We start from the raw sequence: 72,089 nt of genomic DNA, 5'->3' as shown, positions 1-72,089 counted from the left end.
ACATGGACAGCCAATTTTCGACCAGGGGACCAAGAGGAGACAGTAGAGAAAGGAGAGTCTCCACCAGAAACGGTGCTGGGAAGCCTGCACAGCCACATGGAACACAACAAAAGTACACCATGATGTTACACCTGGCGCACACACCACCTCGAAATGGATTAAAGCCTTGAATGGCAGACTTGAAACCCTGAACCTTGTAGGAGAAGAACTAGGCAGAGTGCTCTTTGCCATCTGTCTGAGCCACCAATTTGGAAGAAGCATGCCTGACTGGGCAAGGGCAACAAAGGAAACGAGAAACAAACGGGACCACATCAAAGGCAGATGCTTCTGCCCGGTCAAGCAAACCATCGCCTCAATGCAAACACAGCACAACAACTGGGAGAGGATGTTTGCAAACCACACATCGTACAAGGGGTGAAAAGCCCAAAGATGCAATCAACTCACACGGCTCCAAAAGAAAAACAAGCCAATGAAAACCTGGGCAAAATATGGAAACCGAGATTTCTCCCAAGAAGATCTAAAGAGGGCCAACAGGTGCATGAAAACGTGTTTACCATCATTAAGTGTCAGGCCAATACAAATCCAAACTGCAAGGACAAAGCAGCTCACTGTGGTAAGAATAGCTATAAGGAAGCAGACAGGAAACAGCAAGTCTCAGAGACGAGGTGCAGAGAAGGGAAGCCTACTTCACTGCTGGTGGGAGTGGAACCCGGTGCAGCCACTACGCCAAGCTGTGTGGAACTGCCTCAGAAAGTTAAGAATCCATGTCCCATACGATCCAGCTATTCCTTTGTGGCGTGTTTATCCAAAGAACTCGGAAACAGTACCTCATAAAGTCATGCCCACCACTGAGTTGCCCACACCCTTACTCCCGCTATCCAAAACTTGGAAGCTGCCCTGGTGCCCAGGAAGGGACTAATGGAGAAGGAAGATGGGCTATAGCCACACAATGGCAGACCACTCAGCCGGAACAAAGGATGGAATCCAGCCATTTGTGACCACCAGAATGGCTGTGAGGGTTTTAGCGGAAGTGAAACAAGCCCCAGGGAGAAAGTCAAATACTGTAGGCTCTCACTTACAAGCAGAAGAAAGAACAAGCATTAACCAACAGGTGGCATGGGACATTTGATTGCAGGTTCCCAGAGGCAAAGCAGGGGGGTGGGGGAGGGTGAAAGAGATGATGAGGCACAAGTGTGTGGTGAGGGCGTGTGATTCGGCTTACGCTGGTGAAGGTGATGTAACCTACACAGAATTCTAAATCGATGAGGATGTAAATCTGAAAGATATAGGATGTTCTCATGCAGGGTTATGGCAATAAATTCACCTAAAATCAAAAATCCAAACATGGGTCCAGAATGACGTCGTAAAGCTTTGGGGGCTGAAAGAGATTAGAGAAGGTGAACTTCCAAGGATGGAAAATCACCTCCAAATGCTTACTGATGCTACAGAAGTGTAGACCATTCCACATAGATGAAGAGGGATACTACCAAGAGAACAGGATCTGTGCTAAACCCATGAACCAAGGGAAAATGTTACCGTCCATGATGTTGCTACTAATCACCTTCACGAATAATCCAAACAGGCCCACGTCTTCCCAAGTTCAGGCAAAAGTTTGTTCCAAAAGTACAATTCAGGTCCGGCCCTGTGGGGGAGCAGGTAAGTGCCCACGTTCCGCTTGGTTGGCCCAGACCTCACTGTTTCACATCACGGGTGCAGATCACATGAGCAGTGTTAGGAAATATAGCTTTCATGGAACGGTGCGGACAGAGATCATAAATAAGTAGCAATTGTGAGGATACGTTATCAATACGCACCAGAAAAAGAACCGTGAGAATATTACAATCCATGAACGCCTCTGGTACAATTCCCCAAAAGAGGAAGGAAGGAAAACATGTGACCTGCCAAGGTGGATTTGGCAGAGTGCTAGGAGATGACACGATCATTGCGCATCAGAGGATTGCCTGGGCAACTTCAACTTGGCAGGGAGTCCAGGACTTTCTCTGGGGAAGGTCCACCCACTTGGCCATCTACACAAGATATAAGAGATACAACCCAGGATAATCTTACAGGAAAGAAACCAGTGTCTTGAGAAAATGTAGCAGGCCTTTCAAAGTTCGAGGAAAAAGTTAGAAACCGACTAGAAATCCAGAAAAAGGAAAACTATCCTACCTGGAAACGGTGAGGAGTCAGACTGGTCTGAGAGGGCTCTGAAACTCTGTGTGCATGGAGGTTGTCAGGACAACTTAGAATTTTGAGGTTGTTTATGACATCACGGTGAACATGTCCCCCAACATGGCCTCATGGTTACAGTCTGAGGATTGGCCTAGGCTGGGCTGTTAAAGGGAGAGATACCCAGAAACAGCTTTGACAAACAGAAAGCGGGCACAGAAACTGGAAGAGATAAAACAGACTGTGATTCAAGGGATAAGAAAGGAATCATTGGCAAGAAGCGAGAATAGAGGTACAATCACTGAGAGGAGAACTTTGTCATCTATTGAAGTCTATGGGGATGCCACGCTGATTCAAGCTTGAAACTTGATTGGAAACAAGAGGCCGGACTTGGACCTTATCAGACCTACAGTGTCCTTCTGCCTTAAGCATAATCCAAAGTCAAGAATGATGTGTTGAGAACATTGAAGAGAAGAATCGATGCCTCCTTTCCTAGGCCCCTAGCATTCTTTGAAGATCAGTCTCACTTTCCATAGCTCTGGTGTCATGGGGGCCCACTGTGTACATGCTGATGTGTCCCAAGAGATGTCTTGGAATACGTGAAGTAATGGAGCCCTGTCAGGCTTGGGGTATGTCTCTTTGTGTGGAAGGGCTCTACAAGTGTGCTGAAAAGCACCCTTTTCCAGATGGCTTCGTTCCTTTGTGAAGGCTGTCCTCCAATGCTAGAGTACTCACTTTGGCTCCAGTGAAATTCTCTCCCCCTACCTCTTGCCATAGATGGATTATTGATTTGTGTTTTGACACCATATGTAAGGAAGTTGGCCTAAATTTAGAACAAGGACACATTGGTGGTTGGAAAAAGGCATAAATTCTATCACCTCCTAAGCACGTTGACGCACAATCGTTAGGGACTCAGCCCAGTTGCTTAAGGGAAAGATGTAGGCATTTCGTCTGAGCCGGGTTGGCAAGGTGGAATTGCGGCAGAAGCAGAAGTCCTAAAGCGGAGAGTGAAGGGCTGGGAAAAAATGCCATTTGAGCTACCTTTGTATGAGAGATTCCCCGTATGCTGCAACAGCACTTGGAAAGCGAGTTCTTTCTCAGCTTCCTATAGAGATGGAAGGAAGATGGTCTGTGGCTTGTCCCATCTTGAGAGGTGGAGCAAGTGCATTGTGCATTCCACATCTAGAGCAATGGAGGGCACGGTTGAGAGCAGAGGTGTCTTTCTGACATAGGTGCTTTCCGACACTCTCTCCATCAGTGCAAAATGGTTCTTGGCAAAAGGCGTACATTCTATCGCCTCCTAAGCATGTGGACGCTCAATCATTTGGGACTCAGCCCAGTTGCTTAAGGGCAAGATGTAGACATTTTGTCTGAGCCGGGTTGCAAGGTGAAATTGCAGCCGAAGCAGAAGTCCTAAAGCAGCGAGCTAAGGGCTGGGAAGAAATGGCGTTTGAGCTGCCTTTGTATGAGAGTTTCCCCATATGCTGTAACAGCACTGTGGAAAGAGAGTTCTCTCTCAGCTTCCTAAAGAGCTGGAAGCAAGACATTTTATTGCCTGTTTCCCTTGAAGGATGGAGGCACTGCTTTGTGCCTTCCACCTCTAGAGCAATGGAGGGCACGGCTGAGAGTAAAGGGGCCTAACTGGATAGGTGCTTTCTGACACTCTCCAAACCATTGCACGACTTCGGTTGGTTAAAAGTCTATTGTCTCTCTCCTCATAAGCATGTGGAACCACAATCATTTGGGCCTCGTCCACTTTGCTGAAGAGGAAGATGTAGGCATTTCATCTGAGCCGGGATGGCAAGGTGGAAATGTTGAGGATACAGATGTTCCAGACCGGCGAGTGAAGTGATGAAAAGAATCGGCGTTCAGCTGCCTTTGAATGAGGTGTTCCCAGGATGCTGTAAGTGCACTGTGGAAAGCGAGTTCTTTCTCAGCTTCCTAAAGTGCTGGAAGCAAGACAACATATGGTTTGTTTCCCATTAATGGTTGGATCCAGAGCCAGTGCCTTGTGCCTTCCACCTCTAGAGCAAGGAGGGCACGGCTGAGAGCATAGGGGGCTTTCTGCCATAGGTGCTGTATGACACCCTTCAGGGTGGTGCCAGTGCCTTGTGCCTCCTACCTCTAGAGGAATGGAGGGCACGGCCAAGCATAAAGGGCACTTTGTGCCATAGGTGCATTCTGACACTCTCTGCAGCAGTGCACAATGGCGGTTTGTAAAAAGCCTGTATTCTGCTCCTCCTAAGCATGTGGAAGGACAATCATTTGGGCCTGGTCCCCATTGCTGAAGAGGAAGATGTAGGAATTTCGTCTGAGCCGGGTTGGCAAGGTGGAATTGCAGCAGAAGCAGAAGTCCTAAAGCGGTGAGTTAAGAGCTGGGTTCAAATGGCGTTGGAGATACCATTGTATGAGTGTTTCCCCATAATCTGTAACAGCACTGTGCAAAGCGAGTTCTTTCTCAGCTTCCTAAAGAGGTGGAGGCAAGACAGTTTATGTCTTGTATCCAATTGAAGGATGGAGGCAGTGCTTTGTGCCTTCCACCTCCTGAGCAATGGAGGGAACGGCTGAGAGCAAAGGGCCGTTTCTGACATGGGTGTTTTCTGAAACTCTCGCTACCAGTGCGTAATGGTGATGTGTAAAAAGCCTATTGTCTGTCTCCTCCTAAGCATGTGGAACCACAATCATCTGGGTCTCGTCGCCTTTGCTGAAGGGGAAGATGTAGGCATTTCATCAGAGCCGGGTTGGCAAGGTGGAAATCTGGCAGAAGCAGAAGTTCCAAATCGGCGAGTTAAGTGCTGAAAAGAAACGGCATATCAGCTGCCTTTGTATGAGATGTGCCCCGGACGCCGTAACGGCACTCTGGAAAGCGAGTTCTTTCTCAAGTTCCTACAGAGCAGGAAACAAGAAAATATGCGGCTTGTGTCCCACTGAGGGGTGGATCCAGAGCCAGTGCCTTGTGCCTTCCACCTCTAGAGCAATGGAGGGCAAGGCTGAGAGCTAATGGGCCTTTCTGACATAGGTGTTTTCTGAGACTCTCTCCACCAGTGCGCAATGGCTATGTGTAAAAAGCCTATTGTCTGTCTCCTCCTAAGCACGTGAACGCACAATCATTTGGGACTCAGCCCAGTTACTTAAGGGGAAGATGTAGGCATATCGTCTGAGCCGGGTTGGCAAGGTTGAATTGCGGCAGAAGCAGAAGTCCTAAAGTGGCGAGTTAGGGCTGGGAAGAAATGGCTTTTGAGCTGCCTTTGTATGAAGGTTTCCCCGTATGTTGTAACAGCACTGTGGAAAGCGAGTTCTTTCTAAGATTCGTAAAGAGGTGGAAGAAAGACAATATGTGATTTGTCTTCCATTGAAGGATGGAGGCAGTGCTTTTTGCCTTCCACCTGCAGAGCAATGGAGGGCACGGCTGAGAGCAAAGGGGTCTTTCTGCCATAGGTGGTTTCGGATACCCTTCTGGGGTGGTGGCAGTACCTTGTGCCTGCTACTACTAGAGGCATGGAGAGCAAGGCCTAGAGTAAAGGGCCTTTCTGAGATTGGTGCTTTCTGACACTACCCCAACCATTGCTCAAGGGCGGCTGGTTAAAAGCCTATTGTCTGTCTCCTCCTCAGCACATGGAACCACAATCATCTGGGCCTCATCCCCATTGCTCAAGGGGAAGATGTAGGCATTTCGTCTGAACCAGGTTGGCAAGGTGGAAATGCGGCAGATGCAGATGTTGCAGCTTGGCGAGTTAAGCGCTGAAAATAAACAAGGGTCATCTGCCTTTTTATGAGATGTTCCTAGGACGCTGTAAGAGCACTGTGGAGTGCGAGTGCTTTCCCAGCTTCCTAAAGAGCTGGAAGCAGGACAGTTTAGGGCTTGTCTCCAATTGAAGGATGGAGGCAGTGCTTTGTGCCTTCCACCTCTACAGCAATGGAGGGCAAGGCTGAGAGCAAAAGGCCCTTTGTGCCATAGGTGCATTTTGACACTCTCTACACCAGTGCACAATGGCGGGTTGTAAAAAGCCTATTGTATGCTCCTCCTAAGCATGTGGAAGCACAATCATCTGGGCCTCGTTCCCTTTGCTGAAGGGGAAGATGTAGGCATTTCTTCTGAGCCGGGTTGGCAAGGTGGAATTCTGGCAGAAGCAGATGTTCCAGATCGGCGAGTTAAGCGCTGAAAAGAAACGGCATGTCAGCTGCCTTTCTTTCAAATCTTGCCAGGACACCGAAAGAGCACTGTTGAAAGCGAGTTCTTTCTCAGCTTCCTAAAGAGATGGAAGGAAGATGGTCTGTGGCTTGTCGCCCCTTGAGGGGTGGAGCAAGTGCATTGTGCATTCCACGTCTAGAGCAATGGAGGGCACAGCTGACAGCAAAGGGGTCTTTCTGACATAGGTGCTTTCTGACCCTCTCTCCACCAGTGCACAATTGTGCTTGGAGAAAGGCTTACAGTCTATCACCTCCTAAGCACGTGGACGCTCAATCATTTGGGACTCAGCAAACTTGCTTAAAGGGAGGATGTAGGCATTTCGTCTGAGCCGGGATGGCAAGGTGGAATTGCGGCAGAAGCAGAAGTCCTAAAGCGGCGAGTTCAGGCTTGGAAAAAATGCTGTTTGAGCTGCCATTGTATGAGAGGTTCCCGGTATGCTGTGACAGCACTGTGGAAAGCGAGTTGTTTAACAGCTTCCTAAAGAGCTGGAGGCAAGACAGTTTATGGCTTGTTTCCCATTGAAGGATGGAGGCAGTGCTTTGTGCCTTACATCTCGAGAGCAATAGAGGGCACGGCTGAGAGTAAAGGGGACTTTCTGCCATTGGTGCTTTCTGACACTCTCCCAACCATTGCACAACGGCGGTTGGTTCAAACCCTATTTTCTCTCTCCTCCTAAGCATGTGGAACCACATTCATTCAGACCTCGGCCCCATTGCTGAAGAGGAAGATATAGGCATTTCGTCTGAGCCGGATTGGCAAGGTGGAAATGTGGACGATGCAGATGTTCCAGACCGGCGAGTGAAGTGCTGAAAAGAAACGGCGTTCAGCTACCCTTGTATGACATGTGCCCAGGATGCTGTAAGAGCAGTGTGGAAAGCGAGTTCTTTCTCAGCTTCCTAAAGAGCTGGAAGCAAGACAATATGTGGTTTGTCTCCCATTGAGGGGTGGATCCAGAGCCAGTGCCTTGTGCCTTCCACCTCTTGAGCAATGGACAGCACGGATGAGAGCAAATGTGCCTTTCTGACATAGGTGTTTTCTGACACTCTCTCTACCAGTGCGCAATGGTGATGTGTAAAAAGCCTATTGTCTGTCTCCTCCTCAGCATGTGGAACCACATTCATCCGGGCCTTTTCCCCATTGCTCAAGGGGAAGATGTAGGAATTTCGTCTGAGCCAGGTTGGCAAGGTGGAAATGTGGCAGATGCAGATGTTGCAGATTTGCGAGTTAAGGGCTGAAAAGAAACGGCGTCTGCTGCCTTTGTATGAGATGTTCCCAGGATGCTGTAAGAGCACTGAGGAATGTGAGTGCTTTCCCAGCTTCCTAAAGAGCTGGAAGCAGGACAGTTTAGGGTTTGTCAACAATTGAAGGATGAAGGCAGTGCTTTGTGCCTTCCCCCTGAGAGCAATGGAGGGCACGGCTGAGAACAAAGGGCCCTTTCTGACATAAGTGCATTCTGACACTCTCTGTGCCAGTGAACAATGGCGGTTTGTAAAAAGCATATTGTCTCCTTCTCCTAAGCATGTGGAAGCACAATCATCTGGGCCTCGTCCCCATTGCTGAAGGGGAAGATGTAGGCATTTTGTCTGAGCCGGGTTGGCAAGGTGGAAATCTGGCAGAAGCAGAAGTTCCAAATCAGAGAGTTAAGCGCTGAAAAGAAACGGCATATCAGCTGCCTTTGTATGAGATGTTGCCAGGACTCAGAAAGAGCACTCGTGAAAGCGAGTTCTTTCTCAGCTTCCTAAAGAGATGGAAGAAAGATGGTGTGCGGTTTGTCGCCCCAAGATGGGTGGAGTAAGTCCATTGTGCATTCCACGTCTAGAGCAATGGAGGGCACGGCTGAGAGCAAAGGGGTCATTCTGACATAGGTGCTTTCTGACACTCTCTTCACCAGTGCACAATGGTGGGTGGAAAAAGGCGTACAGTCTATCTCCTCCTAAGCACGTGGACACTCAATCATTTGGGATTCAGCCCAGTTGATTAAGGGGAAGAGGTAGGCATTTAGTCCAAGCAGGGTGGGCAAACTGGAATTGCGGCTGAAGCAGAAGCCTAAAGCGGCAAGTTAAGGGCTGGGAAGAAATGGCATTTGAGCTGCCTTTGTATGAGAGTTTCCCAGTATGCTGTAACAGCAGTGTGGAAAGTGAGTTCTTTCTCAGCTTCCTAAAGAGCTGGAAGCAAGACAGTTTACGGCTGGTCTCCAATTGAAGGACGGAGGCAGTGCTTTGTGCCTTCCACTTCGAGAGCAATTTAGGGCACGGCTGAGAGTAAACGGGCCTTTCTGCCATTGGTGCTTTCTGACACTCTCCCAACCATTGAACAATCGCGATTGGTTAAAAGCCTATTGTCTCTCTCCTCCTAAGCATTTGGAAACACAATCATTCGGGCCTCGTCCCCATTGCTGAAGAGGAACATGTAGGCATTTCGTCTGAACCGGGTTGGCAAGGTGGAAATGTAGCAGAAGCAGAAGTTCCAAATCGGGGAGTTAAGCACTGAAAAGAAATGGCATATCAGCTGCCTTTGTATGAGGGTGTGCTTTCTGACCTAGGCCCGGATGATTGTGGTTCCACATGCTGAGGAGGAGACACAAAATAGGCTTTTACCCAACCGCTCTTGAGCAATGGTTGCGGGAGTGTCAGAAAGCACGAATGTTAGAAAGGCCCTTTACTCTCGGCGGTGCCCTCCATTTCTCTAGAGGTAGGAGGCACAAGGCACTGGCACCACCCCTGAAGGGTATCACAAAGCACCTCTGGCAGAAATCCTCCTTTGCTCTCAGCCGTGCCCTCCATTGCTCTGCAGGTGGAAGGCACATAGCACTACCTCCATCCTTCAATGGGAGACAAGCCATAAACTGTCTTGCCTACAGCTCTTTAGGAAGCTGTTAAACAACTCGCTTACCACAGTCCTGTTATAGCATACCAGCAAGCTGTCATACAAAGGCAGCACAAACGGCAGTTTTTCCCAGCCCTTAACTCGCAGTTTTAGAACTTCTACTTCTCACGCAATTCCACCTTGCCAACCCGGCTCAGAAGAAATGCCTACATCTTCCCCTTCAGCAACTGGGCAGAGTCCCAAATGATTGTGCATCCACGTGCTTAGGAGGCGATAGACTGTATGCCTTTTTCCAAGCACCATTGTGCACTGGTGGAGAGAGTGTCGGAAAGCACCTATGTCAGAAAGACCCCTTTGCTCTCAGTCGTGCCCTCCATTGCTCTAGAGGTGGAATGCACAATGCACTTGCTCCACACCTCAAGGGGCGACAAGCCACAGACCATCTTCCTTCCATCTCTTTAGGAAGCTGAGAAAGAACTCGCTTTCAACAGTGCTCTTTCTGTGTCCTGGCAACATCTCAGACAAAGGCAGCTGATATGCCGTTTCTTTTCAGCGCTTAACTCTCCGATTTGGAACTTCTGCTTCTGCCAGATTTCCACATTGCCAACCTGGCATATAAGAAATGCCTACATCTTCCCCTTCAGCAACGGGGAGGAGGCCCACATGATGGTGCTTGCAGATGCTTAGGAGGAGCACCCAATATTCTTTTTACAAGCCGCCATTGTGCACTGGTGCAGAGTGTGTCAGAATGCACCCATGGTGCCATTTCAGATGGCATTCTGCCATTTCAGAGCCTGCTTGGAGCAGTCTCGTAAGTCACCCTTCACAGTTAGCCCAGGTTTGACCCTCGCTGCCATTTTTTAGCTTGTGAATTTCTCTGACTTTCAAACTTTCAAGCAGAGTTTGTCTAAAGACTGACATCTTTCATTCTGTTTTATTCAGGTGTGATTTCTGTTCGCCTTCCATTTTCTGGGAACTTTTTTCTTTGCCATAGTATACTCCTCATGGTCTTTCTCAGCTATCTCCCTTAAATATGCTTATAAGTCTGTACTCCTTCAGTCTAAGTCAGTAATTTTGTATGTCTTTAATCACTGTATGTTCTCTAGGCCGAGGTGTGGGTGCTTTCGTAATTCTTGGTTGTTGTCTTGGAGGTTGCACCGGGCACTGTAGGAATCTTTGCTATCCTAGCCTAGGTGAAACTAAGCACTGAGAACCCGTGGTCATCTGGGTTGGCTTGACATCCTCAGATCACAAACTCCAACTTTGCAGGGCTCCTGGCAACCCCCTTCACGGCCATAATGTTTCCGAGACGAATTAGACAAATCTGATGAATTCCTCTATCCAAGAAAGATATTTTTCTGTCTCTTTTCTGGATTTGGAAAGTTTCGAACTTGACCCCTGATCTTGAAGGTTCCTCTAGATTCCATCTAGACACGGGCTGACTTTATTTCTATAGCTTGTGCCATTTGTTTGCCTTACATCCTCAACACTGGCATGTTTATTTTTCTTGAAACAGAATTGTAATGTTCTAATTTTCAGCAATCTTCCTTACATATGGTGTAAAAACACATAATCAATAATCCATCTACGGCAAGAGGTACAGGGGAGAGAATTTCATTGGAGCCAAACTGATCACACTAGCCTAGGAGGGCAGCCTTCACAAAGGAAAGAAGCCCTCTGGAAAAAGGTGATTTTCAGCACATTTGTAGAGCCCTTTCAAACAAAGAGACATACCCAAGCCTGACAGGGCTCCATTCCTTCAAGGCTTCCAAGACATCTCTTGGGACACATTAGCATGTACCCAGTGGGCCTCCGTGATGCCAGAGCTAAGGAAAGTGAGACTGATCTTCAAAGTATGCTTAGGGACTAGGAAAGGAGGCATCGATTCTTCTCATCAATGTCCTCAAGACGTCATTCCTGACTTTGGATTATGCTTAAGGCAGAAGGACACTGTAGGTCTGATGAGGCCCAAGCCTGTCCTCTTGTTTCCAATCAAGTTTCAAGCTTGAATCAGCATGGCCTCCCCATAGACTTGAATAGATGACAATGTTCTCCTCTCAGCGCTAGTCCCTCTCTTCTCGCTTCTTGCCAAGGATTACTTTCTTATCCCTTGAATCAGAGATTGTTTCATCTCTTCCAGTTTCTGTGCCCGCTTTCTGTTTCTCAAAGCTGTTTCTGGGTATCTCTCCCTTTAATAGACTAGCCTAGGCCAATCCTCAGACTGTAACCATGCAGCCATCTTGGGGGACTGTTCACCGTGATGTCATAAACAACCTCCAAATTCTAAGTTGTCCTGGCAACCTCCATGCACACAGAGTTACAGAGCCATCTCAGACCATTCTGACTCCTCACCCTTTCCAGGTAGGATAGTTTTCCTTTTTCTCGATTTCTTGTCGGTTTCTAACTTTCTCTTCGAACTTTGCAAGGCCTGCTACATTCTCTCTAGACACTGGTTTGTTTCCTGTAAGATTATCTGGGGTTTCATCTCTTATATCTTGGGTAGATGGTCAAGTGGGTGGACCTTCCCCAGAGAAAGTCCTGGACTCCCTCCCAAGTTGAAGTAGCCCAGGCAATCTTCTAATGTGCAATGATCGTGTCATCTCCTAGCACTCTGACAATTCTTCCTTGGCAGGTCACATGTTTTCCTTCCTTCTTCCTTTGGGGAAGTGTCCCAGATGCGTTCATAGATGGGAATAGTCTCATGGTTCTTTTTCTGGTGCGTATTGATAACGTATCCTCACAATTGCTACTTATTTATGATCTCTGTCCACACCATACCATGAAATCTATATTTACCAACACTGCTGATGCGATCTGCACACGTGATGTGAAACAGTGATGCCCGAGCCACCAAAGCGGAATGTGGGCACTTACCGGCTCCACAACAGGGCCAGCCCTGAATTGTACTTTTGGACCAACCTTTTGCCTGAACTTGGGAAGATGTGGTCCTGTTTCCATTATTCATGAAGGGGATTAGTAGTAACATCATGGACGGTAATATTTTCCGCTGGTTCATTGGTTTAGAACGCATCATGTTCTCTTGGTAGTATTCCCCTTCATCTATTTGGAATAGTCTACTTTTCTGTAACATCAGTAAGCATTTTGAGGTGATTTTCCATCCTCGGAAGTTCACCTTCTCTAATCTCTTTCAGCCCCCAAAGCTTTATGACGTCATTCTGGACCCATGTTTGGACTTTTGATTTTAGGTGGATTTATTGCCGTAACCCTGCATTAGAACATCCTATATCTTTCAGATTTACATCCTCATCGATTTAGACTTCTGTGTATGTTACATCATCTTCACCAGCGTAAGCAGAATCACAGGCCCTCCACACAAACTTATGCCTAATCATCTCTTTCTCCATCCCCCACCGCCCCGCTTTGACTCTGGGAACCCCCAATCAAATGTCCAGTGCCACCTGTTGGTTAGAGCTTATTTTTTCTTCTCCTTGTAAGTGAGATCCAACGGTATTTGACTTTCTCCCTGGGGCTTGTTTCACTTCCGCTAAAACCCTCACAGCCATTCTGGTGTTCCCAAATGGCTTGACTGCATTCTTTACTCCGGCTGAGTGGTATGCCATTTTGTGGCTATAGCCCATCTTCCTTCTCTATTCATCCCTTGCTTGGCACCAGGGCGGCCTCCAAGTCTTGGATAGCAGGGGTAAGGCTGTGGTGAACTCAGTGGTGCACATGTCTTTATACTGTAGTGTTTCCGAGTTCTTTGGATAAACATGCCGCAGAGGAAGAGCTGGATCATATGGGAAATGGATTCTTAAATTTCTGAGGCAGTCCCACACCACTTGGCATAGTGGCTGCACCAGTGTACACTCCCACCAACAGTGCAGAAGGCTTCCCTTCTCTCCACCTCCTCTCTCACACCTGTTTCCTGTCTGGTTCCTTATAGCCATTCTGACCACAGTGAGCTACTATGTCATTGCAGTGTGGATTTGCATTGACCTCAGACTTCATGATGGTGAACAAGTTTTCATGCACCTGTTGGCCCTCTTTAGATCTTCTTGGGAGAAATCTCTAATTCCATCTTTTGCCCAGGTTTTCATTGGCTTGTTGTTTTTTTGTTTTCTTGTGGAGACGTGTGAGTTGATTGCATCTTTGGGTTTTCACACCTTGTCCGATGTGTGCTTTGCAAACATACTCTCCCAGTTGTTGTGCGGTCTTTGCATTGAGTGAATGGATTCCTTGACTGGGCAGAATCGTCTGCATGTGATGTGGTCCAGTTTGTTTCTCGTTTCCTTTGTTGCCCTTGACAAGTGAGACATGCTTCTTCCAAATAGGCAGCTCAGACAGATGGCAAAGAGCAGTCTGCCTACGCCTTCTCCTACAAGTTTCACGGTTTCAAGTCTGCCATTCAGGGCTTTAATCCATTTCAGGTGGTGTGTGTGCCAGGTGTAACATCATGGACTACTCTCGTTGTGTTCCATGTGGCTGTGCAGGCTTCCCAGCACCCTTTCTTGTAGAGACTCTCGTTTCTCCACAGTGTGCTCTTGGCTCCCTGGGTGAAATTGTGCTGTCCATGTACGTTTCAGTTGGGCTCTGGGCTGTCGATTCTGTTGCATGGGTCTGTGTGCCTGTTTTTGGGCCCCGACTGTGCCGCTTCGGGACCTAGCACTTCGCCCGCTATGTTGAAATCAGAAAGTGTGATACGTCATGCTTTGTTCATTTTCTTGAGGATTCCTTTGCCTATTCAGGGTCTCTGGCTGCTGGCTAGAAACTTTCGGACTCTCTCTTCTATGTCTGTGGCAAATATTGCTGCAACTTTGACTGGGATTGCATGGAATCTAGAGATTCCTTTCTCCGGTATGGACGTTTCAAGTGTGTTAATTCTTCCATTCCTAGATCCCGGAATATCCTTCTTTATCCTTGTGTCTTCTTGAATTTCTTTCCCCAAACGTTTGCTAGCTTTCGGATTAACATAGCTTTCACCTGTTTTACTAGGGTTCTTCATAGAGATCTTATTCTTCTTACTGGCAACCTGTTTTATTTTTTTTCTTTAGCTTCAGTTCTTCTATTGTTTGCAAATTTTAATTGGTTTTGTTTTGGCAGAAGTGTATCCCTGTGCTCACATCTGCTGGCAATGCTCCTGTATTGGCTGTGGAAGTCTGGCCCTGTCTAACGTCCCTTCCCATCTGCCTCTTCACTACCTTGGACGCCTGCCCCAGAATGACTGAAGCAGTGGTGAGGAGGCTCACCCGCAGGATTCCACCCGGCCCACCCAGGGCCACCGACCTAGAATGTGAGGACCTCACCGCTGCACAACCGGCTCGGCCCTTTTCATGTTCCATTGGCAACCTGCAGTTGAGTGCAATGGGACTTGAATATGCTACTTGAGCCCAACTCTGGCACTGTGGAGATGAGGCCAGGTTGTTTTTCGGGTCCACTGTGATGTCAGAGGATTTGTCATAATTGTGTCTCTGCTGTCCCGGCAAGCTTCATGGACACAGGGTTTCAGAGCCTGCTTGGAGCAGTCTCGTAACTCAGCCTTCCCACTTAGCCCAGGTTTGACTCTCGCTGCCGTTTTGTGACTTGTGAATTTCTCTGACTTTCAAACGTTCAAGCAGAGTCTGTCTAAAGACTGACATCTTCCATTGAGGATCATTCCGGTGTGATTTCTCTTCGCCGTCCATTTTCTGCGACATTTTTTTCTTTTCCATAGTATACTCGTCATGGTCTTTCTCTGCTATCTCCCTTAGATATGCTTATCAGTCCATTCTCCTTCAGTCCAAGTGATTAATTCTGTATTTCTTTAAGCACCGTATGTTCTCTAGGCCGAGGTGTGAGTGCTTTCGTGATTCTTTGTTGTTGTCTTTGAATTTGCACCCGGCACTTGTAGGACTCTTTGCTATCCTAGCGTAGGTCAAACTAAGCACTGAGAAGATGTGGTCATCTGGGTTGGTTTGACATCCTGAGATCAGAAACTCCAACTTCGCGGGGCTCCTGGCAACCCTCTTCACGGACATAAGGTTTCCGAGACAAATTAGACAAATCTGATGAATTCCTCTCTCCAGGAATGATATTTTATCTCTCTTTTATGGATTTGGGAGGTTTTGAACCTGAGCCCTGATCCTTGAACGTTCCCCTAGATTCCGGTTGGATACGGGCTTACTTAATTTCTCTAGGGTGTGCCATTTGTTTGCCTTACATCCTCATCCCTGGCATGTTTATTTTTCTTGAAACAGAATTGTAATGTTCTAATTTTCGGACAACTTCCTCACATATGGTGTCAAAACCCATAATCAATAATCCTTCTACGGCAAGAGGTAGGTGGAGAGACTTTCATTGGAGCCAAACTGAACACTCTAGCCTGGCAGGGAAGCCTTCACAAAGGAACTAAGCCCTCTGGAATAGGGGGATTCTCAGCACACTTGTAGAGCCTTTCAAACAAAGAGACATACCCCAAGCCCGACAGGGCTCCATTCCTTCAAGGCTTCCAAGACATCTCTGGGGACACATTAGCATGTACCCAGTGGGCCCCCGTGACACCAGAGCTATGGAAAGTGAGACTGATCTTCAAAGAATGCTAGGGGCCTAAGAAAGGAGGAATCGATTCTTCTCTTCAATGTCCTCAAGACCTCATCCTTGACTTTGGGTTATGCTTAAGGCAGAAGGAGAACGTAGCTCTGCTAAGGCCCAAGTCCAGCCTCTTGTTCCCAATTAAGTTTCAAGCTTGAATCAGCATGGCCTCCCCATAGACTTGAATAGAAGACAATGTTCTCCTCTCAGTGCTTGTGCCTGTATTCTCTCTTCTCGCCAAGGATTCCTTTCTTATCCCTTGCATCAGAGTCTGTTTTATCTCTTCTAGTTTCTGTGCCCGATTTCTGTTTGTCAAAGCTGTTTCTGGGTATCTCTCCCTTTAACAGCCTAGCCTAGGCCAATTCTCAGACTGTAACTATGCAGCCATCTTGGGGGACATGTTCACCGTGATGTCATGAACAACCTCCAAATTCTAAGTTGTCCTGACAACCTCCATGCACACAGACTTTCAGAGCGATCTCAGACCATTCTGACTCCTCACCCTTTCCAGGTAGGATAGTTGTCCTTTTTCTCGATTACTTGTCGGTTTCTAACTTTCTCCTCGAAATTTGAAAGGCCTGCTATATTCTCTCTAGACACTGGTTTCTTTCCTGTAAGATGACCCTGGGTTGTATCTCTTATAGCTGGTGTAGATGGCCAAGTGGGTGGCCCTTCCCCAGAGAAAGTCCTGGACTCCCTCCCAAGTTGAGGTTGCCCAGGCAATCCTCTGATGCGCAATGATCGTGTCACTCTTAGCACTCTGCCAATTCCACCGTGGCAGGTCACAGGTTTTCCTTCCTTCTTCCTTTGGGGAAGTGTACCAGGTGTTTCACAGATTGTAATATTCTCATGGTTCTTTTTCTGGTGCGTGTTGATAACGCATCCTCACAAATGCAACTTATTTATGATCTCTGTCCGCACCGTACCATGAAATCTATATTTCCTAACACTGCTAATGTAATCTGCACCCGTGTTGTGAAACAGTGAGGCCGGGCCGACCAAGCGGAACGTGAGCACTTACCCACTCCACCACAGGTCCGGCCCTGAATTCTACTTTTGCACCAACCTTTTGCCTGAACTTGGGAAGACGTGGGCCTGTTTGGATTATTCGTGAAGGTTATTGGTAGTAAAATCATGGAGGGTAACCTTTTCCCTCGGTTCATGGGTTTAGTTCGGATCATGTTCTCCTGGTAGTATTCCTCTTCATCTATTCGGAATGGTCTACCATTCCGTAGCATCAGTAAGCATTTGGAGGAGATTTTCCACCCTTGAAAGTTCACCTTCTCTAATCTCTTTAGGGCCTCCAAAGCTTTATACTCTTATTCTGTACCCCTTTTTGGATTTCTGCTTGTAGGTGAATTTATTGCCATCACTCTGCATTAGAACATCCTATAGCTTTCAGATTTACATGCTCATCGATTTAGACTTCTGCGTAGGTTCCATCATCTTCACCAGCGTAAGCCGAATCACAGGCCCTCACCACACACTTGTGACTCATCATCACTATCAACCATCACCACTGCCCCGCTTTTCCTCTGGGAAGCCCCAATCAAATGTCCCGTGCCACCTGTTGGTTAGTGCTTGTTTTTTCTTCTCCATGTAAGTGACATCCTACAGTATTTGACTTTCTCCCTGGGGCTTGTTTCACCTCCACTAAAACCCTCACAGCCATTCTGGTGGTCACAAATGGCTGGATTGCATCCTTTGTTCCGGCTGAGTGGTATGCCATTGTGTGGCTATAGCAAATCTTCCTTCTGCATTCTTCCCTTGCTGGGCACCAGGGTGGCTTCCAAGTCTTGGATATTGGGAGTAAGGCTGTGCTGAACTCAGCAGTGCACATGTCTTTATGAGGTACTGTTTCCGACTTCTTTGGATAAACACACCGCAGAGGAATAGCTGGAACATGTGGGACATGGATTCTTAACTTTCTGAGGCAGTTCCACACAGCTTGGCATAGTGGCTGCACTGGTTTCCACTCCCACCAGCAGGGCAGGAGGCTTCCCTTCTCTCCACCTCCTTTCTGACACTTATTGTTTCCTGTCTGCTTGCTTCTAGCCATTCTGACCACAGCGAGATGCTATGTCCTTGCAGTTTGGATTTGCATTGGCCTGACACTTAATGTTGGTGAACAAGTTTTCATGCACCTGTTGGCCCTCTTTCGATCTTCTTGGGAGAAATCTCGGTTTCCATCTTTGCCCAGGTTTTCATACGGTCCTGTTTTTTTTTTTGTTGTGGAGACGTGTGAGTTGATTGTATCTTTGGGCTTTCCACGCCTTGTCCGATGTGTGGTTTGCAAACATCCTCTCCCAGTTGTTGTGCTGTCTTTGCATTGAGTCGATGGTTACCTTGACTGGGCAGAAGCGTGTGCATTCGATGTGGTCCCGTTTGTTTCTTGTTTCCTTTGTTGCCCTTGCCCAGTCAGACATGCTTCTTCCAAATAGGCAGCTCAGACAGATGGCAAAGAGCACTCTGCCTCAGTCTTCTCCTACAAGGTTCACGGTTTCAAGTCTGCCATTCAAGGCTTTAATCAATTCGAGGTGGTGTCTGTGCCAGGTGTAACATCATGATTTACTCTCGTTGTGTTCCATGAGGCTGTGCAGGCTTCCCAGCACCATTTCTTGTAGAGACTCTCCTTTCTCCACTGTCTCCTGTTGGCTCCCTCGTCGAAAATGTCGTTTACATGTACCTTTGAGTTGGGCTCTGGGCTCTCAATTCTGTTGCATGGGTCTGTGTGCCTGTTTTTCGGCCCAGATGATGCCGTTTCGGTACCTAGTGCTTCGTGCTATATGTTGAAATCAGAGAGCGTGGCACGTCCTGCTTTGTTCATTCTCCTGAGGATTCTTTGCCTATTCCGGGTCTCTTGTTGCTGGATAGAAACTTTAGGATTCTCTCTTCCATCTCTGTGGCAAATATTGCTGCACCTTTGACTGTGATTGCATGGAATCCAGAGATTCCTTTCTCCAGTATGGACGTTTCAAGTGTGTTAATTCTTCCATTCCTAGATCCTGGAAGATCCTTCTTTCTCTTTGTGTCTTCTTGAATTCCTTTCCCCAAACGTTTGCTAGTTTTCCTGTTTTTTGTTTTTCTTCTATTTTTATTTTTTATTGAGTTATTGATAGTTTACAATCTTGTGAAATTTCACTTGTACATTAATTTTTGTCAGTCATGTTGTAGGTGCACGACTTCATCCTTTGTGCCCAACCCCCAGCCCACCTTTCCCCTGGTATCCACTCAACTGTTCTTGGTCCATAGTTTTAAATTCCTCATATGAGTGGAGTCATACACAGATTATCTTTCTCTTGCTGGCTCATTTCACTTTACATAATGCTCTCAAGGTCCATCCATATTATTGCAAATGGAATGATTTTGTTCTGTTTTGCAGCTGAGTAGTATTCCATTGTATATATGTACCACATCTTCTTTATCCATTCGTCTGTTGATGGGCACTTAGGTTGCTTCCACATCTTGGCTATTGTAAACAGTGCTGCAATAAACATTGGGGTGCACAGGACTTTTGGGATTGCTGACTTCAGGCTCTTTGGATAAATACCCAGTAGTGGGATGGCTGGATCGTATGGTAGTTCTATTTTTAGATTTTTGAGGAATCTCCATACTGTTTTCCATAGTGGCTGCACCAGTTTGCATTCCCATCAGCAGTGTATGAGGGTTCCTTTTTCTCCGCAACCTCTCCAACATTTGTTGCTATTAGTTTTAGATATTTTTGTCATTCTAACGGGTGTAAGGTGATATCTTAGTGTAGTTTTGATTTGCATTTCCCTGATGATCAGCGATGATGAGCATCTTTTCATGTGCCTATTGGCCATCAGTATATCTTCTTTGGAGAAATGTCTGTTCATGTCTCCAGCCCATTTTTTGATTGGTTGGTTTGATGTTTTGTGGTTGATTGCGAGAGTTCTTTATATATTAAGGATATTAAGCCTTTGTCAGATATATGACTTGCAAATATTTTTTCCCAGTTAGTGGGTTGTTTTTTTGTTTCAATCCTGTTTTCATTTGCCTTGAAGAAGCTCTTTAATCTGATGAAGTCCCATTTGTTTATTCTTTCTATTGTTTCCCTTCTCTGAGAAGGCATGGTGTCCGAAAAGATCCTTTTAATACTGATGTCAAAGAGTGTACTGCCTACGTTTTCTTCCAGAAGCCTTATGGTTTCAGGTCTCACCTTAAGGTCTTTGATCCATTTTGTGTTTATTTTGGTGAATGGTGAAAAAGAATGGTCAAGTTTCATTCTTTTACATGTGGCTTTCCAGTTTTCCCAGCACCATTTGTTGAAAAGACTTTCTTTTAACCACTGTATGCCCTCAGCTCCTTTGTCAAAGATTAGTTGTGCATGGATGTGTGGTTTTATTTCTGGGCTTTCAATTCTGTTCCATTGATCTGTGCACCTGTTTTTGTACCAGTACCATGCTGTTTTGAGTACTGTAGCTTTGTAGTATGTTTTGAGGTCAGGGATTGTGATGCCTCCCGTTTTGTTCTTTTTTCTCAGGATTGCTTTACAAATTCGGGGTCTTTTGTTGCCCCATATGAATTTTAGGATTCTTTGTTCTGATTCTGTAAAGAATGTCATTGGGATTCTGAGTGGGATGACGTTGAATCTGTAGATTGCTTTAGGTAGAATGGACATTTTAACTATGTTTATTCTTCCAATCCATGTACATGGAATGTCTTTCCATCTCCTTATGTCATCATCCAATTCTCTCAGAATGGCCTTGTAATTTTCATTATATAGGTCCTTCACTTCCTTAGTTAAATTTACCCCAAGGTATTTTATTCTTTTTGTTGCGATTGTGAATGGTATTGTATTCTTGAGTTCTTTATCTGTTGGTTCATTACTGGAGTATAGAAATGCTACTGATTTATGCAAATTGATTTTATACCCTGCAACTTTGCTGTAGTTGTTGATTACTTCTAACAGTTTTCCAATGGATTCTTTGGGGTTTTCTATATATAAGATCATGTCGTCTGCAAACAGCGAGAGTTTCACTTCTTCCCTCCCTATTTGGATTCAATTCATTCCTTTTTCTTGCCTGATTGCTCTGGCCAGGACCTCCAGTACTATGTTAAATAAGAGTGGTGATAGAGGGCATCCTTATCTCGTTCCTGTTTTCAGGGGGATGGCGTTCAGTTTTTGCCCATTGAGTATGATGTTGGCCATGGGTTTCTCGTATATGGCCTTTATTATGTTGAGGTAGTTCCCTTCTATGCCCATTTTGTTCAGAGTTTTTATCATAAATGGCTGTTGGATCTTGTCAAATGCCTTCTCTGCATCTATTGAGATGATCATGTGGTTTTTATTCCTCAGTTTGTTGATGTGGTGTATCACGTTGATTGATTTGCGGATGTTGAACCATCCCTGTGTCCCTGGTATGAATCCCACCTGATCCTGATGTATGATTCTTTGGATGAATTGCTGAATTCTGGTTGCCAAAATTTTGTTTAGAATTTTTGCATGTATGTTCATCAGTGATATTGGCCTGTAGTTCTCTTTTTTCGTTGTGTCCTTGTCAGGTTTTGGTATCAGCGTGATGTTGGCCTCATAGAATGTGTTATGAAGTGTTCCATCTTCCCTAATTTTTTGGAATAGCTTGAAAAGAATGGGCATTAAATCCTCTCTGAAAGTTTGGTAGAATTCCCCAGGAAAGCCATCTGGTCCTGGTGTTTCATTCTTTGGGCTGTTTTTGATTGCTGTTTCAATTTCTTTCCTTGTGATTGGTCTGTTCAAATTGTCTGACTCTTCTTGAGTGAGCTTTGGGAGATTGTAGGAGTCCAGGAATTTATCCATTTCCTCTAGGTTATCCATTCTGTTTTCATATAGTTTTTTGTAGTATTCTCTTATAATCTGTTGTATTTCTGCAGAGTCTGTTGTTATTTCTCCTCACTCATTTCTGATTTTGTTTATTTGAGCTTTCTCCCTTTTTTTCTTTGTAAGTCTGGCTAGTGGTGTGTCAATTTTATTTATCTTCTCAAAAAACTAGCTCTTTGTCTCATTGATCCTTTCTACTGCCTTTTTCGTTTCAATAGTATTTATTTCTGCTCTGATTTTTATTATTTCTCTCCTTCTGCTGACTTTGGGCTTCCTTTGTTCTTTTTTCTCTAGTTCAGTTTGGTGTGTTTTAAGGTTGCTTATTTGGGATTTTTCTTGTTTGTTAAGATGTGCCTGTATTGCGATGAATTTTCCTCTTAATACAGCTTTGGCTGTATCCCATATGAGTTGGTATGGCATGCTATCATTTTCATTTGTTTCCAGGTATTTCTTTATTTCTTCTTTAATTTCTTCAATGATCCATTGCTTGTTCAGTAGTGTGTTGTTTAGTCTGCACATCTTTGTGCCTTTCTCAACTTTTTTATTGCAATTAATTTCTAGCCTTATAGCACAATGATCTGAGAAGATGCTTGTTATTATTTCAATTTTTTTAAATTTGTAGAGGCTTGCCTTGTTTCCCAACATATGGTCTATCCTAGAGAATGTTCCATGTGCACTTGAGAAGAATGTGTATTCAGCTCCTTCAGGGTGGAGTGATCTATATATGTCTATTAAGTCCAATTGTTTTAGTTTTTCATTCAGCTCCACTATTTCCTTGTTGATTTTCTGTCTGGATGATCTGTCCATTGATGTGAGTGGGGGGTTGAGGTCCCCTACTATTATTGTGTTGTTTTTAACATCTTCCTTTAGGTCTGTTAATAGTTGCTTTATGAATCTTGGTGCTCCTGTGTTGGGTGCATAGATATTTATAAGCGTTATTACTTCTTGATGAAGTGTCCCTTTGATCATTATATATTGTCCCTCTGTGTCTCTCTTTACCTGTCTTATTTTGAAATCCACTTGGTCTGATATGAGAATTGCAACACCTGCCTCTTTTTCCTTGCTACTTGCTTGAAGTATTGTCCTCCACCCCTTCACCCTGAGTCTGTGTTTGTCCTTGGGGCTGAGGTGTGTTTCCTGGAGGCAGCAAATTGTTGGATCTTGTTCTTTAATCCATTTTGCCACTCTGTGTCTTTTTATTGGAGAGCTCAATCCGTTCACATTGAGAGTGATTATTGATGCATGTGGACTTAATGCTGTCAATCTGTCGCTCATTATCTTGTTTTCCTGTGTTTCTTTTCCTGTGTGCTTTGACTATCCATTTAATACTGCAATTTCTTATGCTGGGTTTCTTAGATTTTTCCTTATCTATGATTTGTGACTCTGTTCTGTACTTTATTTTAGTGTCTACCTTGAAGTTTGTATTTAGAATCTCGTGTATAATATAGTGTATTCTCTGGTGGTTCTTACTTACTCGACCAACACTGATTTACACTCTTTGCTCTTCCCCTCCTAAATAATTATTTTCATTTTTTATTCCAATTCGTCTTATTACTTTGTAGTTAGAGTGCAAAGATCCTCCTTGTTTTGGTAGTTTCCTTATTTTTAACCTAAAGCTAGTTGAATATTTGCTATCCTGTTTTAGTTCTGTCCATCGGTCTCCCTAGTCTGTGGCTTGTGTCCCCTTTCTTCCTTTTTTTCTTTTTTCAAGTATGAGAGCCTTCTTCAGTATTTCTTGTAGTGGAGGGCTTTTAGTTACAAATTCCCTTAAATTTTGTTTGTCTGGAAAAGATTTAATTTCTCCCTCATATCTGAAGGAAATTCTTGCTGGATAGAGTATTCTTGGCTGAAGGATTTTATCCTTTAAAGCTTTGAATATATCACTCCAATCTCTCCTAGCTTGTAGGGTTTCCGTAGAGAAATCCACTGACAGTCTGATAGGGGCTCCTTTATAGGTTAGTCTCTTTTTTTCCTTACTTCCCTGAGTATACTTTCCTTATCATTCCTATTTGCCAACTTTACTATTATGTGCCTTGAGGTGGGTCTTTTCCTTGACTGGGCAGAATCGTCTGCATTTGATGTGGTCCTGTTTGTTTCTTGTTTCCTTTTTTGCCCTTGCCCAGTCAGACATATTTCTTCCAAATAGGCGGCTCAGACAGATGGCAAAGAGCACTCTGCCTAGGTCTTCTGCTCCACGTTTCATGGTTTCAAGTCTGCCATTCAGGGCTTTAATCCATTTCAGGTGGTGTGTGTGCCAGGTGTAACATCATGGTCTACTCTCGTTTTGTTCCATGTGGCTGTGCAGGCTTCCCAGCATCGTTTCTTGCAGAGACTCTCCTTTCTCCACTGTCTCCTCTTGGCTCCCTGGTCGAAAATGGGCTGTCCATGTATGTTTGAGTTGGGCTGTGGGCTCTTGATTCTGTTGCATGGGTATGTGTGCCTGTTTTGGGGCCCAGACTCTGCTGTTTCTGTACCTAGCGCTTCGTCCTATATGTTGAAATCAGAAATTGTGACATGGCCCACTTTGTTCGTTTTCCTGAGGATTCCTTTTCCTCTTCAGGGTCTCTTGTTGCTGGCTAGAAACTTTAGGATTCTCTCTTCTATCTCTGTGGCACATATTGCTGCAACTTTGACTGGGATTGCATGAAATCCAGAGATTCCTTTCTCCAGTATAGACGTTTCAAGTGTGTTAATTCTTCCAACCCTGGATCCCAGAATCTCCTTCTTTTTCCTTGTGCCTTCTTGAATTTCATTCGCCATAGGTTTGCTAGTTTTCCAATTATCATAGCTTTCACCTGTTTTGCTAGGGTTCTTCATAGAGATCTTATCCTTCTCAGTAACAAGATGTTTTCTAATTCTTTGAGCTTCAGTTTTCCTATTCTTCGCAACTGTTAATTGGTTTTGTTTTGGCAGAAGTGCATCGCTGCTCTCACCTCTGCTGGCAATGCTCCTGTATTTGCTGTGGAATTCTGGCCCTGTCTAACGTCCCTTGCCATCTGCCTCTACACTACCTCGGACGACTGCCCCAGAATGACTGAAGCAGTGGTGAGCAGGCTCACCCCCAGTATTCCACCCGGCCCACCCCGGACCACCGACCCAGAAGGTGCGGAACTCACCCCTGCCCCACCAGCCGGCCCCTTTCATGTTCCATTCTCTACCTGCAGTTGAATGCAATGGGACTTGAATATGCTACTCGAGCCCAACTCTGGCACTGTGTAGATGAGGCCATGTTGTTTTTCGGGTCCACTGTGATGTCAGAGGATTTGTCATAATTGTGTCTCTGCTGTCCCAGGAAGCTTCACGGACACACGGTTTCAGAGCCCGCTTGGAGCAGTCTCATGACTCGTCCTTCCCAGTTAGCCCAGGTTGGACTTTTGCTGTAATTTTTTTGCTTGTGAATTTCTCTGACTTTCAAACGTTCAAGCAGAGGCTGTCTAAAGACTGACATCTTTCACTGTGGATTCTTCAGGTGGGATTTTTGTTCGCCTTCCATTTTCTGGGACATATTTTTTCTTTTCCATAATATACTCGTCATGGTCTTTCTCAGCTATCTCACTTAGATATGCTTATCAGTCCTTTCTCCTTCACTCCGAGTCATTAATTTTGTATTTCTTTAATCACCGTATGTTCTCTATACCGAGGTGTGAGTGCTTTCGTGATTCTTGGTTGTTGTCTTTGAATTTGCACCGGGCACTTGTAGGACTCTTTGCTATCCTAGCCTAGGTCAAACTAAGCACTGAGAACACTTGGTCATCTGGGTTAGTTTGACATCCTGAGATCAGAAGCTGCAAATTCGTGGGAGTCCAGGCAAGCCCCTTTACGGACATAATGTTTCGGATACAAAACTGATGAATTTCTTCTCCAGGAAAGATATTTTTCTGTCTCTTTTCTGGATTTGGGGAGTTTCGAACTTGACCCCTGATCCTTGAACGTTCCCCTAGATTCCGTCTAGATATGGGATTACTTTATTTCTAAAGGGTGTGCCATTTATTTACCTGACATCCTCAGTCCTGGCCTGTTTATTTGTCTTGAAACACAATTTTAATGTTCTAATTTTCAGGCAACTTCCTTACATATGGTGTCAAAACACATAATCAATAATCCTTCTCTGGCAAGAGGTAGGGGGAGAGAATTTCAATGGAGCCAAACTGAGCACTCTAGCCTGGGAGGCAAGCCTTCACAAAGGAACGAAGCACTCTGTAAAAGGGTGCTTTTCAGCACACTGGTAGAGCCCTTCCAAAGAAAGAGACATACCGCAAGCATGACAGGGCCCCATTTCTTCAAGGTTTCCAAGACATCTCTTGGGACACATTAGCATGTACCCCGTGGGCCCCCGTGACGCCAGGGCTATGGAAATTTTGACTGATCTTCAAAGAATGCCACGGGCCTACGAAAGGAGGCATCGATTCTTCCCTTCAATGTCCTCAGTACATGATTCTTGACTTTGGATTATGCTTAAGTCAGAAGGACACTGTAGGTCTGATGAGCCCCAAGTCCGGCCTCCTGTTTTCAATCATGTTGCAAGCTTGAATCAGCACGGCCTCCCCTTAGACTTGAATAGATGACAATGTTCTCCTCTCAGTGCTTGTCCCTCTATTCTCGCTTCTTGCCAAGGATTCATTTCTTATCCATTGAATCAGAGTCTGTTTTATCTCTTCCAGTTTCTGTGCCCACTTTCTGTTTGTCAAAGCTGTTTCTGGGTATCTCTCCCTTTAATAGCCAAGCCTAGGCCAATCCTCAGACTGTAAACATGCAGCTATCTTGGGGGACATGTTCACCGTGATGTCATAAAGAATCTACAAATTTTAAGTTGTCCTGACAACCTCCGTGCACACAGACTTTCAGAGCCATCTCAGACACGTCTGACTCCTCACCCTTTCCAGGTAGGATAGTTTTCCTTTTTCTGGATTTCTTGTCGGTTTCTAACTTTCTCCTCGAACTTTGAAAGGCCTGCGACATTCTCTCTAGACACTGGTTTCTTTCCTCTAAGAGTATCCTCGGTTGTATCTCTTCTATCTTTTGTAGATGGCCAAGTGGGTGGACCTTCCCCAGAGAAAGTACTGTACGCCCTCCTAAGTTGAAGTTGCCCAGGCAATCCTGTGATGCACAACGATCGTGTCATCTCCCAGCACTCTGCTGATTCCACCTTGGCAGGTCACAGGTTTTCCTTCCTCCTTCTTTTGGGGAAGTGTACCAGATGCGTTCATAGATTGTAATGTTCTCATGGATCTTTTTCTGGTGCGTATTGTTAATGTGTCCTCACAATTGCTACTTATTTATGATCCCTGTCCACACCGTACCATGAAATCTATATTTCCTAACACTGCAAATGTGATCTGCACCCGTGATGTGAAACACTGAGGCCCAGGCCACCAAAGCAGAACGTGGCCACTTACCCGCTGCACCACAGGGCTGGCCCTGAATTGTACTTTTGGACCAACCTTTTGCCTGAACTTGGGAAGACGTGGGCCTGTTTGGATTATTGGTGAAGGTGATTATTAGTAACATCATGGACGGTAGCATTTTCCGTTGGTTCATGGGTTTAGCACGGATCCTGCTCTCTTTGTAGTATCCCTCTTCACCTATTTGGAATGGTCTACCTTTCTGTAGCATCAGTAAGCATTTAGAGGTGATTTTCCATTCTTGGAAGTTCACCTTCTGTAATCTCTTTCAGCCCCCAAAGCTTTATGCCGTCATTCTGGACCCCTTGTTAGATTTTTTATTTTAGGTGAATTTAATGCCATAACCCTGTGTTAGAACATCCTGTATCTTCCAGATTTACATCCTCATCGCTTTAGACTTCTGTGTAGGTTACATCATCTTCACCAGCATAAGCCTAATCACAGGCCCTCACCACACACTTGTGCCTAATCCTCTCTTTCCCCCTCCTCACTGCCCTGCTTTGCCTCTGGTAACCCCCAATCCAATGTCCTGTGCCACATGTTGGTTAGTGCTTGCATTTTCTTGTCCTTGTAAATGAGATCCTACAGTATTTGACTTTCTTCCTGGGGCTTGTTCACTTCTCCTAAAACCCTCACAGCGATTCTGGTGGTCATAAATGGCTTTATCGCATCCTTTGTTCCAGCTGAGTGGTATGATATTGTGTGGCTATAGCCCATCTTCGTAATGCATTCGTCCCTTGCTGGGCACCAGGGCGTCTTCCAAGTCTGGGATAGTGGGAGTAAGGCTGTGGGGAACTCAGCAGTGCACATGTCTTTATGCGGTAGTGTTTCCGATTTCTTCGGATAAACATGCCACAGAGGAATAGCTGGATCATATGGGACATGGATTCTTAAATTTCTGAGGCAGTTCCACACTGCTGGGCGTAGTGCCTGCACTAGTTTACACTCCCAGAAGCAGAGCAGGAGGCTTCCTTTATCTCCACCTCCTCTCTGACACTTGTTGTTTCCTGTCTGCTTCCTTCTAGCCATTTTGACCCCAGTGAGCTGCTATGTCATTGTAGTTTGGATTTGCGTTGGCCTGAGACTTAAGGATGGTGAACAAGTTTACATGCACCTGTTGGCCCTCTTTAGAACTTCTTGGGAGAAATCTCGGTTTCCATCTTTTGCCCAGGTTTTCATTGTCTTGTTTTATCTTCTTGTGGAGACGTGTGAGTCGATTATGTCTTTGGGCTTTTCACCCCTTGTCCGATGTGTGGTTTGCAAACATCCTCGCCCAGTTGTTGTGCTGTCTTTGCATTGAGTCGATGGTTTCCTTGACTGGGCAGAAGCGTGTGCATTTGATGTGGTCCCGTTTGTTTCTTGTTTCCTTTGTTGCCCTTGCCCAGTCAGCCATGCTTCTTCCAAATAGGTGGTTCAGACTGAGGGCAAAGAGCACTCTGACGAGGTCTGCTCCTACAAGTTTCAGGGTTCCAAGTCTGCCGTTCAAGGCTTTAATCCATTTTGAGGCGGTGTGTCTGCCAGGTGTAACATCATGGTGTACTCTCGTTGTGTTGCATGTGGCTGTGCAGGCTTCCCAGCACCATTTCTTGTAGAGACTCTCCTTTCTTCACTGTCTCCTCTTGGCTCCCTGGTCGAAAATGGGCTATCCAGGTACGTTTGAGTTGGGCTCTGGGCTCTGGATTCTGTTGCATGGGTCTGTGTGCCTGTTTGGGAGCCCAGACTGTGCCGTTCCGGTATCTAGTGCTTCGTCCTATATGTAAAAATCAGAAATTGTGACACGTCCCGCTTTCTTCATTTTCCTGAGGATTCCCTTGCCTATTCAGTGTCTCTTGTTGCTGGCTAGAAACTTTAGGATTCTCTCTTCTATCTCTGTGGCACGTATTGCTGCAACTTTGATGGGGATTGCATGCAATGCAGAGATTCCTTTCTCTGCTATGGACGTTTCGAGTGTGTTCCTACTTCCAACACTGGATCCCGGAATATCCTTCTTTTTCCTTGTGTCTTCTTGAATTTCTTTTCCCAAAGGTTTGCTAGTTTTCGAATTAACATAGCTTTCACCTGTTTTGCTAGGGTTCTTCATAGAGATCTTATTCTTCTTACTGGCAGGCTTTCTTATATTTTTTAGCTTCTGTTTTCCTATTCTTTGCAACTGTTAATTGGTTTTGTTTTGGCAGAAGTGCATCGCTGCTCTCACCTCTGCTGGCTATGCTCCTGTATTTGCTGTGGAAGGCTGGCCTTGTCTAACGTCCCTTCCCTTCTTCCTCTACACTACGTCAGACGTCTGCACCAGAATGACTGAAGCAGTGGTGAGCAGGCTCACCCCCCAGGATTCCACCCGGCCCCCCCCAGGCCACCGACCCAGAAGGTGTGGACCTCACCGCTGCACCACCGGCCGGCCCCTTTCATGTTCCATTGGCAACCTGCAGTTGAGTGCAATGGGACCTGAATAGGCTACTTGAGCCCAACTCTGGCACTGTGGAGATGAGGCCAGGTTGTTTTTCGGGTCCACTGTGATGTCAGAGGATTTGTCATAATTGTGCCTCTGCTGTCATGGACACAGGGTTTCAGAGCCCGCTTGGAGCAGTCTCATAACTCACCCTTCCCAGTTAGCCCAGGTTTGACCTTCGCTGCCATTTTTTGGCTTGGGAATGTCTCTGACTTTCAAACGTTCAAGCAGAGTGTGTCTGAAGAGTGACATCATCTTTCATTGTGGATTAGTCAGGTGGGATTTCTGTTTGCCTTCCATTTTCTGTTACGTGTTCTTCTTTTCCATAGTATAATTGTCATGGCCTTTCTCAGCTATCTCCCTCAGACATGCTTATCAGTGCGTTCTCCTTCAACCAAGTGATTAATTTTGTATTTCTTTAATCACCGTATGTGTTCTACACCGAGGTGTGAGTGCTTTCACGACTCTTGGTTGTTGTCTTTGAATTTGCACCGGTCACTTGTAGGAATCTTTGCTATCCTAGCCTAGGTCAAACTAATCACTGAGAACATGTGGTCATCTGGGTTGGTTTGACATCCTGAGATCAGAAGCTCCAAATTCGAAGTGGTCCTGGCAACCCCCTTCATGGACACACTGTTCCCGAGACAAATTAGACAAATCTGATGAATTCCTCTCTCCAGGAAAGATATTTTTCTGTCTCTTTTCTGGATTTGGGAAGTTTCGAACTTGACCCCTGATCCTTGAAAGTTCCCCTGGATTCCGTCTAGATACAGGCTTACTTTATTTCTATAGGCTGTGCCATTTGTTTGACTTACATCCTCAGTTCTGGCCTGTTTATTTTTCTTTAAACACAATTGTAATGTTCTAATTTTCAGCCAACGTCTTTACATATGTTGTCAAAACACATAATCAATAATCCTTCTCTGCCAAGAGGTAGGGGGACAGAATTTCATTGGAGCCAAACTGAGCACTCTAGCCTGGGAGGCAAGCCTTCACAAAAGAACGAAGCCCTCTGGAAAAGGGTGCTTTTCAGCACACTTGTAGAGCCCTTCCAAACAAAGAGACATACCCCAAGCATGACAGGGCCGCAATCCTTGAAGGCTTCCAAGACATCTCTTGGGACATATTAGCATGCAACCAGTGGGCCCCCGTGACGCCAGAGCTATGGAAAGTGAGACTGATCTTCAAAGAATGCTAGGGGCCTAGGAAAGGAGGCATGGATTCTTCTCTTCAATGTCCTCAAGGCATCATTCTTGACTTTCGATTATGCTTAAGGCAGAAGGAGAACGTAGGTCTGATAAGGCCCAAGACCGGCCTCCTGTTTCCTATCAAATTTCAAGCTTGAATCAGCATGCCCTCCCATAGACTTGAATAGATGACAATGTTCTCCTCTCATTGCTTGTCCCTCAATTCTGGCTTCTCGCCAAGGATTCCTTTATTATCCCTTGCTTCAAAGTCTGTTTTATCTCTTCCAGTTTCTGTGCCCGGTTTCTGTTTGTCAGAGCTGTTTCTGGGTAGCTCTCCCTTTAACAGCCAAGCCTAGGCCAATCCTCTGACTGTAACCATGTGGCCATCTTGGGGGACATGTTCACCGTGATGTCATAAATAACCTCGAAATTCTAAGTTGTCCTGACAACCTCCATGCACACAGAGTTTCAGAGCCATCTCAGACCAATCTGACTCCTCACCCTTTTCAGGTAGGATAGTTGTCCTTTTTCTGGATTTCTTGACGGTTTCTAACTTTCTCCTCAAACTTTGAAAGGCCTGCTACATTCTCTTTAGACACTGGTTTCTTTCCTGTAAGATTATCCTGGGTTGTATCTCTTCTATCTTGTGGAGATGGCCAAGTGGGTGGACCTTCCCCAGAGAAAGTCCTGGACTCCATCCCAAGATGAAGCTGCCCAGGCAATATTCTGATGTGCAATGATCGTGTCATCTCCTAGCACTCTGCCGATTCCACCTTGGCAGGTCACCGGTTTTCCTTCCTTCTTCCTTTGGGGAAGTGTACCAGAGGTGTTCATAGATTGTAATATTCTCATGGTTCTTTTCCTGGTGCGTATTGATAACGTATCCTCACAATTGCTACTTATTTATCATCTCTGTCGGCACCGTTACATGAAAGCTATATTTCCTAACACTGCTAATGTGATCTGCAAGTGTGATGTGAAACAATGAGGTCTGGGCCAATCAAGCGGAATGTGGACACTTACCCGCTGCACCACAGGCCAGTCCCTGAATTGTACTTATGGACCAACATTTTGCCTGAACTTCGGAAGACATGGGCCTGTTTGGATTATTCGTGAAGGTGATTAGTAGTAACATCATGGACGGTAACCTTTTCCCTTAGTTCATGGGTTTTGCATGGATCATGTTCTCTAGGAAGTATTCCTCTTTATCTATTTGCATATGGCCTATCTATCTGTAGCCTCAGTACGCATTCGGAGGTGATTTTCCATCCTTGCAAGTTCACCTTCTCTAATCTCTTTCAGCCCACAAAGCTTTATGACGTCATTCTGAACCCATGTTTGGATTTTTGAATTTAGGTGAATTTATTGCCATAACCCTGCATGAGAACATCCTATATCTTTCAGATTTACATCCTCATCTATTTAGACTTCTGGGTAGGTTACATCATCTTCACCAGCGTAAGCCGAATCACACGCCCTCACCACACACTTGTGCCTCATCATCTCTTTCAACCTGCCCCACCGCCCCGCTTTGCCTCTGGGAAGCCCCAATCAAATGCCCCGTGCCACCTGTTGGTTAGTGCTTGTTTTTTCTTCTCCATGTAAGTGAGATCCTACGGTATTTGACTTTCTCCCTGGGGCTTGTTTCACTTCCCCTGAAACCCTCACAGCCATTCTGGTGGTCACAAATGGCTGGATTGCATCCTTTGTTCCGGCTGAGTGGTATGCCATTGTGTGGCTACAGCCCACCATCCTGCTCCATTTGTCCCTTGCTGGGCCCCAGGGCAGCTTGCAATTCTTGGATAGTGGGAGTAAGGGTGTGGTGAACTCAGCAGTGCACATGTCTTTATGAGGTACTGTTTCCAACTTCTTTGGATAAACACGCCACATAGGAATAGCTGGATCGTATGCGAGATGGTTTCTTAAATTTGTGAGGCCGTTCCACACCGATTGGCATTCTGGCTGCACCGGTTTCCACAACCACCAGCAGTGCAGGAGGCTTCCCTTCTCTGCACCTCGTCTCTGAGACTTGCTGTTTCCTGTCTGCTTCCTTATAGCCATTCTGACCACCGTGAGCTGCTATGTCCTCGCTGTTTAGATTTGCATTGGCCTGAGACTTAATGATGGTGATCAAATTTTCATGCACCTGTTGGCTCTCTTTCGACCTTCTTGGGAGAAATCTCTGTTTCCATCTTTTGCCCAGGATTTCATTGTCATGTTTTTCTTGTGGAGACGAGTGAGCTGATTGCATCTTTGGGCTTTTCACCCCTTGTCCGATGTGTGGTTTGCAAACATCCTCTCCCAGTTGTTGTGCTCTCTTTGCATTGAGGCGATGGTTTGCTTGACTGGGCAGAAGCCTCTGCCTTTAATGTGCTCCTGTTTGTTTATCGTTTCTTTTGTTGCCCTTGCCCAATCAGGCATGCTTCTTCCAAATAGGTGGCTCAGACAGATGGCAAAGAGCACTCTGCCTAGGTCTTCTCCTACAAGGTTCACGGTTTCAAGTCTGCCATTCAAGGCTTTAATCCATTTCGAGGTGGCGTGTTCGCCAGGTGTAACATCATGATGTTCTGTCGTTGTGTTCCATGTGGCTGTGCAGGCTTCCCAGCATCGTTTCTTGTAGAGACTCTCCATTGTCCACTGTCGCCTTTTGGCTCCCTGGTTGAAAATTGGCTGTCCCTGTACGTTTGAGTTGGGATCTGGGCTCTCGATTCTGTTTCATGGGTCTGTGTGCCTGTTTGGGGCCCAGACTGTTCCGTTTCGGTACCTAGCACTTCGTCCTATATGTTGAAATCAGAAAGGGTGATACGTCATGCTTTGTTCGTTTTACTTAGGATTGCTTTGCCTATTCAGGGTCTCTTGTTGCTGGATGGAAACTTTAGCATTCTCTCTTCTATCTCTGTCTCAAATCTAGCTGCAACTTTGACTGGGATTGCATGGATTCCAGAGATTCCTTTCTACGGTATGGACGTTTCAAGTGTGTTAATTCTTCCATTCCTTGAATCCGGAATATCCTTGTCTTTCCTTGTGTCTTCTTGAATTTCATTCCCAAAGGTTTGCCAGTTTTCGAATTAACATAGCTTTCACCTGTTTTGTTAAGGTTCCTCATATAGATCTTATTCATCCTACTGGCAAGCTGTTCTCTTTGTTTTTTACCTTGAGTTTTTCTATTCTTGCAAGTTTTAATTGCTTTTGTTTTGGCAGAAGTGCAACGCTGTTCTCACATCTGCTGGCAATGCTCCTGTATTTGCTGTGGAAGTCTGGCCCTGTCTAACATCCCTTCCCATCTGCCTCTACACTACATCGGACGCCTGCCCCAGAATGACTGAAGAAGTGGTGAGCAGGCTCACCCCCAGGATTCCCCCCGGCCCACCCCGGGACACCGACCCAGAATTTGCAGACCTCACCGCTGCACCACCGGCTGGCCCATTTCATGTTCCATTGGCAACCTGCAGTTGAGTGCAATGGGACTTGAATATGCTACTTGAGCCCAACTCTGGCACTGTGTAGACGAGGCCAGGATGTTTTTCGGGTCCACTGTGATGTCAGAGGATTTGTCATAATTGTGTCTCTGCTGTCCAGGCAAACTTCATGGACACAGGGTTTCAGAGCCGGCTTGGAGAAGTCTCATGACTCATCCTTCCCAGTTAGCCCAGGTTTGACCTTCGCTGCCGTTTTTTGGCTTATTAATTTCTCTGAATTTCAAACGTTCAAGCAGAGTCTGTCTAAAGACTGACATCTTTCATTGTGGATTATTCCGGTGGGATTTCTGTTCGCATTCCATTTGCTGGGATCTTTTTTTCTTTTCCACAGTATACTCGTCATGGTCATTCTCAGCTGTCTCCCTTAGATATGCTTCTCAGTCCGTTCTCCTTCATTACAAGTGATTAATTTTGTATTTCTTTAATCACTGTATGTTCTCTTGGCCGAGGTGTGAGTGCTTTCGTGATTCTTGGTTGTTGTCTTTGAATTTGCACCAGTCACTTGTAGGACTCTTTGCTATCCTAGCCTAGGTCAAACTAAGCACTGAGAACTCGTGGTCCTCTGGGTTGTTTTGACATCCTGAGATCAGAAACTCCAAATTCGAGGTGGTCTTGGCAACCCCCTTCATGGACATAATGTTTCCAAGACAAATTAGACAAATCTGATGCGTTCCTCTCTCCAGGAAAGATACTTTTCTGTCTCTTTTCTGGATTTGGGAAGTTTCAAACTTGACCCTTGATCCTTGAACGTTCCCCTAGATTCCGTCTAGGTATGCGCTTACCTTCTTTCTTTTTTTTTTTTTTCCTTTTTCTCCCCAAAGCCCCCCGGTACATAGTTGTGTATTCTTCGTTGTGGGTTCTTCTAGTTGTGGCATGTGGGACGCTGCCTCAGTGTGGTCTGATTAGCAGTGCCATGTCCGCTCCCAGGATTCGAACCAACGAAACACTGGGCCGCCTGCAGCGGAGCGCGCGTACTTAACCACTCGGCCACAGGGCCCGCCCCTACGCTTACCTTATTTCTATAGGCTGTGCCATTGGTTTGACTTACATCCTCAGCCCTGGCCAGTTTATTTTTTTTGAAACAGAATTGTAATGTTCTAATTTTCAGCCAACTTCCTTACATATGGTGTCAAAACACATAAGCAATAATCCTTCTACGGCAAGAGGTACGGGGAGAGAATTTCATTGGAGCCAAACTGAGCTCTCTAGCCTGGGAGGGCAGCCTTCAAAAAGGAATGAAGCCCTCTGGAAAAGAGTGCTTTTCAGCACACTTGTAGAGCCCTTCCAAACAAAGAGACATACCCCAAGCATGACAGGGCCCCATTCCTTGAAGGCTTCCAAGACATGTCTTGGGACACATTAGCATATACCCAGTGGGCCCCCGTGACGCCAGAGCTATGGAAAGTGAGACTGAACTTCAAAGAATGCCAGGGGCATACGAAAGGAGGCATCGATTCTTCTCTTCAATGTCCTCAAGACATCATTCTTGACTTTGGATTATGCTTAAGTCAGAAGGACACTGTAGGTCTGATGAGCCCCAAGTCCGGCCTCCTGTTTTCAATCATGTTGCAAGCTTGAATCAGCACGGCCTCCCCTTAGACTTGAATAGATGACAATGTTCACCTCTCAGTGCTTGTCCCTCTATTCTCGCTTCTTGCCAAGGATTCATTTCTAATCCATTGAATCAGAGTCTGTTTTATCTCTTCCAGTTTCTGTGCCTGCTTTCCGTTTGTCAGAGCTGTTTCCGGGTATCTTTCCCTTTAATAGCCTAGCCTAGGCCAATTCTCAGACTTTAACCATGTGGCCATCTTGGGGGACATGTTCACCGTGATGTCATAAACAACCTCAAAATTCTAAGTTGTCCTGACAACCTCCATGCACATGGATTTTCAGAGCCCTCTCAGACCAGCCTGACTCCTCACCCTTTCCAGGTAGGATAGTTGTCCTTTTTCTGGATTCCTTGCCGGTTTCCCACTTTCTACTCGAACATTGAAAGGCCTACTACATTCTCTCTAGACACTGGTTTCTTTCCTGTAAGATTATCCTGGGTTGTATCTCTTCTATCTTGTGTAGATGGCCAAGTGGGTGGACCTTCCCCAGAGAAAGTCCTGTACTCCCTCCCAAGTTGAAGTTGCCCAGGCAATCCTCTGATGCGCAATGATCGTGTGATCTCCTAGCACTCAGCCAATTCCAACTTGGAAGGTCACATGTTTTCCTTCCTTCTTCCTTATGGGAAGTGTAACAGCAGCGTTCATAGATTGTAATAGTCTCATGGTTTATTTTCTGGTGCATATTGATGACGTATCCTCACAATTGCTACTTATTTATATCCCTGTCCACACCATACCATGAAATCCTGATTTCATAACAGTGCTAATGTGATCTGCACCAGTGATGTGAAACAGTGAGGCCTGGGCCACCAAAGCGGAATGTGGACACTTACCCGCTCCACCAGAGGTCCGGCCCTGAATTGTACTTTTGGACCAACCTTTTGCCTGAACTTGGGAAGACGTGGGCCTGTTTGGATTATTCGTGAAGGTGATTAGTAGTAACATCATGGACGGTAATCTTTTCCTTGGGTTCATTGGTTTAGCACGGATCATGTTCTCTGGGGAGTATTCCTCTTCATCTATTTGGAATGCTCTACCTTTCAGTAGCATCAGTAAGCATTTGGAGGTGATTATCCATCCTTGGAAGTTCACCTTCTCTAATCTCTTTCAGCCTACAAAGCAGTATGCCATCATTCTGTAACCCTTTTTGCATTTTTGATTTTAGGTGAATTTATTGCCATAACCCTGCATTAGAACATCCTATATCTTTCAGATTTGCATCCTCATAGATTTAGACTTCTGTGTAGGTTACATCATCTTCACCAGCATAAGCGGAATCACAGGCCCTAACCACACTCTTGTGCCTCATCATCTCTTTCACCCTCCAACACCGCCCCACTTTGCCTCTGGGAACCCCCAATCAAATGTCCCCTGCCACCTGTTGGTTAGTGCTTCCTTTTTCTTCTCCCTGTAAGTGAGATCCCAAGGTATTTGACATTCTCCCAGGGTATTGTTTCACTTCCCCTAAAACCCTCACAGCATTTCAGGTAGTCACAAATGGCTGCATTACATCCTTTGTTCCCGCTGAGTGGTATGCCATTGTGTGGCTGTAGCCCATCTTCCTTCATAATTTGTCCCTTGCTGGGAACCAGGATGCCTTCCAAGTCTTGGATAGCGGGAGTATGGCTGTGCTCAACTCAGCAGTACACATGTCTTTATGCGGTAGTGTTTCCGAGTTCTTTGGATAAACAGGCCTCAGCGGAATAGCTGGATCACATGGGACATGGATTCTTAAATTTCTGAGGCAGTTCCACACCGCTGGGCGTAGTGCCTGCAGTGGTTGACACTCCCACCAGTAGTGCAGGAGGCTTCCGTTCTCTCCACCTCCTCTCTGACACTTGTTCTTTCCTCTCTGGTTCGTTATAGCCATTCTGACCACAGTGAGCTGCTATGTCCTCGCAGTTTGGATTTGCATTGGCCAGACACTTAACGATGGTGAACAAGTTTTCATGCAACTGTTGGCCCTCTTTAGATCTTCTTGGGAGAAATCTCTGTTTCCATCTTTTGAACCGGTTTTCATTGGCTTGCTGTTTTTTTTCTTGTGGAGACGTGTGAGTTGATTGTATCTTTGGGCTTTTCATGCGTTGTCCGATGTGTGGTTTTCAAACACCCTCTCCCAGTGGTTGTGATGTCTTTGCACTGAGACGATGGTTTCCTTGACTGGGCAGAAGCGTCTGCATTTGATATGGTCCCGTTTGTTTCTTGTTTCCTTTGTTGCCCTTGCCCAGTCAGACATGCTTCATCCAAATAGGTGGCTCAGACAGATGGCAAAGAGCACTCTGCCTAGGTCTTCTCCTAGAAGGTTGACGGTTTCAAGTCTGCCATTCAAGGCTTTAATCCATTTGAGGTGGTGTGTGTGCCAGGTGTAACATCATGGTCTACTCTCGTTGTGTTCCATGTGTATGTGCAGGCTTCCCAGCACCGTTTCTCATAGAGACTCTCCTTTCTCCACTGTCTCCTCTTGGCTCCCTGGTCGAAAATGGGCTGTCCATGTACATTTGAGTTGGGCTTTGGGCTCTCGATTCTGTTACATGGTTCTGTGTGCCTGTTTTTCGGCCCAGACTGTGCCGTTTCGGTAGCTAGCACTTCGTCCTCTATGTTGAAATCCGAAAGTGTGATACGTCCTGCTTTGCTCGTTTTCCTGAGGATTCCTTTGCCTATTCAGGGTCTCTTGTTGCTGGCTAGAAACTTTAGGATTCTCTCTACTATCTCTGTGGCAAATATTGCTGCCACTTTGACTGGGATTGCATGGAATCCAGAGATTCCTTTCTCCGGTATGGACGTTTCAAATGTGTTAATTCTTCCATTCTTAGATCCTGGAATACCTTTCTTTCTCCTCGTGTCTTCTTGAATTTCTTCCCCCAAACGTTTGCTAGATTTGATTGACATAGCTTCCACCTGTTTTGCTAAGGCTCTCAGAGATCTTATTCTTCCTACTGCCAAGCTGTTTTTCTTTTTTTTTAGCCTCAGTTTTTCTATTCTTTGCAACTCTTAATTGGTTTTGTTTTGTCAGAAGTGCAACGATGTTCTCACATCTGCTGGCAATGCTCCTGTATTTGCTGCGGAAGTCTGGCCCTGTCTAACGTCCCTTCCCATCTGCCTCTACACTACCTCGGACGCCTGGCTCAGAATGACTGAAGCAGTGGTGAGCAGGCTCAGCCCCCAGGATTCCACCCGGCCCCCCCCGGGCCACTGACCCAGAAGGTGCGGACCTCACCGCTGCACCACCGGCCGGCCCCTTTCATGTTCCATTGGCAACCTGCAGTTGAGTGCAATGGGACCTGAATAGGCTACTTGAGCCCAACTCTGGCACTGTGGAGATGAGCCAGGTTGTTTTTCGTGTCCACTGTGATGTCAGAGGATTTGTCATAATTGTGTCTCTGCTGTCTAGGAAAGCTTCATGGACACAGGGTTTCAGAGCCCACTTGGAGCAGTCTCATGACTCACCCTTCCCAGTTAGCCCAGGTTTGACCTTCGCTGCCGTTTTGTGTCTTGTGAATTTCTCTGACTTTCAAACGTTCGAGCAGAGTCTGTCTAAAGACTGACATCTTTCATTGTGGATGATTCTGGTGGGATTTCGGTTCACATTCCATTTGCTGGGACCTTTTTTTCTTTTCCACAGTATACTCGTCATGGTCATTCTCAGCTATCTCCCTTAGATATGCTTCTCAGTCCGTTCTCCTTCATTACAAGTGATTAATTTTGTATTTCTTTAATCACTGTATGTTCTCTTGGCCGAGGTGTGAGTGCTTTCATGATTCTTGGTTGTTGTCTTTGAATTTGCACCGGTCACTTGTAGGACTCTTTGCTAGCCTAGCCTAGGTCAAAATAAGCACTGGGAACCCGTGGTCCTCTGTGTTGGTTTGACATGCTGAGATCAGAAACTCCAAATTCGAGGTGGTCCTGGCAACCCCCTTCACGGACATAATGTTTCCGAGACAAATTAGACAAATCTGATGAATTCCTCTCTCCAGGAAAGATACTTTTCTGTCTCTTTTCTGTATTTGGGAAGTTTCGAACTTGACCCCTGATCCTTGAACGTTCCCCTAGATTCCGTCTAGATACGGGCTTACTTTATTTCTATAGGCTGTGCCATTTGTTTGACCTACATCCTCCACCTGGCATGTTTATTTTTCTTGAAACAGAATTGTAATGTTCTAATTTTCAGCCAACTTCCTTACATATGGTGTCAAAACACATAATCAATAATCCTTCCACGGCAAGCGGTAGGGGCAGAGAATTTCATTGGAACCAAACTGAGCACTCTAGCCAGGGAGGGCAGCCTTCACAAAGGAACGAAGCCCTCTGAAAAACTGTGATTTTCAGCACACTTCTAGAGCCCTTCCAAACAAAGAGACATACCCTAAGCATGACAGGGCTCCATTCCTTGAAGGCTTCCAAGACATGTCTTGGGACACATTAGCATGTACCCTGTGGGCCCCCGTGACGCCAGAGCTATGGAAAGTGAGACTGATCTTCAAAGAATGTTAGGGGCCTAGGAAAGGAGGCATCGATTCTTCTCTTCAATGTCCTCAAGACATCGTTCTTGACTTTGGATTGTGCTTCAGGCAGGAGACTGTAGGTCTGATAAAGGCCAAGTCCGGCCTCTTGTATCCAATCAGTTTGCAAGCTTGAATCAGCATGGCATCCACATAGACTTGAATAGATGACAATGTTCTCCTCTCAGTGCTTGTCCCCTTATTCTCGCTTCTTGCCAAGGATTCCTTTATTATCCCTTGCATCAGAGTCTGTTGCATATCTTCCAGTTTCTGTGCCCGCTTTCTGTTTGTCAAAGCTGTTTCTGCGTATCTCTCCCTTTAATAGCCTAGCCTAGGCCAATCCTCAGACTGTTACCATGCGGCCATCTTGGGGGACATGTTCACCGTGATGTCATAAACAACCTCAAAATTCGAAGTTGTCCTGACAACCTCCATGCACACAGATATTCAGAGCCATCTCATACCAGTCTGAATCTTCACCCTTTCCTGGTAGGATAGTTGTCCTTCTTCTGGATTTCTTGTCGGTTTATAACTTTCTTCTCAAACTTTGAAAGGTCTGCTACATTCTCCCTAGACACTGGTTTCTCTCCTGTATGATTATCCTGGGATGTATCTCTTCTATCTTGTGTAGATGGCCAAGTGGGTGGACCTTCCCCAGAGAAAGTCCTGGACTCCCTCCCAAGTTGAAGTTGCCCAGGCAATCCTCTGATGTGCAATGATCCTGTCATCTCCTAGCACTCTGCCAATTCCAGCTTGGCAGGTCACATGTCTTCCTTCCTACTTCCTTTGAGGAAGTGTACCAGATGCGTTCATAGATTGTAATAGTCTCATGGTTCTTTTTCTGGTGCATATTGATAACGTATCCTCACAATTGCTACTTGTTTATGATCCCTGCCCGCCCTGTACCGTGAAATCTATATTTCCTCACAGTGCTAATGTGATCTGCACCCGTGATGTGTGACACTGAGGCCCGGGCCTCCCAAGCGGAACTTGGGCACTTACCCGCTCCACCACATGGCCGGCCCTGAATTGTACTTTTGGACGAACCTTTTGCCTGAACTTGGGAAGAGGTGGGCCTGTTTGTTTGGATTATTCGTGAAGGTGATTAGTAATAACATCATGGACGGTTACCTTTTCCCGTGGTTCTTGGGTTTAAAATGGATCATGTTCTCTGGGGAGTATTCCTCTTCATCTATTGGGAATGGTCTAGCTTTCTGTAGCATCAGTAAGCCTTTTGAGGTGATTTTCCATCCTTGGAAGTTCACCTTATCTGATGTCTTTCAGCCCCCAAAGCTTTATGCCATCATTCTGGACCCCTTTTTGGATTTTGGATTTTTGGTGAATTTATTGCCATAACCCTGCATTAAAACATCCTATAGCTTTCAGATTTACATGCTCATCGATTTAGACTTCTGCGTAGGTTCCATCATCTTCACCAGCGTAAGCCGAATCACAGGCCCTCACCACACACTTGTGACTCATCATCACTATCACCCATCACCACCGCCCTGCTTTGCCTCTGGGAACCCCCAATCAAATGTGCCGTGCCACCTGTTGGTTACTGCTTGTTTTTTCTTCTCCATGTAAGTGAGATCCTACGGTATTGGACTTTCTCCCTGGGGCTTGTTTCATCTCCCCTAAAACCCTCACAGCCATTCTGGTGGTCATAAATGGCTGGATTGCATCCTTTGTTCCTGCTGAGTGGTATGCCATTGTGTGGCTATAGCCCATCTTCCTTCTTCATTCGTCCCTTGCTGGGCACCAGGGCGGCTTCCAAGTCTTGGATAGCGGGAGTAAGTCTGTGCTGAACTCAGCTGTGCACATGTCTTTATGTGGTAGTGTTTCCGAGTTCTTTGGATAAACACGCTGCAGAGGAATAGCTGGAACATGTGGGACATGGATTCTTAAATTTCTGAGGCAGTTCCACACCCCTTGGCGTAGTGGCTGCACCAGTTTACACTCCCACCAGCAGTGCAGGAGTCTTCCCTTCTCTCCATCTCCTCTCTGACACTTGTCATTTCCTGTCTGCTTCCTTCTAGCCATTCTGACCACAGTGAGCTGCTATGTCCTTGCAGTTTGGTTCTTCATTGCCCTGACACTTAATGATGGTGAACAAGTTTTCATGCACCTGTTGGTCCTCTTTAGATCTTCCTGGGAGAAATCTCTGTTTCCATCTTTTGCCCAGGTTTTCATTGGCTTCTGATTTTTTTGTTGTGGAGACGTGTGAGTTGATGGCATCTTTGGGCTTTTCACCCCTTGTCCGATGTGTGGTTTGCAAACATCCTCTCCCAGTTGTTGTGCTGTCTTTGCATTGAGTCGATGGTTTCCTTGACTGGGCAGAAGCGTCTGCATTTGATATGGTCCCGTTTGTTTCTTGTTTCCTTTCTTGCCCCTGCCCAATCAGACATGCTTCTTCCAAATAGGCGGCTCAGACAGAAGGCAAAGAGCACTCTGCCTAGGTCTTCTCCTACAAGGTTCACGGTTTCAAGTCTGTCATTGAAGGCTTTAGTCCATTTGAGGTGGTGTGTGTGCCAGGTGTAACATCATGGTGTACTCTCATTGTGTTCCATGTGGCTGGGCAGGCTTCCCAGCACAGTTCTGGGAACTTTTTTCTTTTCCATAGTATAATCGTCACAGTCTTTCTCAGCTATCTCCCTTAGATATGCTTATCAGTCCGTTCTCATTCATTCCAAGTGATTAATTTTGTATTTCTTTAATCACCGTATGTTCTCTAGGCCGAGGTGTTAGTGCGTTCGTGATTCTTGGTTGGTGTCTTTGAATTTGCACCAGTCACTTGTAGGAATCTTTGCTATCCTAGCCTAGGTCAAACTAAGCACTGAGAACACGTGGTCATCTGGGTTGGTTTGGCATCCTGAGATCAGAAAATCCAAATTTGAGGTGTTCCTGGAAACCCCCTTCACGGACACAATGTTTCTGAGACAAATTAAATGAATCTCATGAATTCCTCTCTTCAGCAAACAAATTTTTCTGTCTCTTTTCTGGATTTGGGAAGTTTCGAACTTGACCCCTGAGCCTTGAACGTTCCCCTAGATTCCATCTAGATACGGCCTTACTTTATTTCTATAGGCTGTTCCATTTTTTTGACTTACATCCTCAGCCCTGGCATGTTTACTTTTCTTGAAACAGAATTGTAATGTTCTAATTTTCAGCCAACATCCTTACATATGGTGTCAAAGCACATAATCAGTAATCCTTCCATGGCAACAGGTAGGGGGAGGGAATTTCACTGGAGCCAAACTGAAAACTCTAGCCTGGGAGGGCAGCCTTCACAAAGGAATGAAGCCCACTGCAAAAGGGTGCTTTTCAGCACACTTGCAGAGCCCTTCCAAACAAAGAGACATACCCCAAGCATGACAGGGCTCCATTCCTTCAAGGCTTCCAAGACATCTCTTCGGACAAATTAGCATGTAACCAGTGGGCCCACCGTGACCCCAGAGCTATGGAAAGTGAAACTGATCTTCAAAGAATGCTTTGGGCCTAGGAAAGGAGGCATCGATTCTTCTCTTCAATGTCCTCAAGACATCATTCTTGACTTTGAATTATGCTTAAGGCAGAAGGACAACGTAGGTCTTGTAAGCCTCAAGTCTGGCCTCTTGTTTGCAATCAAGTTCAAGCTTGAATCAGCATGGCCTCCCCATAGATTGTTAGGAAATATAGATTTCATGGTACAGTGCACACAGAGATCATAAATAAGTAGCAATTGTGAGGATACGTTATCACTACGCACTAGATAATGAACCATGAGAATATTACAATTTATGAACGCATCTGGTGCACTTCCTCAAAGGAAGAAGGTAGGAAATCATGTGACCTGACAAGGTGGAATTGGCAGAGTGCTAGGAGATGATGCTATCATTGCCCATCAGAGGAGTGCCTGGGCAACTTCAACCTTGGAGTGACTCAGGACTTTCTCCGGGGAAAGTCCACCCTCTTGGCCATCTCCCCAAGATATAAGAGATACAACCCAGGATACTCTTACAGGAAAGAAACCAGTGTCTAGAGAGAATGTAGTAGGCCTTTCAAAGTTCGAGGAGAAATTTAGAAACCGACAAGAAATCCAGAAAATGGTAAACTATCCTACCTGGAAAGGGTGAGGGGTCAGACTGGTCTGAGATGGCTCTGAAACTCTGTGTGCATGGAGGTTGTCAGGACAACTTAGAATTTGGAGGTTGTTTTTGGCATCACAGTGAACAGGTCCCCCAAGATGGCCGCATGGTTACAGTCTGAGGATTGGCCTAGGCTAGGCTATTAAAGGGAGAGATACGCAGAAACAGCTGTGACAAACAGAAAGCGGGCACAGTAACTGGAAGAGATAAATCAGACTCTGATTCAAGGGATAAGAAAGGAATCCTTGGCAAGAAGCGAGAATAGAGGGACAAGCACTGAGAGGAGAAAATTGTCATCTATTCAAGTCTATGTGGAGGCCGTGCTGATTCAAGCTTGCATCTTGATTGGAAAGAAGAGGCCGGACTTGGGGCTTATCAGACCTACGTTGTCCTTCTGCCTTAAGCATAATCCAGAGTCAAGAATGATGTCTTGAGCACATTTAAGAGGAGAATCGATGGCTCCTTTCCTAGGCCCCTAGCATTCTTGGAATATCAGTTTCACATTCCATAGCTCTGGCGTCACAGGGGCCCACTGGGTACATGCTAATGTGTCCCAAGATATGTCGTGGAAGCCTTCAAGGAAGAGAGCCCTGTCATGCTTGTGGTATGTGTCTTTGTTTGGAAGGGCTCTACAAGTGTGCTGAAAAGCACCCCTTTCCAGAGGGCTTCATTCCTTTGTTAAGGCTGCCCTCCCAGGCTAGAGTGTTCAGTTTGGCTCCAATGAAATTCTCTCCCCCTACCTCTTGCCGGAGACGGATTATTGATTATGTCTTTTGACACCATATGTAGGGAAGTTGGCTGAAAATTAGAACATTGCAATTCTGTTTCAAGAAAAATAAACATGCCAGGTCTGAGGATGTAAGTCAAACAAATGACACAGCCTATAGAAATAAGGTAAGCCCGTATCTAGACGGAATCTAGGGGAATGTGCAAGGATCAGTGGTCAAGTTCGAAACTATCCAAATCCAGAAAAGAGAGGGAAAAATATCTTTCCTGGAGAGAGGAATTCATCAGATTTGTCTAATTCGTCTCGGAAACATTATTTCCGTGAAGGGGGTTGCCAGGACCACCTCGAATTTGGAGTTTCTGATCTCAGGATGTCAAACCAACACAGAGGACCACGTGTTCTCGGTGCTTCGTTTGAACTAGGTTAGCATAGCCAAGATTCCTATAAGTGACCGGTGCAAATTCAAAGACAACAACCAAGAATCACGAAAGCAGTCACACCTCGGCCTAGAGAACATACGGTGATTAAAGAAATACAAAATTAATCACTTGCAATGAAGGAGAATGGACTGATCAGCATAGCTAAGGGATATAGCTGAGAACGACCATGACGAGTATACTATGGAAAATAAAAAATGGTCCCAGAAAATGGAAGGCAAACAGAAATCACATCTGAATAATCCACAATGAAAGATGTCAGTCTTTAGACAGACTCTGCTTGAACGTTTGAAAGTCAGAGAAATTCACAAGCCTAAAAACGACAGCAAAGGTCAAACCTGGGCTAACTGGGAAGGGTGAGTTATGAGATTGCTCCAAGCAGGCTGTGAAACCCTGTGTCCATGAAGCTTGCCTGGACAGCAGAGACACAACTATGACAAATCCTCTGACATCACAGTGGACCCGAAAAACAACCTAGCCTCATCTACACAGTGCCAGTGTGCCGGGGTCCCGCCCCGGCTGTGTCCAGGTTCCTGAGGGATGGACGGCGTGGGCGCAATGAGGGGAAAATTAAGGGGACGTGAGACTTGGGTTGGTGTTAGCAAGTCCGACTTTACTGTGCACATGTGCCGTTTATATATTTTTCAGGATTAGTACAGAAATGGTTCTACAAATATTCTCAGAGAGATAAGGAAGTGAAAAAGACGAGCCCAAGAATATTTATTAGCATTTCATTCTATATAGCATAAGGTTAATGATCGTCTTCTTCGCAACTAACTAGTGTTTGTTGTCTCTAAGCTAAAAGAGATAGGTACCTAGACACCCGTTGTAATTCATGGTAAAGTTAAATCAAAGAGAGAAGGTCCAGGCCTCTGGACAGGACAGCTGTTTACATCCTGGGGGAGCCATCCCTGCCTCCCTCATTTACGCCATTAGTGTAGATGGTTAATGGGAACAAAAGGCGACTCCAGGGTGTCTTATCCCCAGGGCTATCTGCATTCTCAGCAGGCAGTTAAACATCTTTACATTTTCTAGCCCTTTAGGGGGTGAAAGCATTCCTTTGTCTTTTAGATTGTGGAGCTAACAGTCCCTTAAACACACTGCTGGAGAAAGTATCATTTTATTAGTAAAGTAAAGGGCTGAAAAGTTAAGCTAAACTATATATCTTCAAGAATAAAAAGCAGAAATAAGTATAGACATAACCTTGATAGAAAGCATGCATATAATTCAGAAAATATCAGGGGTGTTAGCTGGCCATTCTTCAATGAGGGGCATCCATGCACCACTCGGCCCTTCTACTCATCAATTATTTATTATTTATTGCTTTTAGGAGAAAACCTCTATAACATTTTAACAGAAAGCAGAAGGTGAAGAATAATATATAGATACTTCTTGATCATCCAATTAACCAACAAACTTAGAAGGACGATGCCTATATATTTAGACAAAGAACTGGAGGGAGAAGGAAACGTTAACCAGACAGAGGCCATACACCTAATTCGGCATCTTATCTGGGTAGGATTAATTTCTGATGGTCTCAAATGGGACTGTGTGCTCCTCCAATAATTAACCAAAAAATATCTTGAAAGTTACCTGCAGGTGGTCACATTCTCTTAGTATATCGAATTTCCCCAGGAGGCAGTGCCTCCCAAGTACCAACCAAAGGAGTGAAAATTGGAGGTTAAGAAAGGAAAAGGAATGAAGGGCAATTAGAAGCAGCACAGGTTTCAGAACTATGTGAGGGGCTGGCCGGTTATTCTTCACCAAGGGGCGACGCTGCAGCCCTGGGCGTTAATCGGCTGGACCCTGTCAAACCGCCAATCAAATGATGTAGCCACGAATCCCAGCACCAGAGTTGGGATCAAGTAGTATATTCAAGTCCCATTCCACTCAACTGCAGGTTGCCAATGGAACATGAAAGTGGCCGGCCTGTGGTGCAGCGGTGACGTCTGCACCTTCTGGTTTGGTGGCCCGGGGTGGGCCGGGTGGAATCCTGGGGGTGAGCTTGCACACCACTGCTTCAGTCATTCTGGGGCAGGCGTCCGAGGTAGTGCAGAGGCAGATGGGAAGGGACGTTAGACAGGGCCAGACTTCCACAGCAAATACAGGAGCATTGCCAGCAGAGGTGAGCACAGCGATGCACTTCTGCCAAAACAAAACCAATGAAAATTTGCAAAGAATAGAAAAACTGAAGCTAAAAAAAAAACAAAAAAACAGCTTGCCAGTAAGAAGAATAAGATCTCTATGAAGAACCTTAGCAAAACAGGTGAAAGCTATGTCAATCGAAAACCAGCAAACGTTTGGGGAAAGAAATTCAAGAAGACACAAGGAAAAAGAAGGATATTCCGGGATCTAGTAATGGAAGAATTAACACACTTGAAACGTCCATACCGGAGAAAGGAATCTCTGGATTCCATGCAATCACAGTCAAATTTGCAGCAATATTTGCCACAGAGATAGAAGAGAGAGTCCTAAAGTTTCTAGCCTGCAACAAGAGACCCCAAATAGGCAAAGGAATCCTCAGGAAAACGAACAAAGCAGGACGTGTCACATTTCTGATTTCAACATATAGGACGAAGCGCTAGGTACCGAAACGGCATAGTCTGGGCCCAAAAACAGGCACACAGACCCATGCAACAGAATCGAGAGCCCAGAGCCCAACTCAAACGTACATGGACAGCCAATTTTCGACCAGTGAGCCAAGAGGAGACAGTGGAGAAAGGAGAGTCTCTACAAGAAACGGTGCTGGGAAGCCTGCACGGCCACATGGAACACAACGAGAGTAGACCATGATGTTACACCTGGCACACACACCGCCTCGAAATGGATTAAAGTCTTGAATGGCAGACTTGAACCTGTGAACCTTCTAGGAGAAGACCAAGGCAGAGTGCTCTTTGCCATCTGTCTGAGCCGCCTATTTGGAAGAAGCATGTCTGACTGGGCAAGGGCAACAAAGCAAACAAGAAACAAACGGGACCACATCAAATGCAGACGCTTCTGCCAAGTGAAGGAAACCATCGACTCAATGCAGACAGTACAACAACTGGGAGAGGATGTTTGCAAACCACACATTGTACAAGGGGTGAAAAGCAGAAAGATACAATCAACTCGCATGTCTCCGCAAGAAAAAAAACAACAAGCCACTGAAAACCTGGGCAAAAGATGGAAGCAGAGATTTCTCCCAAGAAGATCTAAAGAGGGCCAACAGGTGCGTGAAAACTTGTTCACCACCATTAAGTCTCAGGCCAATGCAAATCCAAACTGCAAGGACATAGCAGCTCACTGTGGTCAGAATGGCTAGAAGGAAGCAGACAGGAAACAACAAGTGTCAGAGAGGAGGTGGAGAGAAGGGAAACCTGCTGCACTGCTGCTGTGAGTGTAAACCGGTGCAGCCACTACGCCAAGCGGTGTGGAACTGCCTCAGAAATTTAAGAATCCATGTCCCATATGATCCAGCTATTCCTCTGTGGCATGTTCGTCCAAAGAACTCAGAAACACTACTGCATAAAGACATGTGCACCGCTGAGTTCACCACAGCCTTAACCCGCCATCCGAGACTTGGAAGCCGCCCTGGTGGCCAGCAAGTGACGAATGCAGAAGGAAGATGGGCTATAGCCACACAATGGCATACCACTCAGCCGGAACAAAGGATGCAATCCAGCCATTTGTGACCACGAGAATGGCTGTGAGGGTTATAGGGGAAGTGAAACAATCCCCACGGAGAATGTTAAATACCGTAAGATCTCACTTACAGGGAGAAGAATAAACAAGCACTAACCAACAGGTGGCACGGGACATTTGATAGGGCGTTCCCTGAGGCAAAGCGGGGCGGTGTGGGTGGGTGAAAGAGATGATGAGGCACAAGTGTGTGGTGAGGGCCTGTGATTCGGCTTACGCTGGTGAAGATGATGTAAGCTACACAGAAATCCAAATCGATGAGCATGTAAATCTGAAAGCTATAGGATGTTCTAATGCAGGGTTATGCCAATAAATTCACCTAAAAGCAAAAATCCAAAAAGGGGTACAGAATAACAGCATAAAGCTTTGGAGGCCGAAAGAGAGTAGAGAAGCTGAACTTCCGAGGATGGAAAATCACCTCAAAATGCTTAATGATGCTACAGAAAGGTAGACCATTCCAAATAGATGAAGAGGAATACTACCAAGAGAACATGATCCGTGCTAAACCCATGAACCAAGGGAAAATGTTACCATCCATGATGTTACACTAATCACCTTCACGAATAATCCAAACAGGCCAACTTCTTCCCAAGTTCAGGAAAAAGGTTGGTCCAAGGGTACAATTCAGGGCCGGCCCTGTGGTGGAGCGGGTAGGTGCCCATGTTCGGCTTGGGCGGCCCGGGCCTCACTGTTTCACATCACGGGTGCAGATCACATTAGCAGTCTTAGGAAATATAGATTTCCTGGTACGGTGCGGACAGAGAGCATAAATAAGTAGCAATTGTGAGGATACCTTATCAATACGCACCAGAAAAAGAACCATGAGAATCTTACAATCTATGAACGCATCTGGTACACTTCCCCAAAGGAAGAAGGAAGGAAAACGTGTGACCTGCCAAGGTGAAATTGGCAGAGTTGTAGGAGATGACACGATCATTGCGCATCAGAGGATTGCCTGGGCAACTTCACCTTGGGAGGGAATCCAGGACTTTCTCCGGGGAAAGTCCACCCACTTGGCCATCTACACAAGATATAAGAGATACAACCCAGGATAATCTTACAGGAAAGAAACCAGTGTCTAGAGAGAATGTAGCAGGCCTTTCAAAGTTCGAGGAGAAAGTTAGAAACCGACAAGAAATCCAGAAAAAGGAAAACTATCCTACCTGGAAAGGGTGAGGAGTCAGACTGGTCTGAGATGGCTCTGAAACTCTGTGTGCATGGAGGTTGTCAGGACAACTTCGAATTTTGAGGTTGTTTATGACATCACGGTGAACATGTTCCCCAGGGATGTGAGGACATCCTTAACACATCCACGAGTTCCTGGAAGTGTGTTTTCCCTACTCTTGCCAAAACTGGTTATTACAGAGCTTCGTAACACTTGCCACTCTATTATGGATGTCCTACTTTAGTATTTATTTTTTACTTTTACATGTTTTAGACCATAAAAAGCTTTCAAGTTTTAATGTAATCTTTATGTTTTTATTAATGTTTCCTTTATAGCTTTAACTATATATTTTTTCTAACAATTTTATCATTTTGTTTTGTGTAAATCTTTAAATAATCTAGAGTTGATTTTTGCTGTATAGTTACTCTTTCTGCACTTTAAATCAGTTCCACAAATGATCTTAAGGATGGAACATCGGGCATCCTGAGTTCAGGCAGACTGGTTTTGAAATTAGCGGGCATTTCTAACAGCTCTGCGTATGTGCCATTTCAGATACAAGTGCTGATTGAAGCTGACCACTTCAAGGTTGCAGTCTGAGATGCTCACTTATTGCAGTACAATCATCGGAAGAGAAATCACAGAGAAATCAGCAAACTGAATTTCTGGTGACATAAATCTCACCAGTGCTTCACGCACTGTGATATAATCTTAAAGGGGCAGATGCTTTTCAAAAAAACAAAATTGAATGTAAACTTTGCACATTTAAAGGGTTCCTGTACACTATGAGTGAAAAGTTTTACCTTTATTCATCAATGTCCTACTTGCAAATCATTCATTTAATAAATACTGTAAAAGTTACCTGTCTTCATATGTCATTTAATTGGGGCAGTTTATTTTCAATAATGCACAATGCAAAAAGAAATATGTAGCAATATTAATACTGTGTTGGAGTCTCCCAAAGCTTTCTATACTTCCTAAAATATTTTTAAGACAAGAAATAGGAGTAAATACTACCCAAAAATTAACCTCTCTTCCTGGGTTTCATAAAAACCAGGAGATGCCACAAGGAAATCATTCTCCCATTTTCTTACTTAAGGAAATAAAATATATTCAGGAAATGAGAAAAGCAGAAAGAATTTACCCATAGATGACCCTTGACCTATAGGCAGTTACTGTTAGCATTCTATTTCTTTTGACTCCTTTTAAATCCTATTTTGTCTCTAAACTATACTTCGCTGCTTTCAAGTCAGCATTGGATACCAACATGAGACTATCTCCCCATAGGTTTTCTTGGTTTTTATGAAATCTCTAAATTTGTAGAGGGGAAAAAAGTCATTTCTTAATTAAACATATATCAGATTCAGAAGTTTAATAGTTCCCATTGTCAATATGCTTAACTATGCCTTTCTGCCCTTCCTTTCTCCCAGCAAGCCCAAAGAATAATGAAATTTCAAAACTAGGTTGTGGTCACACCACTTCATTTTATAGAAGACCGAAATATTATTGTATCTATTATTGTCTCTACAATACCGTCTTCTCAAGTACTTTAAATTGCTCGTTGTCACAGGCTGGGTTCCCGGGGAAGCAAAGAGATCAGAATGCAAGAGGTTTATGAGGGAGCGCTCTTGTGATCAACTGCTGTAGGGACAAGAAGGTGCAGGATTGGGCAGAGGAGGACGTGGGGCGTGGAGGCCTCAGCCCACCCTGCAGGGGAGCTGAAGCTGGGATGATCCTTTAGAGCAGTCAAGAGGGGGACAGGTCCTTGTAGCTCAACTCTAGTCAACGAGTACAGGCCACCTGGGAAACAGGGTGGAAACGTGGTTGAAGGGTCTGTCTTCACCTGAGGCCGTTCTCACATGGGATGATAGCTGCGGGTGGTCTGCGCTTCCGATGACGAGAGGAGTTCATTCTTCAGTCCTTCAGAGGGATTGGGCGGCACATCACAGCACAGTGTAAAAACTACATAAATCCCTTAACCTAACATCTGGTCTGGACCGCCCTTCTCCTATGGTTAAATGGAAGAACATAAGCTTTGGAGGAAAGAGGGAACTATGTTTACGCAAAATAACTCCTCTGAGCCTCGGTTCCTTTGTCTATACAATGGGCAGTATAGCACATCTTCTGTAGAGTTACTGTGATCGCTAAATATTGTTTGCAAAGGGGTCGTCATGTAGTAGTCTTCAATAAACGGAAATGCCCTTTCTTTTTGATTTTGGAAAGGCTCTTGTTCTACTCAAGCAGTTTCCTTCCATTTGGTCTTCGAAGAGTTTTCTCATGCCTCATGGTTCTAGAGTCCAATAGCCCAGGAACACTCTTTCTAGTTGTAGGAGACACTGATGGCTGCCTTCCCATTTATCCCTCGTTTCCCATCCCCTACTGACTCCTATTGATCTGCAGATGGGCAAGTGGCATCAGTTGGCCCAACCAAAGGGAAAGACAAAGGTCTGATTACCACCCACAGCCATCTTATGACCCCGAAAGGACCCCGCCTTGGAGAAGCCGACACCGAGGGTGACCAAGTGAACTACGAACCGAATGTGGACCTTGATGCCATCACTGAGCTGTTGATACTAAAGTGCCTCAAATCATCCTAATGACTTATTGTTAAGCCATGGGTGGTGCCATGTCCACACGCGGGATGTGAACCCACAAACCTGGGGCCACTGAACTGGAGCCATTTTCTGGCTTCTTGGGGCCTCGCCAACTGACTGGGAGGGCCTGTCAGCTCCTTCCTTTAATAAGCAAACCAGCCCTTCGTCCGGACCCCACACCCACCACCATCTCCACACCCCAATCACCCCAGAGCAGGTACTAGGCCTTAGGTGCGTCTGCCTCCACTTCAGAGGAGCCAGCCTCATGTACCAAAACTGGCTACCTGGTGCCTGCCATTGCTCCCAACGTCCAGGCCCAACTAGCGGCTGCTTGCTGACCCATCTCCCCAGATCCAGGCCTCACCTCACTGATGGACCCACAGCCCAGACCCACCCTGTCCAGACCCCAGACCCCTGCCTGGCCTTGGACTGAAGTGGGGGCTGTGTGTCCCTTCCCGTTTGTCCCCCTGAGAGGCTGCCACCATCCTCTTAGTCCTTGAAGCCAGAGACAGGCTGTGAGGACCCCACATCTCAGCTGTGGGCTGAACCGTGTCCCCAAACTCACAGGTTGGAGCCCTGACCACAGGACCTTGGCACATGCCAGGTTTTGGAGACGGCTCTTTAAGGAGGTGAAATGAGGTCCTGATGCAATGGGACTGGGGTCCTTATGAGAAGAGGAGACGCAGATGCAGAGGAGCAGCCCCGTGAGGACGGAGGCAGAGACGGGAGGGAGGCGGCCACCAGCCCAGGGACCCTGGAGCCCCAGATGCTGGAAGAGACAGGAGGGACCCTCCCCTGGAGCCTCCGGAGGAAGCACGGCCCTGCAACCCTTGACCTCAGACTCTGGGCTCCAGGATGGGGTAGGACAGATCCCTGGGGTTCAAGCCCCTGAACGGCCCATCACCTGGAACTCTCCGGACCTGCACTCTGCCCCACCCATCCAATCCCGTTTTGCAGACTTGGACGCCCCTCAGCCAGATTCCCAGCCCCTGAGCGGCCCTGGGAGCCCCGACAGGGCGGGCTGACGATGCGGGCGGGGGGACCGGAGTTGACTGCCCCCCACTAACGATTCCCCTAAACCCCGTCTTCCCTCCGGCATCTGATACGCAGACGCCCCCTGGCTCGCACCCCATTCCTTTATCCCCGGGCCGACGACACCCGACCCCCCACCCAGGCCCCCTGCAGGGCTCCTCGGCTGAGCGCTCGGTGCCCAGGGGTGATTAACGCCCAGTTTGCTGCGTGAAAGATGTGAGTCCTGACTCGGTTGGGGGCCAAGCGGCACCAATTAAGGTGGCAGCGGCTTTCATGTTCACCTCAATTAAGCCGCCTGCCGTTTCCCGAGTCGTTTCCCGGGCACCGTCCCGTGGTGTCGGCCACACATCAACGGGCCTCGCGGGCCACGCAGCAGGTGACACTCATTTGCACACTGACCCAGGCAGGTGGGGGCGGGGGGCTCTGGGAGGGCCCTGGAGCTGGTTGGGGTGAAGGGTCACGGGGTCAGGTCCCTCCTGCCTCTTCTGCTCATCAAACCATGTGAGGCAGCATCTTGCATACAAAATGCAGGAAAATGGGCACTGATGTGAGTTCAGGGCCACTCTTCCTCAACAAAAAAAAAAAAGTGATCTCTGATTCAAAGGATGAGTTGGGTCTTGAGCCAGAGGCCGCGTCCCTCAGGATGAGCCTAGTGGTGGTGAGGTCACAGGGCATGGCGGGTGCTGCCTCCTTCCGCCTCTGAGGTCCGACCACTGTCCTTCAGATGCGCAGGACCCGACCAACCCAAATCACCCATCACAAACCACTCCCGGATGGCGTTGCCTCCCAACCTCAAAACCACCATCAAAAGGGCCCAGTCAGTCCCCACATTTGCTTGTCTCCTTCTCTGTGCAAAATCCAACGCTCCATCCTTGGTGCCGAAAGCACAAAAATGGATGCCTGCATCCTGGGACGGCGATCCAGCTGCTTCCAGGAGTGCTGTTTGCAGGAGGAATAAATGAGACCGAAAATGAATGGGCAAAATACGGTCCATCCGTGCAGTGGAATATTATGCAGCCATGAAAAAGGAGCCCATGTCCGAATCTCCTTCCTTTTCATGGCTGCATAATATTCCCCCCAAAACAGACCGTGTGCTGTTCCTCCATTTATGCAGCTGTGGACACTCGCGGCGGTTGATGAATCCGATTGTTATAAGTCGGTCTATTAACCCGAGCCACTTCCTGTACATTTTCCTTTCTCCAGGGGCTCAGTATTTATTCCCAGGCCACGTGACCCTGGGGCATCATGTCCCTGGGCAGCATTGACAGCTGTCGACCCTGCAGAGAGGCCCCCCATCCTGCCGTTTGCACACGACCCCACCCACCTCACCCCCATCTCCATGCGGAGCTCGCCTGTCAGATGCAGCAGGAGACGCAAAAAAAATCCTGCACAAAGTGGATTTTTCGTTTCTCAGGAAACCCCAAAAAGCCGCCAGTGCAGGCGACGCCAGGCCTGAGAGTCTGAGCCGGGGTCGCGGGAGGTCCTGGTAGGTCAGCAACCTGGGCGGCCAAGTCACGACCCTCAGACACTGACCCCGGCTCCAGGCTCCGTCTACACGGTCGGCAGGGAGAAAAGGAGAGAAACCTGGTGGCGTCAGACTCGGAGCCGCAGGAACCACTGTCCCCTGGGCTTCACCGCCACCCTGTGGCCACACACAGGACGGGCCACCCCGGCGGCAGGGGATGTGGGGGGGCGGGGGCTAGCGGAGGCGCAGGAAGGTTCCAGAACGTGGAAGCTGGGGTCAAAGGGCGCAGAAAAATACACATTTATGCACATGTGTGTTCAGGTGCACATGTGCACATATGTGTACAAATCCATGTGGGACGTGTGCAGTCAACATACAAATGATTGACAGATGGGAGATGATTGACAGATAGATAGATGATTGACAGATAGATGATAGAGACATAGATGATTAGATCCTCCACCCCCGGATGCCAAGCGGGTAAACTGAGTCATGGGGGAGGAAACTCAGGAGCCGAAGCCTGCTGTCATCTGGGGCATCCCAATGGGGTGCCCGAACTCAGAAAGCCGCCCGAACCCCTGAAACCCCAGCAGTGAAAGGGGCTGAGGCCAGAGGCAGGCCCTGCCACGGGGCTCCATCCACAGCCAAGGGAACAGCACAGGGAGAGACGCCCGCACAACTGGGCCCACGGCAGGTCCAACAGTCAGAGGAGGGAAAGTGGTCAGCGGTTCCTCAATAATATATAACCAGAGAGTGAGTAGACAAACAAAATAATATATTAGTGGACAGAGAGTGAGTAGTCAAACAAAATAATATATAAGTGGACAGAGAGCAAGTAGGCAAACAAAATAATATATAAGTGGACAGGGAGTGAGTAGAATTAAGCAGAATCACCACCCAACCTGACAAGTCTGCTCCCGGGTGTGGCCCCAGATTAACCAGAAATGGGTGTTTGAACAAGTATTTGTGCAGGAAAGCTCATGGCAGTTCTGATCGCAACAGCCAGGCATCCGTGACAGGTGGATGGACACACAGAAAGGGATCTGTCTACACGGTGGAATATTATGCAGCCAAGAACAGGAGCAGGGCCCTGACATGGCTACACGTGGACGGACCTCAAACACACGATGCTCAGAGACAGAAGCCAGACACACAAGGACACGCATCGTGTGATCCCATTGGCGGGAAACGTCCAGAACAGGTCAATCCCCAGACAGAGGGAGGTGAGAGGACCTACTGGGCTGGGGAGGAGGTAACAGCTGGGTGGGCTGAGTGCCACCTCTGAGGACAGGAGGTTAACGCCACATCCTCCCACCTGCTGCCTGGTTGGGCTCCACCACAGAGAGAACCCAGCCCAGACTGAGGGGCCGGGATCAGGGTCCACGTGCCCTGAGCCAGTCAGAGGGACCGACGGTTGGGTGCCCACAACACCTCCTTCCCTCTGTCCTTTAATGAAAGCTGAGCCCGTCCCCAGGTCTGCGAGGCATATATGTTAGTTTGCCTCCTCGCCCTGTCCACTTATATATTATTTTGTTTGTCTACTTGCTCTCTGTCCACTTATGTATTATTTTGTTTGTCTAGTCACCCTTTGTCAGCTTATACATTATTTTGTTTGTCTACTTTCTCTCTGTCTCTCTCCTGCCTTGCAGACGCTCAAAAAACCTTCACTGACCCACACAGAGTGGGGTCGCCAGGCGGCAGTGGAGATTGGAAAAGTGCCAGAGCCACTTCCTGCCTGTGTTTTCCTTCCCGTCCCTGGGGCCTCAAGCACGATCAATCTTTATCCAGCTCTGCAGCCTGCAGGGCTGGGCCCTTGCACATTGGAGTCGGCAGCCACGTACACGGTTGGATCTGGGGACCCCAGGAACAGCAGCTCCTGCCCGGCCACCATGCCCTCCCAGCCCGGCCGCCAGGGCCTGGAAGGTGGTGCTTTCTCCCTCAGGGGAGGGAGGAGAGGCAGCCACGGAAACACACGTCTGTTCGGGGGGCAAACACGTTAGACGGGGCGGCTGCCAACATCGTGGCCCCAACTGCTTTCCCGGGGTCCCTGCAGGAGCAAGAATGTCCCCGGGGCCCCAGGAATCTGATGCTGCTGGACGGACCCTCAGGAGCTGGGGAAGAAACAGAGAGGGACCCACACAGAGGCCTCCTGGGAAGAAACAGCACTGACCAAAACCGGGGGTAAGTCTGACCCACGGATGGTCCCAAAATGCCAAAGGGAGTGATCAAGAAACGTTAATAGACTGACTCACATCCCCAAAAGGATCCACTGAAGTCCTGCCATTGTGGGTGGAATATTACGCAGCCATGAAAAGGAAGGAGATTCTGACACCAGCTCCCACATGGACGGACCTTGAGGACCTGACGCTCGGCACCTGAGGCGGCTGACATGGGACCTCTGGGAGCCCCACAGGATGGCAGCTGTCACAATGGCTTCAACTGTGTCACTTCCACTTGTGTTGCAAGGTCACAAGCATATTCTCAACACTGGGACTCGATTCCTCTGATATGACAGCTAACTCGACTCCAGAGTGAACAAGTCTGATCATTTTACCCTTTGTGATTGATTTGTTTGTGCATCTTTTTAGTGGATGCGCCATGGCTGCCCACAGTCAGCAGATTTCCACATACAGGTAAAGTTCGAGCTTCTCCAGAGCTCAGGAGCGAGTCCGTCCTGACACCTGAGGCGGAAATAATTCTCACCCCCATGGATGGATGAATTAAACAGAATGGGGTCCATCCACACGGTGGAATATTATGCAGCCATGAACAGGAGTGAAGTCCTGACACAGCTACACGTGGTTGGACCCTCAATGCATGATGCTCAGAGACAGCAGCCAGACACAGAAGGACACACAGCGTGGGATCCCATTTATATAAAACGTCCAGAACAGGCCAATCCACAGAAAGAGTAAATTATTGGCTGCCTGGGGCTGGGGTGGTAGAACATGGTTTGGGGGTGATGGCAGAGGGATGTGGGGTCTCTTCCCAGGGTGATGACCACGCTCTGCAATTGACTGTGTTGTCGGAGGCCATACTGTGCATCCATCTGAACGCCCCCAAACTGGACTCTGGAAACGGGTGACCTGTGTCCCGTGAACCTCTTTTTTACAGACTCATCAACGAACGCAGAGAAAACCTCAAACCGTCTCAACGGCCCAGGATGAGCACCGGCCGGGCTGGGAACCAGGGCCGTCTGTCCAGCCCGACACCCCAACCGTTGTCCCACCCGCAAAACGAACAGAGTCGCCCCTGAATCGGTTTTGCTTCCAGATTTTTTTTAAAAAGGCAACATTGTAACCGAGAATAAAATTAAAATGTCCTGCAAGAAATGAACAATGTTTCATTCAAAATATGTAACTGCTGCAACAGGCTCTTGGCAACGAAGCACTTTATTGTTACTTTGAAACACACATTTCACCCATTTGGCCCCATTTTAGATCGAAAGAGGGACATAAATGTCAGTGAAGCCTTTTGATTTTTGTTTTTTTCGGTAGAACTTTTTCCCATTAAGACGGTTACATTTTGTCAAGAGTTACCACCTCCTCGAACCAAAAGCACATTTTTGTCCCGGGAAAGAAAAGAAACAATTGTGCTATTCAATTTGTGGCTACAAAGACGCCCTGGATTATGAAGCCATAAACAACGTAGGAAAAAAAGCGATATAAAGTGAGAGACAGATTGAACTCCCTCCTGGAAACCCGCAAGAGGGAAGCAGATTTGGTTTATTGAGGAAGCTTTCATGGACGCGGGATCAATAATAAAGTTTATACGTCCTGTCTTGTGACTTGATTAAAACATTCTTCTATTTATTAAACTAGTCCACCCCTTTGGAGCCGCAAGGAAACAGCTGCAGCGGATCCAGGTCGTTCGCCTCCGGAGAGCTGTCGGCATTCCAGGCAACCGTCCCTGAGCGCGGATGGAGAAGAGGCCGGGCGGGGAGTTTGCGCTCCCTGCGCCGTCGCCTTGGCAACGGCCGCGCCGCCGCCTCAGCACCACCCGCGCGCGCATGCGCACGGCCACGCACGCGGCGCAGGGAGGGCTCCAGGCGGAACCCTGGCCTCGAGCTGCCTGAGCTGAGACTCGGCAGCTGAGATCCCATAAGAGGGACAGAACCTGAATTTTTTTTTATTTTTTGGTGAGGAAGATTGGCCCTGAGCTATCATCTGTTGCCAGTCTTCCTCTTTCTGCTTGAGGAAGTTTGTCGCTGAGCGAATACCTGTACCAATCCTCCTCTATTTTGTATGTGGGATGCCCACCACAGCATGTTGTGATGAGCAGTGCATAGGTCCATACCCAGGATCTGAACCTGCGAATTCTGGGCCGCAAAAGTGGACCAGGCAAGCTTAACCACCAGGCCTGCCCCTCTAACTTTTAATGAACATGTAATGGTGATAACAAAAATTTAAGACTATTAAATTCTTAATTTTGAGTATTAATATATGAAGTCAATATTAATATCAATTTTGAATATTTGTACAAAACTTCTGAATAAAATATTCACAAGAAAAACACTGAGCAGTTTTTCAAGAGAATAATATGCCATGGCCAAGCATGTTATATTCTGCCTCAAGTGTTATATGAGGTTTTATTCATTGTTCTATGCGGTTTTATTGCACTGTCCTCCTCAGCTGTCTGGCTATTTGGTGTCTGGTTATTAAGGAATTCTTAATCCCCTAAATATGCCAGCTACCTTGTCACTAACGTATATTTAGGAAGACCAAACGCTGCTCTCTACTTTGTGTCCACTTGATGAGTGAAAGACAAGGGGGAGGGAAGAAGCCCAGGGCAGAGAGCCTCGAGCACCACTGCAGTGCATCCCCCTGAGTGACATTCATTCAGGAATTCCTCTACTGCCGTTAACTAAGGATCAGCAACTTTTTTCCTAAAGGGCCAGATAATAAATATTTTTGTAGTTACTCAACTCTGCTGTTGTAGCTGGAAAGCAGCCATTGACAATATCTAAATGAATGGGTGTGGCTGTATTCCAATCAAATTCTCTTACCCTTTGGTTTAAATTAATAGATAAAAAGAAGCTCTGAGAGATCTCCTTAGTTTGTGTCTGCCAGGTGTAAGAATTTTGGAGGGGAAGTGATGGAAGAATGAACTTTTAAAATTTCTTTAAAAAAGGACTAAACGCATCAAGCAAAAATAATAATGATGCATTGTATGATGTACATTATAGGCAGAAGTGAGCTGTATGATGAAAATAATCCAAAGGATAGGCAGGCAAAGGTAAATATACTGTTGAACATTCTTACCTTATACGCTAGGTAGTATAACAGTATTTGAGGATGGACTGGGGTAAATACTGGAAACCATAGAATAATCGCAAAAAATAAAATAAAGCAGTATATCTGATAAGTCAAAGGGGAAATACAAAAGAAAAAGTTCAATTTAAGACAAGGCAAGAAAGTGGGAAAAGGAAACAAGCAGCAGATAGGCAGACAGGAAAAAAGGCACGAGTGGTACATAGAGACATAAATGCATAGATATGTGGTTATTGGACCAGCATTAGAACGAGCTATGAGCTTGATAGCAGTGCAGATTCATGGGCTCCACCGAACATACTGGTGATGGGTCCAGGAAAGTATGGTTTAACAAGCTCTCCAGGCGACTCTTATACATGTTAAAGTTTTAGAACTGCTGATATAGATAATTACCTCAATTGTAAATTGTCTAATGATTACATTTAGAGATTGTCAGGCTGGGTTTAAGAAAGAAAGGACAATACTACACATTTTAATATATATACGCATTTACACAATATATACATTTTAAAGAAAAATAGTTCAAAAGTAAAAGGATAGACAGAGAATATCATGGAAACACTAATCCAAAGAAAGCTGTAGTGGCTGGGATGATACCAGACAAAGGAGACTTCAGAACAAGGAATATTACCAGGGTCAGAAAGCCATTTCATAATGAAAAAGTATCCAATTCCTCAACCCCACATTCACAAGTGTGAATGTACATAATCATAGCTTCAAAACATAGGAAACAAACAGAAGTGAAAAGTAATAGGAAAAAAATAAAATGGTAAAGATGCTTCAACACACTTCTCTCAGTAAATAGATAGCAAATCAGTAATAGTAAAGAAGAAAACACTACCAAACAAATAGACTTAATTATCAATTATAGAAAACTCCACCCAACAACAACAGAACACCTGCTCTCTTAAGTGCATGAGGAATAGTCACCAGGTTAGACCATATGTTGGGAAACAAAACTCTAGTCTCATAAATTAGAAATATCCAATCACACAGAGTGTATTCTTAGACCAAAATGGAATTATTAAAATCAGTAACAGAAATATCTGGGAAATGTTTGGAAATTAGACAATACATATTTATATAACCCATGAGTCAAAGAAGAAATTTCAAATGGAACTTAAAATATGCTGACCTGAATAATAATGAAGATAGAACATGTGAAAATCTGTGACATTCAGGTTAAAAATGGGTTGAGAGGGAATGGCTAAAATTCAAAAGTCTGATAATAAGAAGGATGATAAAGATGTGGGGTCAATGGAGCAGTCATAAATTAATAGTGGGAATATAAAACAGTTTTAAAAATTGGAAAACAGCTTGTCAATTCATCCTAAAGTCAAACATACAACTACCTTACTTCCTAACAATTTTACACCTAGGTATTTACCAAAGAGAAATAAAAACTTAGACCCATTCAGATACTCTCACAGAAATGTTTATAGCAGCTTTATTCATAATAGCCCCAAACTGGAACAACTCAAATGTCTGTTGACAGGAGAAAGGATAAATGAATTATAATACATCCATATAATGGAATACTACTCAGCTATATATTGGATTGAACTGATACATGAAACAACATGGATGAATCTCAAAGTAATTATGCTGAGTGGAAGAAACAAGAGAAAAAAGAAAACATACTGTTTGATTACATTTATATACATTTCTAGAAATTGCAAACTAATTTATGGTCCCAGAAAGCAGATCAGTGGTTGTCTGGAGGCAGAGGGGGAGGAGGCTGGGAGGTGGGAGGGATTACAAAGGCTTTGGGGGTGATGGATTTGTTCCTTATCTTGACTGTAGTCATGGTTTCATGGATGTATACACATTTCAAAATTAATCCATTTGTAAGTATATGTGGTGATGTATATTTATTAGACTTAGTGGGATCAGTTCTCAATATATACAAATATTGAATCATTATGTTGTACACCTGAAACTAATATAATGTTATAGGTCTATTATATCAAAGTTTTAAATAAATGAATCCAAGTGTATACTTTAAATATGTGCTGTGTACTATATCAATACAGATGTTATTAAAACATGGTATTATAGTTTTATATAAAGATAGATGTAATATATATGACAGCTGCAATCTAGAAGATGGAGCTATAAATTGCAAGGTTCTTACACTTGATGAGTAAGAGCAGAGTTCAATATTAACTCTAAGTAGATTCTGAATAGTTAAGAATATATATTATAATACAGACAGTGACCACTAAAAATGATCACAAAGTATAGCAAAGAAGCAAATTAACATGGAATTTTAAATAAATAATTAACCCAAGAAGACAAAATAGAGAAATATGGGAACAAAAGCCAGATGGAAAAGACAGAAAATAATAAAATGGATGACCTTAATCTAACTGTATCAATGATTACATTAAATGTAAATGGGCTAAACACTCCAAATTAAAGAAAGACATTGTCACAAGGGATAGAAAAATAAGAGGGTTTGATAAACTAAGGGATGTCTTGAATCCTCAAGTTCTTTATGTTAAATCCTATGCCACATCCTTTTCTTATTTTAACATATATTTTGAATGGCTGCATAGCACTCAAACTTACAGTTATAATAGATGTAATCATCTCCAGATGACTAGGTTTCTATACACAAGGTTGGACAACATATCTAAGGTCTTTTCTGTTCTTCATCTCTGATAACTTCAACAGCTTATGTTTTTATTCTCTTTTATGGCCATTAACAACCCCTCACTGAACACTTTTGTGGTTCCAGATTTAGAGAATACTCGATGTATGATGATGCAGAATTATACCAAGGTCATTCAATTTCAGCACATCCTAGTCAATAGTAAAATATTCATTGTACTTATCATTCAGAAATGCCTTACCAAGAACCATGATCCATATATTACAAGCACTAATTCATATTGCTATTCAATTCCAAAAACCTCACAGAGCATTGGATCTCAGCCTCCAGAGACTGTTCATTGCTGGGCTTTATCACATGTAAATAGAAAACTCACGTCTGTGAGAATGTCAGTCTTTCCCTGCTTGGCCAAATGGGATCTCCATCTCTCATGCAACTACAGTCCTGACACGGGAAGCTCAAATCATTTCTTTACAGGACTTAATTTCTTCCTTTCTCCATTATAGCTCTTAATATTTCTAAGTTGAGCACATAGGAGAGAATAATCTGGTCAGTGAATACGTAAACACTGGCTAGAAGAGACTGGGCTAGAAGAGATACGAGTATCTTCAATACGTAGTTTTTGACAGCCGAAACTAGAAAGACAAAAATCTAAGAGGGAACAGGTTAATTAATTTGGTCCTGCGATGTGATGGCAGGTACAGGATTATTAATCAGGACGATACTGGTCCCAGTGTAAAATACGCACTCATAACTGGGGAATGGTATCCAGTTGAAACTTAAGACATAGATTCTGTTCTCAGATTTTCTAAACGTAACTGCTCTTAGAGTTCATGACATTTTAGTGTCTTGCGTTTTTCATCAGTAAAACCAAGAGTATGAAGATCACTTACTAAGCATGAATATCTTAGAGAAATATAATCTACATAAAAACTTAATAATATGCTGTAATCCTATATAAATGTGTTAGCTATTTTTATTGAAGAACATTGCATGTCCCCTAACTAAAAGAAACAATTTTCCTTTTTAGAGTAAAATTGTGCTTATCAGCCCTGCTCTGATAATGCTCACAAAAAAAAGGGGGGGAGAATAGGACTTTTACTTGAGAATGCATTTTTAATTCATAAATCAAGACCTTCTAGAAAAGGGGAGGAGGAAATTTCCCTCCCGCCGAAATGCAGCAGAAACAAGAGACATTTGTGAATCATAACCTGCCCAAAAAATCCGATGTGATCAAGAGTCTCATAAAGTTAGAACATTAGTAAGACTGACAGTGCCCTTAAGCAGCAACAAAAGGCATGTGGGTAAATAAAATGCTTCCTTATTTTCTTGTATTTCAATCAGTATTTGGACATGTTTTTGGGAAGACAACTAAAAGTCAGATATTATTGCAACGTTTTGTTAAATTTTTCTTATATCAATAACTTAAAATCAATGATTTTATGAAAGAAAATCAACCATCCTCAACGTTGATTTTTGCATGTAAAACAAGTTTTCCCCTCATCAAGGTTCTTCTTTTGGGGATGGCAGGACTGAGGAGGAAGTCAGGAGGCACCAGGCTGTTCTTGGGGCACAGAATGACTTCCTTACATGTAGGACACTCTCCAGGTCCACACCCGCCCTGCTCATACACATAAACAGATGGAAAAGAGGACAGAGCCTGGACCACGGGAATAGGTTTACAGCACGTTCCTGGGGTCTGAGCTCTGGGAACCCCGAGGCTCTGAGACAGTAGCTGCCCCTCAGAGCTCCCAAGTAGAGAACTCCCCAGGCTTTCCCAAACTAACCTCGGTGCCCCCTGGCTGGAAATCTTCCTTTAGGGCTCAATATCCTACTTCCCTCTTGCAGCCAAGTAGCTGTGAGGAGAGAAGAGGAGGAAGCGCCAGGGAACCCAGAGCCACCAGACAGCGACGCCACAGAGCCACAGCCATCACACCCGCACAGGTGAAGGACATGCAATGAGATCCCCGTCACCCCAGCACAGCCACGCACCTGTCACAGACTTGCAGCCACACCCACGGCACGGAGGCGCATCCCACCGCTCACTCTCGTCTCTCACACACACCCCGCCACACGCTGCCCGTCTGTCCCCACAGACACACCGTCCTCTGCCGTTCAGGCCCTAGAGTCCCGTGAGGACTGGCGTCCCTACTACCGGCCTCCACGTTGTGAGCGCTTCCACCGCCACCCCTCCTGGTTAACGTCGGGCTCGAATTGACTCGCTTTACAGGATTCCCGCATCCTGTGCTAACACATCCACAATGAGTTCCACTCACCCTGCAAAGAGGGAGAACCGCACGAACACGGAATGGAAGCCAAAGATCTGGAGTCACCGCTGCCCTCTGGGAAGTGTCGCTCCAACCTGAACATCTCTCAGCGTCGCGGCTCGTCAGAAAGGCCGCCGAAGCGCGGAAGTCCCGCGAGAAACGCCCGGAGCCCGGCCCCGAGCGCAGGTCTCTCCGCCAGGAGCGCGACGCGAGGGCGCGTGCGCGGGCACGGAGCCTGCGCGGAGGCCGCTGGTGCGCGTGCTCGGTCCAGAGGCGCCACTGCGCCCAGGAGGCCGAGCAGGGCAGCCCGGCGCCGGCTCCGAGCGTCCGGCCTGTGCGCGCGGAGCCGCGCGGGAGGGTCGGTGGGGCGGCTCCGGGGCGAGAGGGCAGGGCGGGTGTGAGCCCTGAGGGCGGGGCCCCGGGCGAGTCCCCTCAGGCGGCTGCAGCCTGGGGACAGCATATAGGGCAAGTAACTCCTGATCCCGCCGGGGATGGGCCGGTTTATTCAGTGTCTGTTAGCTGCGTTTAAAGGGTGTGCAGGAGTGAAGTAATACATGTTTACTTAATTCTCTAGGCTAAGCTATAATAGTCAAAATAGAATGAATAATTAAATGTAAAAGCGATCTGGAGATACACCTGCATGTGTTTTTCTAATATTAAGTTAGGGACCGATTTTCCAAACATAAATGAAGAGAGAAATGCTAAATAAATACTGAGATTTGACTCGATAATTACGTGTAAACATCCAAATCATCTAAATGGCAATCAATTAATGAAATAAAAATTGATGCAAGACAAAAATTCAGTAACTTAACACGTGTAATGAATAGGCAGATAATTTCAAGGCACTGTGTTTTTGTCACTCAAATAATGGTCACTAGTCTAAGAGGAGAGTAGCAATAACTATAGAAATATAAGTTATATATGCAAGTTATCAGCATTACATGATGATAATTGAAAATACAAATTATCGTTAGTAATAAACATTACCATCAAATACATCATAATCACAGTTACTTGAACATTTAGGAATTGACCCTGCTCTCCATAACTAATAACTAAGAAATTAAGGGTCATGTTTTCCCCCTTAACTCTGTTTATGCTCCTGAATCTCATGATGCATTTTATTGCTCATCTTTTTTCATTATTATTTTTTGTAGCTTCTTTCTCTTCAGCTGAGACATCTCCTATATTCTCTTTACACTATTCGATAAATGATCCCGATTTCTTCCTAGGCATCATTGGTGAATTCCATGCTTTTGATGACAATGTAGTGATAAATTATCGATGTGTTTTTTCCTCCAGTTTTATCTATTCCTCAAGTGACTCTCCTGGATGTAGCAATAGGCCAGTAGCGATGCATGACATTTTGGTCAGGTCAGGCAGTGAGAAGGAAAGAAAATCTAAACTCTCTCTTTGAGATTTTCAATGCAAGATCTGGGTGGAAGCCGACAAATAATTTGGAAGGATCCCTGATTAGTCAGTGTGAGGATTTTATGCCCCCTCAAGAGTAATTGAGGTGTGGGGTCGGAGTGGGGGGTGAAAGGGGTGAAGAAGGTTGAATAACAAACTCCAGCTATAAATAAATATGTCTTGGGGATGTAACATACTTGTTGACTATATCTATATTTATATTAACTATAGTTAATAACACTATACTGTATATTTGAATGTGGCTAAGAGAGTAGATCTTAAAATTTCTCATCATAAAAAAATATGTAATTATGTATAGTGATGGATGTTTACTAGACTTATTGTGGTGACCATTTCACAATATATACAGATATTGAATCGCTATGTTGTACATCTGAAACTAATATAATATGTTAATTATATCTTAATGATTGTTTTTAAAAAGAGTACTCGAGGTTGTTTTATCAGGTGGACAAAAGAAGCTATTTCAAAGGGAAACAAGAAGACCTTATATATAGAGTCTAATATTTAGACTCCGTGGCATCCTTGAGAAATGACTGTGTCCTGGCCACACTACTGGACAGTGCACCTGAAATACCAAGTAAAGTAAAAGAAATAAATGATATCAAGGTCCCACAAACATTGTCACACAGGGTGATGTAGGAATCCCAGGCTCCCTCCTACCCTGCCCCCCCCACACACAAATGTTTACCTGGGACAGAATTACAGAAAAGAAAAGCCTGAGTAAATTTACACCACAATCATCACCACACACCCACCAGAAGACTCAAATTAAAATTTTGACAGTATTAAGTGTCAGCCAGAATGTGAAGATGTAGGAATTACAGTGTGGGACTATCAATTGGTTTGTTGACTTTGAGGGAAAAAATGACAATATCCCCAGTAAAGCTGAAGATATGGTTACCCTGTGATCCCTGCTTAATACCATAAGTACATCCATGCGAATGGTAACCAGATATATATATATATATATATGAACACACAAGAATCTTTTCAGCAGCATCATTTGTAACTGCCAAAAATGAACACAACCCAGACGTCCATCGACAATCAAAGGAATAAACAAAATGGTGTATTAATAGGATTAACTCGCAACACTGAGTATGAATCTTAAATACTTAATATTTAATGAAAGAAATCAGATGCAACAGTATATATATATATTACCCTAATTATACAAGGGAAAAGAACAGGCAAAAATCAGACTATGTTTTTGGCATAGAAGTAGATATGATAAAAGTATAAAGAAAGGCAAGGAAGCCTTATTATACTAATATGGATATTTGATACCCTGGGGGCAAGAGGAGTCTAGCAACAGTAGGGGGCATGCAGGAGACCTATTGGTGGTAGTAGTACTCTATTTCTTGACCTGGGTTGATGTCACACAGTTCTTTATTTAATAACCATCTTTATGTATCCATTTTTGTGTTTGTGTATTTCACCATGAAAATGAAATAGAAGAAAGGAAGGTGAAGGAAAGAAATTTCTCTATTCATCAAGTTCTTAAAGTTATATTTTTGGTCAATCAGGTTCTTCTCCAAATTCAGATTCTAAAAATGTGAAATCACAAACACTGTTTTCCAGGACAAGTGTAACTGTTCTTTGTAAATGCATTTCAAGTCAATGACCAGCTCACACTGACCTGTGAGTCTGTAGGTTACAATCTGATTGCCTCAGTACTTAAAATAAGCTTAACTGGACACTTTCAAAGATTATTTTCACAGAGCTGCAATTCACTCAGGCTCTTTTTTCTGTGGGTCTCAAAACAGGAATCGTGCCTCCACAAATCTAGTATTTATTTGTCATTATGCTTTGGAGGAGAAAGAAGAAACTTCTTAATTTTGTCAATTTAATAATAGAAATTGAATGTGACTGTTGGGGGAGGCAGGCCTCCTTTCACACTTATGAAAGAACACAGGTTTATTAACCGTGGAAGATCCCAAAGTGTAGCCTCTGGGTCTCTTCCTAGGTCTGAATTGACTTGTGGTGTCTTCTTTTTGTCCTTTTCTTCATATTCTGATGATTCAGACTACTCAAACCTCCTTCATGCTGACAGATCACCGTTTTGAGCTGTGAGGTTCCTGTTACCCCAAGCTGGTGGCATAGTCTCTCCAGTCCCCACTTTCCTCATTGCCACTGGAACAATATGCAAGCTGAGGCAATCCACTAGGTTTCCTCAGTTTGTAGTTCTGCTTATTTCAAAATAGTTTCATTATCCCAGCTACTGCCAACATCTTGCCCTCTTGTTTCCAAGAACAATGTTTAATGAAAAGACCTCTTCTCAAACTAAAGATGAAATCCTATCATTCTACTTATTGTATGTAGGAAATCCACATCTACAGGACCCTTCAGAGAGGGATCCCTCTTGCCCTGGAGTAATGCTAATAAGCACTTTCATCTCACTGTTTCTAATTATAATAAGAAAGTCAGAAGAAATTCAGTTTCTCCTATAATGAATTCATACAAGAATTTCTGCAAGTGACAAAACATTGGAGAGAATGACTTCAACACTCAATAGACTGATTTTGAAAGAAAGAATAGATCTGATTATTTCCTACAATGTGAACAGCCTTTGTGTGTCTCCTATGGCTTGGCTGACTCCCAAAGTTGTCCCTTCTTTCTCTCCAATACCAGAAGTTGGAAGGAAAACCCTCCCAGCTACTGTAATGTATCAGCATGTAACTCATTGTCTAAACACTGTAAGCGTGGAGGATATTCAAACTTGGCAAAGTGGAGGAGATTTTTCTATGCCATGCATCATGAGGTCATGACCATCAGTGAAAACTGTCAGAGCCCTCAGTGGCCAGATGGCCCGCATTCATCAACTGGCGTGGTGTCACTGAGTTGGAGATCTCTCCTTGTGTTGCAGGAGTAAACACATGGAAGATGTCATAGACATACAGAAGGGAATGCTGTGTGAGGTCGTAGAGAGGATTCTCCTCTTCAGAGCAGGGTAGGGAACCCAGCACACCAGAGGGATATGGCACCTGCATAACTGCTTCAGTGTTTTTTGTTATTATTTTTTTTATCAAAATAAAGCATTGTTTGCTTTGATTCTCATTCTGAATTTTCTTGATGATACATTCCATCCTTTGAATTATAGAAAATTCCTGTATTTCAATGAGGCGAGGACATGTTCACAGGAAAATGGAGTTCCCTTATACCTATGAACCTTCTTGTGTCCATTAGGGAGATATGGCAAGACAAGGATTTCCTCAGCACACTCCACAGACATCCACTGTTAACTCTTCCCTCTTCCAATGTCCGATTTCAACATGTCAGTTCTGGCACTCCAAAAGTAAGTAATAGTTCTTCTAAGTGATCTAGGATTGACAGAAAAATTTCTCCGCTCAGGACGTTATCCCTATAGGGGAAGCCTAGGCTGAGAGACCCTGAAATCCAGCTTAATAAAGTTTCTCTCTGTTGTCTTATTCATTCTGCCGCAGTAGAGATTTTTAAAAAGTTCTGGAACCTACCCAGTATGCCCTTTTGGTCTCAGGTCATTTTTTCCAAATCCAGCAGTCCCTGTGGCACTGGAGTCTCAGGGAAGGAGTAATTAAATCAACTCAAAGTGATATTCGTGATCAAGTTGTTTAACACAGCCTGGTCATATGTACCCCTCCCAGAAAAGAGAGACAAAAGATGCAGCGATCTGAGAATATCTTTGGGGAGGCCAATGGCTCCATCACTTGATGTTGGATCTTTCTCTTGTAAAAGGGGTAAAAAAGAAAAAATAAAATTTGTATAAAATAAAAGAAGATCTGGCTTCTCTTTGGCTTTAGGCAGAGTTCTTAAAATCTATATAGGAAGGAAACTCAGACTTCCTGTCCTGCAATGGTTACCCTTGTGATTGCATTCCAAGGCTCCCTTTCCAAGATTATTGTTTAAAGAGATACTAATCCATTAGGGTAACACTGTTGAAGTAAGAAACTTATGTAGTGCTGGTGGAAATATAAATTAGGAGCAATTAAAATTTTTCTCAGTTCATGCTCTCTTTTACGTCTAGCATAAGAAATTAAAAAATATACAGAATGTTTTAGTATGAATATATGTTAATACCAGCATGGTTTACAATCGCATATTATGGAAAAAAACTAAATTTCCCAAAGATTGAGATGGTTAAGTAAGTAATGAAACACCCTCAATATAATTTTGTAGCTGTTAAAATGTTTGTGTTTATTTTTTTGTATGGAGAAGTTATTTTGTTATGATACTGATTGCTGAAATGGGTTATAATTGTATATTAAGTTGTAACACTTTAAAATGCACACACACACGCAAAATTCTATAGCACACAAACAAATTTTCACATTGCTTTTTATTTTACAAGCATCTTATTGTGATTTGTCTCTCCTTACGTAGCTTGTGTGATTTCCACATTTCCTCAGATAATATTATTAATTTTTATACTAGAATTATTAAAGAACAGCTATTTCATGTCACTTCCTTCTCTGTTCCTCTTTGAGGTTCCTGGACCCAGGACCCTGGACCAGCTGGCTGTCCTACAATGCAACTCAATTCACCCAAATTCTGACACTTTTTTCCTGGAGACAGCATCTGATTCCACAGGTTGAGGGTTCAGTCCTACCACAAAGTTCCTCCCTGACTTCAGATGCCAATCCCAAGCCCAGGTTGTCACTTGCACTTCTGACCGACAGGCTATAGATCAGAGGTTTCCACAACCTCCTCCTTGGGTTCAATTTAATTTGCTACAGCATCTCAAAGAACTCAGAAAAATGTTTTACTTTTAAGATTACCAGCTTATTATAGAAGAATATAACTCTGAAACAACCAGACGGTAGAGGTGCCTAGGGCAAGGTATGGGGAAATGACACAGAGATCCATGTGCTCTCCAGGCACACTACTCTCCCAGAACCTCCACGTGTTCACCCAGAAACTGCCCAGACGCTGTACTGTTGGGGTTTTCTGGAGGCTTTCTCTCGTCGGCATGATCAATTATTAACTCCGTTTCTAGCCCCTCTCCCTCTCTGGAGGATGAAGGATGGGGCTCAAAATTCCAAACTTCTAATCATGACTTGGTCATTCTGGTAACCAGCCCCCATCCTGGAGTCATCCAGGGGCCCACCAGAGTCACCCGTTGGGACAAAAGATGCTCCTACTGC

At 45.3% G+C, this 72,089-nt stretch overlaps 1 long non-coding RNA gene across 1 annotated transcript; it reads right to left on the bottom strand.

The window, feature by feature from the left end:
* Nucleotides 1-46,042: 46,042 nt before the first annotated feature.
* LOC138920881 (uncharacterized) lies at nt 46,043-65,691 on the bottom strand. The gene is made up of 2 exons (XR_011432842.1): nt 65,542-65,691; nt 46,043-47,595 (listed from the first exon to the last, which is right to left on the bottom strand). It is a non-coding gene; the product is annotated as an uncharacterized lncRNA (long non-coding RNA).
* Between the last annotated feature and the right edge of the window lie 6,398 nt (nt 65,692-72,089).

The sequence above is a fragment of the Equus caballus genome, chromosome 26 (assembly GCF_041296265.1).
Source record: "Equus caballus isolate H_3958 breed thoroughbred chromosome 26, TB-T2T, whole genome shotgun sequence".
NCBI classification, from domain to species: domain Eukaryota; kingdom Metazoa; phylum Chordata; class Mammalia; order Perissodactyla; family Equidae; genus Equus; species Equus caballus.
The sequence above is the reverse complement of the archived record's forward strand: the minus strand, read 5'-3'. Positions and strand labels throughout refer to the sequence as shown.